The 72,089-nt window shown below is 36.4% G+C and overlaps 2 protein-coding genes across 5 annotated transcripts; one reads left to right on the forward strand and one right to left on the reverse strand.

The window, feature by feature from the left end:
- The first annotated feature begins 10,812 nt into the window (after positions 1–10,812).
- Positions 10,813–48,099, forward strand: LOC131165750 (COP9 signalosome complex subunit 7). 4 transcript variants are annotated; one of them, XM_058123783.1, is made up of 10 exons: positions 10,819–11,250; positions 11,913–11,988; positions 21,689–21,777; positions 43,609–43,698; positions 44,149–44,193; positions 44,274–44,344; positions 45,898–46,040; positions 46,481–46,492; positions 46,606–46,735; positions 47,635–48,099. In XM_058123783.1, exons 1-10 carry the CDS (start codon positions 11,092–11,094, stop codon positions 47,654–47,656), a joined length of 837 nt encoding a protein of 278 aa, XP_057979766.1. In that variant the 5' UTR covers positions 10,819–11,091; the 3' UTR covers positions 47,657–48,099. The 4 variants fall into 4 exon arrangements, with proteins under 4 accessions (XP_057979762.1, XP_057979766.1, XP_057979763.1 ...); XM_058123779.1 differs by lacking the exon at positions 46,481–46,492 and having other exon boundaries at positions 10,813–11,250; positions 45,898–46,036; positions 46,647–46,735; XM_058123780.1 differs by lacking the exon at positions 46,481–46,492 and having other exon boundaries at positions 45,898–46,036; positions 46,627–46,735; positions 47,635–47,674.
- Positions 48,100–68,244: 20,145 nt separating this feature from the next.
- Positions 68,245–69,063, reverse strand: LOC131166192 (ethylene-responsive transcription factor ERF098-like). Its single transcript, XM_058124528.1, has one exon. It carries the CDS (start codon positions 68,968–68,970, stop codon positions 68,410–68,412), a length of 561 nt encoding a protein of 186 aa, XP_057980511.1. The 5' UTR covers positions 68,971–69,063; the 3' UTR covers positions 68,245–68,409.
- Positions 69,064–72,089: the final 3,026 nt, after the last annotated feature.

Genomic DNA, 72,089 nt, shown 5'->3' on the forward strand with positions numbered 1-72,089 from the left:
GTTTTGACTACTCATTTGGGGGGATCTAACGGGGAAAACTATGAGTTTTTCATGATTACAGTTTTGGGAAAAAGGGGGCGACGGGCTGCATCCTTGGTTTTGTTGAAAACCGAACGTATATGTTGATTTATACTGTGTTATAGGGATGGTCGTGCCTTGACTTGTTTTAAATTGTATGTGTTTGAAAAACCATGATTTTATATTACCAAATAGGTGTGGTTTGTTTGGTTATATGAGCATGCATGTGTGTGTGATTGGTTTAAATGCTAGTAGGAATGCGGTTCCTAATTGTTCCAGGTACTGAGAGTGTCCGGCTCTATATCCGAGGGCGTATGAAATCGCTGGCCATAGATTGGCATAAGTCAGGCTCTATATCCAAGGGCGTGAGCCTTTTTCGGCAAATCAAGCCGAAGGATGTGGATCCACTAGTTTAGCGCCGGTACGATGCCATAGGAGTTGGGGACTAACCATGTGCCGGTGGCGCCGTATTCGCAGGTTGGCTACGGGTTGGCTTCGGACCAATGGGTGTGACGACACCGGGATTGCTAATCATGTGTATGTGTGCATGTATGCACTGTGTAAACTAGTACTGTACTGCATTTAATTGCGTGTATGTTACATCATGATAACACTCAAATGCCACACACCGATATAACATGTGTTCTTCCTTACTGAGAGGTGTCTCACCCCTACTGTACGTACATTTTTACAGGTCTTTCGAGTAATCAGAACTAGCATCCTGGTGTAGGGAACGTAGTGGCTGGTGTACTGCGGTTAGTGCTTGGGTAAGTGCTAGGACTGTGTTTTGATGGGTTGCCATTTTGGGATGTGTTGGGCACCTAGTTATACGTTGTATGATAGAACTTGTTTCTGCTCTTGTATAGACTTTGGTATGGAATTGTATATATATATAAAATGACCTTTTCCGTTGCGTATATTCTGTTGTATTTAGATGTGTATAAGGTGCCTAGGAACCCCACGGGGTCGGACCCTCGTCCATTGTCCTGTATCTTTGGATGTTTTTATGGTACAGGGACTGGTTGATTTACATTTTCACCCCTGGGTCCCATTTTTTGGGTTCGGGGCGTGACAACTTGGTATTAGAGTTAACCAGGTTGTTAGGTTTTATAGACTTGGTTTGGCTTAGCTGTGAGTACATACTAGAGTATAGGATGTTGGATATGGGTATAGTTGGTTGAAGGTTATTCTCTTGCTAGACCGAGATTTGTTGGCGGTATTCCGTGATTTTCCTGGAGTGACGATTCCAGTAAAAGCAGGGCAAACCATTGACGACTTTTGTGTCAGTGTGTTAGGACAGACCTGGACCTGGCAGGGAGTAGTTAACACGATTAGTGATAGATCATTGTGTTAACTTTATGTGTTGTAGGGATACTGATAGATTCCTATTGTGCTGCAAAATGGAGCCCAAGGATAATTACCTGGGAAGTGGCTTTAAGGAGACTGCGAGTGATGAGTCTCCTTCTGTGCCTCGAGGTTTGACGAGGCAGGTGTTACGGGAGATTGGGCGGAGTGTGAGAAGAAGCGAGCGCTTTCCTACTGCTGCAGGGTGTACCATTGAGAGGTTCACACGCATGCATCCTCCGACGTTCTCTTGAGGACCTAACCCAACGATAGCAGAGGACTAGATGGAGAAGACTGAGATGATCTTGGAGGTCCTACACTGCACAGAAAGGCAGCGAGTCCTTTGTGCTACCTTCCAACTATCTGGAGAGGCGAGTCGATGGTGGACTGCGGTGAGTCTTCTGAAGAAGTAGAGAGCCAGTCCTGAGGAGATGACGCGGAGCCGTTTCAAGGAGGTGTTCTTTGACAGATACTTCCCAACTTTAGTACGTGATGCGAAGGCAGATGAGTTTTTTGTTCTGACTCAAGGGAGTATGACGGTGTCGGGGTATGCAGCTCGGTACATAGGGTTGTCCCAGTTTGCACCGTGTTTGATCTTGAGCGAGTATAAGAAGACTCAGAGGTTTGAGAAGGGCTTGAGGAAGGATATCCGCAGACTAGTGGGTATGTTTCAGATCCGTGAGTTCTCGGTGTTGGTAGACAAAGCCACAGTGATTGAGACCAGTATCCGAGAGGACGAGGTGGATTAGGAATCGAGGAAGAGGATAGTACCTTCTGGTTCTCAGACAAGATCTCGTCAGGGATCGTGGAAGAAGAGGAACAAGGGCTCGGGTTATCGCCAGAATACCGAATGCTAGGATTCTTAAGTGAGCTAGACTAGTGGTCGTTGTACCAGATGTCACAAATGGCATGAGGGTAAGTGCCGGTCATTTGGGGGTAACTGTTACAACTGTGGGCAGTCAGGTCACATGTTTCGTGATTGTCTTACACCAAAGAGAGACATGCCTACGTCCAGTATGAACCGAGGGAGTAACCAGAAACCTCGGGGAACTATTCAGACGAATACAGCTCTGGCCAGAGCATATTCTTTTACTCCAGGGGACGCTAAGCATGCTGGGAAAGTAGTGACAGGTACCTTATTATTGCTTTCAAATAAGACTTCTGTTTTGTTTGATTCGGGCGCAACCCATTCCTTTATATCTGTGAATTTTGTTGGACGATGTGGGGTTGAGACCCGAGTCATGAATGAGGTGTTGTCCGTTACTACGCCATCTAGAAGTGTATCTTTCTATGGGAAGATGTTGGTAGATTGCCTAATGGTAATTCAGGGGAAGCTGCTATCGGTGAATCTTGTGGTATACGACATGTCGGGGTTCGATATCATATTGGGGATGGATGGGTTGTTCTCCAATTATGTTGTGATCGACTATTGCAGGAAGGTAGTAGTTTTCAGACCTCAGATGAGATCTGAGAAGCCTTGATGTGGAGTTGGTGGTTGGTGATCATCAGGCTTATCTTGCTAGTTTGGTGGTCCAGCTGACTTTTTTTAAGCGTATAAGGGTCGCACAGGGTAGTGATGCAGAGTTGACATAGGTTAGGGAAAAGGTATAACAGGGACTGGCTACAGAGTTTAACATCTCTGATGGAGGTGTGTTAAGGTTTGGGACCAGGTTATGTGTTCCGAATGACGATGAGATCAGAAAGATGATTCTAGAGGAGGCGCATCGTTCTTTATATACGGTACATCCTGGTAGTACAAAGATGTATCGGGATTTGCGCGAGACGTTCTGGTGGTCTGGTATGAAAAGGCAGATTGCTCAGTTCGTGAAGCAGTGTATGATGTGTTAGCAGGTGAAAGTTGAACATCAGAGACCGGCAAAGCCGTTGCAGCCTTTGCCTCCTCTGGTGTGGAAATAGGAGCATATTTCCATGGATTTTATGACCGGATTGCCACTAGCGCTTCACGAGCATAATGCTATTTTCGTAATCGTGAATAAGTTGACGAAATCTGCTCATTTCAGACCGATGAAGGTTGGCTATTCTTTGAGTAGATTGGCAGATATGTATGTACATGAGATTGTGAGAATGCACGGGGTATTGGTGTCCATTGTGTCAAATCGAGACCTGAGGTTTACTTCTCGATTCTGGATGAGCTTACAGGAGGCACTAGGGATGAAGCTTACTTTCAGTACAACGTTCCACCCCTAGACTGATGGACAGTCGGAAAAGACGATACAGATCTTAGAGGATATGTTGCGAGCATGTGTGTTAGATTTCGGTGGTAGCTGGATGTAGTTTATGCCACTAGTAGAGTTCATGTATAATAACAACTTCTAGACTAGTATCGAGATGGCACCGTTTGAGGCTTTGTATGGTCGGAGGTGTCGATCTCCTTTGTGTTGGGATGAGGTTGGTGAACGTCAAGTGTTAGGACTTGAACTTGTGCAACAGGCGTCTACGAAGGTGGGTTTGATCCGGAAGAGGATTAGATCAGCTCAGAGTTGGCAGAAGAGTTACGCAGATATTCGCCGCCGTGAGTTAGAGTTCGAGGTGGGGGGTAAGGTATTTCTGCGTATCGCTCCGATGAAAAGGGTGATGAGATTTTGGAGGAAAGGCAAGATGAGCACGAGGTATATTGGGCCATTTGAGGTACTTGAGCGAGTGGGTCCGTTAGCCTATAGGATTGCACTACCCCCAACACTCTCGAGGGTCCATGATGTGTTTCACGTATCCATACTGAGGAGGTACTTGATCCTTCACATGTTATCAGCTATGATGAGTCGGAAATTGGTGATACTTTAGCGTATGAGGAGATAACTGTTCAGGTTCTGGACCGTAAAGTTCAAAAGCTTGGTACTAAAGAAATACCGTTAGTAAAGGTATTGTGGCGGAACCACGAGGTTGAGGAAGCTTCTTGGGAACTGGAAACAGAAATACGCCGGAAGTATCCACAGTTGTTTTGAGTACTTGTATGTTATCATGCTTTGGGTTGGGATAGGTGGTTAGTCGTCGGGAGTGTGTATATTGTGAACTCCTGAGACGTTTGTATATGAACCACGGTATTCCTCCACCATAAGTGAGGGTATGTATGTGTATGTGTATGATGGGGCTGCGTTGTAGTAGTCGCCAGTTTCTTGTTAGTATTGCGTGTATGTATTTAGTTGTATGAATGAGTTGTGAATGAAAGATTGCAAATTTCGAGGATGAAATTTTTGTAAGGAGGGGAGATTATAAGAACTCGAACTGTGATATATGGGTTTAAATTAATAAGAGGGGCAAATTGGGAATTTAGCAAGATTTGTCGATGAAGCTAGAGTTTGTCGACGAAGTCCATGTAAGTCTCATTGACGAAGTTTAGAGGCTCGTCGAAGAGAAGAAGTCGAGAGATTTCAGGAAACTGAGGATCTCAAGCTCGTCGACGAGGCCACCGCTTCATCGACAAAGGCAATGGCAAATTCGTTGACGAGGACGCCATTTTGTCAATGAATATGCCCGAGTCAAAGGGTTGTAAATATCAATTCTCATTACTTCCAAGCTAAGAAAACTAAATCCTATCACTCTCTCTCTCTAAAACTCTCCTTACTCTTTATCTCTCTAGTTTTCTTCGTCGTTCGTCATTAGAATCGTGAATCTGATGTTACCACGAGGATCGTGGAAGGATTCTCCACAAGTTCTATGGATCAGAATCCCATTTCGGAGATTTTTGGGTTTTGACGTAAAATCGAGGTAAGGCTCAGTTTTCAGTTTTGATCTAGTAGTTTAGTAGAGAACAGTGTTGTAAGTATCTTCAATACTATTGGTTGTAGGTTTTGGAACTCGGTTCACTGTTTAGGGACCTTAGAGTTCGGGATTTGCTATTCGGGGAAAAGGTAAGGGGAATTGTGTTTATATCGGTTATTTTTGAAATCGGACTTAGTGGAACTGTGGTCCACGGTCCTGTGTGTGTTTTTACTACTCATTTGGGGGGATCTAACGGGGAAAACTATGGGTTTTTCATGATTATAGTTTTGGGAAAATGGGGGCGACGGGCTGCATCCCTAGTTTTGTTGAAAACTGAACGTATATGTTGATTTATACTGTGTTATAGGGATGGTCATGCCTTGACTTGTTTTAAACTATATGTGTTCGAAAAACGATGATTTTAGATTACCAAATGGGTGTGGTTTGTTTGGTTATATGAGCATGCATGTGTGTGTGATTGGTTGAAATGCTAGTAGGAACGCGGTTTCGAATTATTCCAGGTACTGAGAGTGTCCAGCTCTATATCCGAGGGCGTATGAAATCGTTGGCCATAGATTGGCAGAGGTCAGGCTCTATATTTGAAAGCGTGAGCCTATTCCGGTAGATCAGGCCGAAGGGTGTGGATTCACTAGTTTAGCGCCAGTACGATGCTATGGGAGTCGGGGACTAGCTATGTGTCGGTGGCGCCGTGTTCGCGGGTTAGCTACGAGCCAATGTCGTATGTCGTGTGCTGGATTCAGGCTGATGGGTGTGACGGCATCAGGATTGCTGATCATGTGTATGTGTGCGTGTATGCATTGTGTAAACTAGTACTGGACTGCATTTTACTGCGTGTATGTTGCATCATGATAACACTCAAATGCCACACACCGATATAACCTGTATTCTTCCTTACTGAGAGGTGTCTCACCCGTACTGTACGTACATTTTTACAAGTCCTTTGAGTAACCGGAGCTAGCGTCCTGGTGTAGGGAGCGTAGTGGTCGGTGTACTGCGGTTAGCGCTTGGGTAAGTGCTAGGACTGTGTTTTGATGGGTTGCCATTTTGGGATGTGTTGGGCACCTAGTTGTGCGTTGTATGATAGAGCTTGTTTATGCTCTTGTATAGACTTTGGTATGGTACTGTATATATATATAGAATGATCTTTTCCGTTGCATATATTCTGTTGTGTTTGGATGTGTATAGGGTGCCTAGGAACCCCACGGGGTTGGACCCTCGTCCATTGTCCTGTATCTTTGGATGTTTGTGTGGTACGGGGAATGGTTGATTTACATTTTCACCCCTGGGTATCATTTTCTGGGTTCGATGCGTGACATTATGAGGCTAGTTACATTTGTGTGACATGAGTATAACATTTCCATGAAAATTATGTCATATTGAAATATTATGATTTTTCCAAGATAAGCATGTTAGCAGTTTTCAGGAAAACCATAAAAACATTACAAGAACTATGATTTTAAGAATGTTATGTTAACAAGTGCAAGAATTTCATGTACAAGTACGTCATGTTATGCCGGTGCCGGTGTCATAATTTTTACGTTATGATATGACGGCATAAATGTCGTAATTATGCATGTTATGTCAAGATTCAAGAAAATATTACTATGTCATGTTTTACTTTGAAATATGAAACTACTATGTTCAATATTATGAAATGTTTTATATGTTATCACAACTTGGATGACTTAGTTTAGTTTCACGAAGCACAATACCGTAGCTATATGTTCACGTTTATGTTTATGTTAGTGCTACCACACATCTTATGAGAGTGTCGTAGTTTCCCTGGTAGTCCAGCACAGGTGAAACATACCCACCGTATTTACACACCTATGTTTGACTTAGCATGGTCGGCCAGTCATTGCTAGGTCCTGCCTGCGGGCCGCACAACCCTGTCATGTGGGGGGTAAGACATGATAATAGCTAATATATATCTATCTTGGGTAATAATTCAAGTATGATATGTTTATATAAGATGATTTTTCAGTACATGAATTTAGTATGTTAAACTATGTTATGTTAAATCATGTTTTATTCATATATGGTACAATTATTTATACTAGATATGAATTATGTATATCACGAAATATACTCATGTTGCCACACACTGATATTAGTTTATCTCCCTTACTGAGAGGTGTCTCACCCCAGCTATACAAACATTTTAGAAAATCCAGGTAGAAGGGCGGACCAAGCTCTGCGGCAGTAGTGATTGGCTGAGCTACCCTGTCTGTAGGGTAAGTGGGTGAGCTAGGGTCAAATGGATTTTGGGTTTTGACCCTAGGATACTTTTTGGTCTTTTTTGGGATGTATGTATATGTATATGGCAAATTTAGTAAAACTCTGGTATTGTGATTGGTTGGATGGTATGTATGTAATTTATGTTTTCCGCTACATAGGTATTAGAGAAGTATGACAGGTATTTCCTTGGTACCCACGGGTCCGGTTTGATCATAATTAGTCTAATTTATAAGCAGGTTTATAGGGTTATTATGTATGTTGTTATATTGAAAAAATATGGGAAATAGGTAGGTCGTTATAGTAAGTAAGGTATTTTAGTGTTTAAGTATTTATTTGAAGTATATAGAGCCCAAAAAGTGTTAAATGAGAATTATTCTAGGAGATGAATTGATTGATTTGGGAAAAATGTGAATTCTAAGGTTCGGGTGATCGCCACAGGCATAGTTTTGGGGTCCTTGCTGGCGTAATTTCTGAAAACCAAGTAAGAGGAATAGATTAAGTTAGAAATTTTGTGATTCAACCGGTTAAAATGGAAATTATATGTGTATATATATATATGTTATCATGTGAGTTTTGAAAATCCAACAGTTTGAACTGTGATTTTTAGCCTAGGGCTATGTTATTAGTTATTATTTGCGGAAATAAAATGATTAAAGTAATAAAATTTTTGGATAAATTGTGAAGATAATTTAATGTGTATTTTCAGTAAAACAGATGATGAACGGGGGTTGGCTTATCATTTCAGATGATATAATTATGAGTATTATTCAAATCGCGTGGCATGAATAAAGTGAATAAACTGAGTTGAATTATGATATATTTATGAGATGTTGGAAATACTTAAATGCGTTGAGAATATATATTGTGTGTGATTGTTTAAAACAGAGCTAAATGTGAAAGTTAAATTGCAAGTTATGGTTTGAGAACTCCGGTGGACCATAGTAGGCACAGTACTGTTGCGCATGATTTCTAAAGATTTAGTGCACCCATACGTCTTAGAGAGAGTGCGGAGACGGGATGGTCGATATTGCTGAGAAGAGTAGAGTCCTCCTGGAGTCTAGACCAGTATGGGAACAATCTGACTTATAGGCTAAAGAGGTTGTTATTGATTTAACTCTGGTGGGTCGACCAGGGTTAAGTTTAGCCTACGGGTCGCACAACCCATCATGGGGGGAAGCATGACAGTGTTTATCCATCTGACAGTGAGTTCTAAATGCATAATTGTTGATTTAACCAGTGAATATTAGATAGTAGTGTATGTGAATTATCTGTGAATACTGAGTATGTGAAGACAAAAGATGAGAACTATGAAATGAGATTATGTGTTGTGAAATACTGAAAAATGTGAAAACTGAGATTATGAAAAGATAAGTATTACAGAGATAACAAGGCACAAAGTAATGTAACCAAGTAATAAGTGTATTACATATTGTAGTAGTATGTGTGTTTGGGGCGATGTAAACTCTCCGCCTGAGGGCTTACTGAGAAAGGTGAGTGCCTTGATAGGTATCGGATATAGCCATACTGGGCTGCATAACGTATTAGGGCAGAGGGAAACTGCTTGTATGTGCGGGTAATCTTCCCTATCCTTGGGAACCTTCACTAATAAATAATTGTGTGAATGTGTGTGAATACGATACAAACCATCCACTTGAGGGCTTACCGAGTAAGGTAAGTGCCCTGATGAGCATCAGTTGTAACCATACCCAGTTGCATAAGGTATAAGAGTAGAGGGATGCTACTTGTATGGGTAGGTAATCACCCTAATCCTTGGGAGACTCTCGTTAATAAAATACGTTGTATGTGTGTGAGTAGGGACAAAGAATGATTTCATAATTATGGATTAATTTGTAAATGACGATTATATTTTGTACACAAACCTCATGATAGCCACACACTGGTATTAATCTATTCCGTCGTACTGAGATGTGTCTCACCCGATATGAATTTCATCTTTTTCAGGACCTCCGCGTGATCGAATTGAGTGAGCTCGGGGCTAGCCTAAAAGTTTAAAGAGAGGGTACAACTTTGGATATATTTTTAGGCTGTATTATATTTATGATTTATGAGTTGTATAATTGTGAATATTGGATGTTGGAGAATATATATATATATATATATATTTTGGGATATATATATATATAGAACTTTGGCATGTTATAATGGATGTTAGTTTATTTTTTCGCTGCGTAATTGGTGTTATAGTATCAGATACAGGTAAATGGAACACGTGGCACCTGGACCCCACTTGGCGGGTTCGGGGCGTCACATTTCACATCATAAATTTTCTTGTTCATAATGCTATCCATTGCTTAAAGTGATTGATTCAATTTTCCTATTTAATTGCATTTGAAAAGCGATCTTGCCCCGATTTGGTATCAGAGCAACTCTAGGCATCAATATAGTCTTCGCAATTGTGATGTCGTTGTTCTCTGCTAGTGTGTATTGTTTTTATTTATTTTTATAATTTTATTTTTTAATACTCAAATGCTTGATACCTGTACAATTATCGATATCAACATAAATTTGAAATTTGGAAGTTCACTAAAATATGAAAATGCCCTAAAAATAGAGGAAATGATGTTAAAATTTGTATTGTTACATTCATGGCATAAAAGAAGAAGAAGGAAGTATCACCTCTCCACACATCCTTATATTGGCTACATGGTATTTTATAGAATATAACCATGAACATTTCAGTTGCAATATACCATCTCATAGTGCACATAATTCCTTAAGCTTACTTTGTTATTAAAGTTTGACACAAATGATAATATGATGTTGAACACAACTTCTTATTTTTGTTTCTTCAAACTTCCACCAAGAGAGCTAAAGTCTTTGCCATCTATATGCTCATATTACAACAAACCTTTGTTTAATTTGGATGCATACTGTGTTTTCACTCTATCTTTGTTTTTTATTTAGCAATATTGTAATATATGGATACTTTCAAAATATTGTTATAGAGGATCAATAATTTGGAAAAAAATCAAGTGGAATTTAGAAAATGTTTTTATGCATTTTTATAGAGTTTTGATTTATTCGAGATTTGAATTACTACCAGTGTACTTTAACTTTTATTTTAAATATGAGATAATATAAGGTACGACAAAGTACAAAATTGGTGCATACATGATTGACTTAGATATGTGTTCACTTATACTCAATGCTTAATTGTAATTTATAATTATACCTTTTTAAGTGCTTTACTAAAATTAGACTTTAATGTACCAAAACATATAGAGTGTTAGCATTTTTTTATTAAACCCTAAAATAGTAGGATGTACGCATGTATCACACGTGCCCTACACTAGCTGTCTATAAATGTGGAGATCAAGGTCCAATTTCTATCCACACCAACCACAAAAATTCAACAAGGGAAAGGTCATTTCAAATTCAAAGATAATTATATTATTATTTAGAAAATAAATTTGATATTTAAGAAATAATTTTATTTTTTGTATAGAAAATTAGAAATGGTTGAAAGGAAAAGAGCTTCTAGGAAGGAACCTGTTCGGTGGTACCCCTATAAACGCAACAACAAAGCAATGAAGGGAGCCATGAAAACAAAGCGTTTGCCAGGGAGTGCTGAGAGCATTCTGTGTGTCCGCACAGTTCCTAAGCCCTAAAACCTCGCTCCATTCTCTGCAAATCAAACTTGAATCCCTTCTTTTTCTTCCTACTCAATGTCCCCAGCTCATTCGCTCTCACCATAAATTTCCATTTTCTTTTCAATTTGTTTTTTTAAGTATGGATATTGAACAAAAGCAAGCAGACCTCATCGATCACTTCGCGAAGCAGGCCTCGAGTCACAAGGGCTCTGCCCTCGCACCTATAATTGTTGAGGCTACTTCACATCCGTCGCTCTTCGCGTTCTCTGAGATTCTTGCCGTCCCCAACGTTCTTGAGGTTTGGTTTGAGTGCTATTCATGGCTTAGATTTTCTATTAGCAACTTTGTTGGATGCCATACTTAGGGAAACAGCCAGCGGTGTACCTGCATGGGCACAATTGGGTCTTCATGCCCCTGTGATTTATGAGTTTTTGGGTCTATGCTCGAGCCCTAGTTTTAGTGGAAATTTAATGGTATGAGCACTGTAACACACGAGAGATTCATTGACAGTTATTTTTTTTATTTAATGATTTTTAGTTCCATCTCATGTATTAAATCCGATACTTGACGTGTAAATTGCAATGGTATGGTGGGCAAAAACTGTAACGGTGTATGAGCACTGTAATTGGCTAAAATAGTGCTGATATATTTTGTGTTTGATTGTTCTGTTTCAAAATTTAAAGAAAAAAATTCACACCAAGTAAGCCAAGTTGGTGTTAGATGAGTGTAGTTTTTATATGATAGACGAGTGTAGGCTCTAGTTTTGCTGTTCTTTATTGTATCCATTAATCTCTCCCGCCGTATTTTTGGTTATGTCTATCTGTAAAAAATACCTGGTACTGTATTTCCATTAGGATTTACTACATATCCCCTAAATAAATCCCATTTAGCTTATAGTACAGTCAAGAGGTTAGATTATGCATGAATGCTTCCTGCTTTGATTAGTGATCTTGAATGCAGCTCCAAGAAACTGAGAATTCCGTCTACCTTGACGTGCTTCGATTGTTTGCATATGGCACATGGAGTGATTACAAGAGTAAGCATGCAAATGTTTTTTCTAACGTTGTATCATTACATTTTGTTACTTGGTATTTTGTTTCTTTTAAGATGAAGGTCCATCTGATTTTATGTCGTAAATTGTTATATTCTTCAATGGAGTTCTTTCGGAGCATTGGAGAATATATATGAAAATATTTATGGTGGTTGGAGGTGAGATTTTAAGTAGTTAATGATGACTTACTATGAAGTTATCATACATTAAATTAAATTGTTTGAAGGGCTTATTTTTGAAAAAAGTTAAATGGCTTTGGTAAAGGAAATTTGTGGAATGGTTGTAATTTTTCTAGAATGTTTTCTTGTCGTCACTCAGTTGTGAATATTTAACCCAAGGTGTTTGGATAGAAGTTATTGATTTATTTATTCATAGAAAAGAAGATACATTGACCTCCCTGAGATTTGCTAAAAAGATGTAGACTTTCCTTATGTTCAAAAAATGACATCGTATGACGACATTCACACCCTTACTTCGTTAACCTTGGAGTTATATAGATGTTATTAATGAATTTACCCCTTGAATAGTAAATAAAAGAATTTGTAATGTCAAGGAAAAGATCATGGACAGTTCTTGGATGAATTTCAATGCACATGCTGGCACTGATCCTCAAAAAAGTTGGCAAGATGATGCACCTATGAAAAGAAGATGTAGACATGTGGAAAGATGTTTTAAGTATTTGCTATTGTGTTCATTTCTTCAAATCATTCAATAATTTAGGTGCCAGCTATGAAGAAAGGCAACATATTAGCTTTTCATTTTTATGTAGATGCCCAAGAAACAAGGTGGTATAAGTATTTTTATACTTTGAAAGTTATAGAGGATAGTGCCATTTTTTAAATCTCAGGGAGTTCTTTATTAAATTTTTTGACAAAGTTTAAGGGACATTAGCGTAATTCACCCTCTACATATTTTGAGTATACAATGAAGCTTGAAATTTGATAATTGGGCATAAAAGTTGGGTCATTCTAAGGTGGGAAGTTCAGAAAATAATATTACCAGTTTGCCTCATGTTGACCTTCTATAATGTTGAAATTTCATTCAACTTTATTTTTGTGATTGCATTAGCCTAAAATACGCATAGTTATATGTCCTTAGCTGAATTGAGTTGAGGACTGGTTTGTTGAAGCTTGGATTGGAAAAAATTAAATGAGCTTAAAAAAAGATATAGAGCTTGGTTCATTGTTTGACAAACATTCCTTTGGCCGAGTCAATCATGGATTGAATTCCATTTCTTGACTTTTTGCATGCACAGGCTATCAATACCCTTAAGTTTATTAAGCTGAGATTGAGGCTGTGTCTAAAATCTTGACAAGGTAAAGTATCTAATTCACCTCTACTCATTTATCTTGCAAGCATCCTTTAATCAAGTCAATCTTTGAGCTGAGATAGAGTAGTTTTTTTCATTTTATAATTATTTTTTTTTGATAAGAAAAATGATTTTATTAGAAGAGAGAATATACAATAAGGAGAATAAGAAGTCCTCATTTTCAAAAGAAGAAAGAGAAAAAAAAAATCAAAATAACAATGCCTGACAGTCCTGCTGAACATTTGGAAACTCATTCCTTTAAAACAGCCTGCAACAAAACACGAAGTGAGGTGAAATAATGAATACTATTGCATAACAAAGAGGATATGCACATATTTTGTTCCAACCATATTCCCTGCAACACTGCAAAAACCAAACATCTCCACAATGCACCAGCATCTTTACACCTATCAAACCTAGAAATCATGTGGTCAACAAATCCTCCACAGACTCCCGACAAACCCAATGCTCTCCTAGTAAACCAAAAAGCTTATTTCAAATTGTCCAAACAAAAAGTACAATGCAAAAACAGATGAGGTACTGTTTCTGAACCATCAAAGTGAGACATCAAGAAAAAATGCCTTTGAAGGTCCTACTCTGCATATTGTTAGTGTTAACTCTATTAAGAACAACCAACCAATAAAATCCTTTATTTTAGAGGGAACTCTAGCCTTGCAAAGACTTCTATGGAGCGGAGATTTGCTAGAATAAATCCCCAAAGAATCTAAGACTAAGAATGACTATCCCTCCTAATGGAAAGAAGACAATTCTCCAACAAAAATTATGTCGAAGAGAGATCCTCTGCTTCCCTATCGTTAAGAATCAGTGGAAATTGAAATCCCAAGAAGACAAGGCCATCAGATATTCAAAAGGAGATGAAACGACATCATTATGCCTCAAAAACAAATCTTAGGTCGAGCTATTCTAGAGCTTCTTAGCATCCTGCTTCGATCTAAGACCTTTGAATGAAATTGGTAGAGGTCCATGGTGCAGTTAGGCACACCTAAGTCTCAAGCAACGTGGACAAACAATCTATTAAACAAGCTTCAGATTGTAGGACAGTACAAGAAAATATAGAATGTGAATTGTCATAAGGTGATATAGCCTTTTTATAGTCTTGTATCTGCTACAAATTCTTATTACAACTCTATTAAAACTACTAAGCAAAGTCTTAACTGTATTTAGAACCTTAGTTCTCTGAATGCAATTGACTGGAGGAAAAAGGGGTATGAGACTGAATTAAATGAGAGTAAGGACTTCGCAAGGAAAAAGTGGAAACCATCCAAAGTCCAAACTGCAGTGCCCGTTATGAAAGTGCGGCAAAAAAGAATCCAATATGCTGACTGCTGAGTAATAGAGAGAGCTCTGGGCTCTCTATCGCAGTGATTTGATGGAATTGAAATTCCAAGAAACCAAATTCCTTTTCAAAACCAGAAAATAAGTACATATAGGTTAGGAAAAGAAACAAAAAAAAAGGAGTCATCAAACCACATACCTCCCCAAAGTTGAACTTGAGATCCATCACCACTTCTTAAAACAAAGGAGCACACCACAAAATGAAAATTTTTTTTGGGGGGGGGTAAATAAAGATATATTAAGATAGAGAGGAAATATGGTCAATGAAGGACGAGAAATCCTTAAAAAAGAAAACTAAGAAAAGACCAAATCAAATTAAAAGACCCCTTTTCAATCCCTTTCCATGATAGTTAACGGTGCACTGCGAATTTTCTAATTCCCATCGCCCCTTCTTAGCATTACTTCTACTGCTATCCAAATTGACTTCATTGCCCATGGAGTTAGATTACTGCAGGCCCATTTTATTCAGCAGCTGCTGAGTGCAGGACTTAGTGTTGGGCAAATTACTTGCCTCAGTCTGCTCAATCTTCTCTCTTGCCTATTCCATCATCCCCAAAAATAAAAAGGCCCTCTAAACCATCCTGTGGAGCTGGAGGCAAATAGGGATCATCACTCAATAATTCAAGAGACTATGATCCATACCCAAATTGGCCACAAACCTCATATATAAGTAACCCCATCTCAAGAAAAATCACTATCTGGTGCCCTCTCATCATCAACCTGATCGCCCATTCCTTCTTTTCCTCACTAACCACCTTATTGAATCTATAGTTTAGCTACTCAGAAGCTCCTTAATATAAAAACTATGATCACCATTTATTTTCGGAACTTTACTTGCACTTATGCACTGTTATGCCTTTCAATTGAGGAATTCCTTTTTTTCATGTGCTTCATAGCTTTGACATTGCTGACTTTCCGTCAACCAAAGGTTTTGTATGCATACCCGTCTTTACCTTTGCATTTATAGAAACAACTCGCACTATCTGTAACACCAATCTGATGAACAACAAAATTAACCTCCATCTGCACTTCCTGCTTCCCTAAAACCTTTGCCTGACCTCTATCCTCCATAGAAAAAACATTTGGAAATCTCAAATGTTCAAAACATTCCCCCCCCCCCCTGCACTCAGCCCATCAGATGAATGCTTATGATGCCCACCCGCACTTTTGTCTCTCGCTGGAGAAGACAAGAAGCCTCACCTACGCAACTATCCTGCTGTAATATTTCCTAGGGCTGATATCTACCTGTACTGCCTCCATTTCTATGTTCGGACCTTGAATTCTATTGGACAGCAACATGTGCCTTCACGAAAATAACTTGATTTTGGAGCACTTTTTTAGAGCAATGTGCATGCTCTCTTGCATACCCTGGCCCACTTGAGAATTAACTTCTATAAGACCTATATTACCCAATATTTGGCCCAAGTCCAAAACAATAGTTACACAACTTGGCCCATTCAGTTCCATCTGTTCCTTATTCTTTCCACTATCATTCTTTGGGGAAATCCTATTGATATCTGATTCAATTGTAACCCCCCAAATGCCGATGGCTGGTGGCCAACAATTAATGAACAGGTTTCATGGTGTCCATTGCCATTCCCACATAGATTACAAAAGCTTGATTGTTCCTGTCATTTACAGGCCATATGATTGAGCATTTCTGTACCTTTTCAACATCAACACCACTACTTGTATGGCCAACACTAGCCATCACACTAAACTCTTGCACAATACCTTGCCAATTGTCACACCACTTTTGGAATCACCAAAAATAGAACTTCCTTATTTTTCCACCCTAAGTCCTTAACCCTAGCTCTGAAAACTTCCCTAGCTTCGCTGATGCATCGACACTATCAAAACTCATGCTAAAATATTTTTGACCGAGCCTTCCCAACACTAATAACAAACCATCCGATGACTAATTCACGTCCAATAAAAATATCTTCACCCAGTTATTGCAATTCAGATTACACTCAAGAATGAACAAAAGCAACCTTTTCCCACTCTATCTAGTCTCAAGATAAAATATTTTCCCTTCAATATGGACTAATCTTCTTTTATCCCCTTCCTTTGTGGCCTATTGCAGCCATAGTGATATGCTGTAGCACTGATGAGCATAGAGAGGAGAGGGAGAGGTTTTTGTGGGCCATAGGTTGTGGGTGGGACTAGGGAGTTATTTGATGAATTCTATATTTGGTTCCTAGTTTGCATTTGTTGGGGAGGCCTTGTGGTTGATAGCAAATGAACTTTTAAGGACTCTCATGGGTAACCCCAGTATCAATATTAGCATCCTGACATCTTTTACAAACCAAATTATCTTTTCCATCATCTTATGCCAAAGAGAATTTGCTTCTAAAATCACTCCCCCTCAATTGCAATGTTCTTAGGGCCAAAAAATGACGCCAAGCTCACCCAGCCTTAGTTTTACAATCAAGCTCTCAACTCATTGAGCTATCCCTCTTCTCACCGGCACCAAACCAAGAAAAGCATTCTCACTCTCTAACTTAGTAACCACCCAATAGAAATCTTAAACAATGATAAAAAACATTGGGGAATTAGAATGTTACCAAACAATGATAAAAAACATTGGGGAATTAGAATGTTACTTGTAACCATACCTTGCTAGATGACTGTAGATTTGTAGTTTTCCAGTTTGCTATATATTCCCCAAGAATGGGTAATGCCATTTTGACGGTGTCATTTAGACATTAAAAACTGTACTTGGAATGTTATTTTGAGGATGAACGGTAAAACTATGCCTATGAATTTATTTAATTCAAGCTTGGAAACATTGTCATTGAAGAGCCAAGCTACAATCTTCCATTGAAGAGACAATTCAAAGGAGTTGGCTCTGTTTTACCCTCTCCCTTATTTTTTTGGATTAGAGTTTATTTGAGTTTTTTATATTGACAAGATATATCCTTCATTGAATCAAAGTTAAGCCATGAAACTTCCAGAAGAGATTTTTAAGAAGAACTGCTATCATTTGTGAAGAGCAAGTCATTATGCAAATATTTTGTAGAAAATTTAGTATGGTAGATGAAATAGAAACCAAAATGTAAATGCCAAAGGAATCATCTTCGAAGAGTTCGTTTACTTTTCTAATACCATATAAAGGTGCGGCAAGAGGAACTTTTTGTCAAAAGGCAGCAGACTTAATCTCATTAAAAGTGCTATATTCAATCTCCCATGTTACTTCACGTCTCTTTTCCCTATCCCAGTATGGTTGCAAAGAGATTGGAGGGTATCCAAAGAAGATTCCTTTAGGGGAACATGGGCGAAGTTTTCAAATATCTTTGTGTTAAATGGGGGGTGGTTAAACACCCTTTGCAAGAGGGTGGTCTTCGCCTCAAATTCCTTATTATCTTTAATAAATCCCTTTTAGGGAAATGGCTTTTGAGATTCATGATAGAGAAAAATCATTTCTGGAGGAGTGTCGTTGCTGTCAAGTATGGTCTCTATTAGAATGGTTGGACCTCAAAAAATTCAAAGGAAGCTCATGGGGAATAGTTGTTTGGAGATAAAATAGAAAAGGATTGGAGAAATTCTTCTTTCTCATCATGTGGGAAATGGATGTGTCCTTCTGGCACAATATTTGGGTGGCAAATCCAAGATTAGCTCCTCTTTCCCTCCCATCTTCAGAGTCGCTTGTGACAAAATCCCCTCATTAGCCAACACATGGAGTTCACCAGTCAAGGGATTGTTTGACAAAATGCAGCCCCTACTAAGGTTGCTTTTTTCAAATGGGAAGCTAGTATTGGAAAATCCTCACCATGGACAGTCTTTAGAAAAAAAAGGTCTCTCACTAGTCAATAGATGCATTTTATGCCTAGATCAAGAGGAATCGATTGCTCACGTCCTTCCTAGGAAGCACTGATATGGATACGAGATACAAATATGACATGCTACGGGTACAAGATACGGATATTACACAATATGGGTATAATGATATGGATACAACGATATGACATTTTTGTAAAAACAAGGATACAATACGACTGGGATACGTTGGTTAATTAATATAGAAAATATATATTTAGGCATGTTTTTCCTTTTAAATGAAAATATTGACGATTGCAATAATACGTATGTTTGGTAATGGCATGTATATACTTACATAGATACATGCATACATGCATACATATATATTTATTTATTCATGTATAGAGAATTATTCATGCTTATAAAGATCCAAAGGTTCAAGTGTGGGTATTTTGGTCAAGTAAAGATCAAGATGACCCCAGCTTATTCTACATCTCCTTTGAGAGGCAGAGCGAGAGAGATCAAGAAGGATAGAGGGATTTGAGGCTATGGATGGGTTGTGCTATTCTCAAATTGCCGAGCATGTGCTAGCCGTTGAGGTTGGGAGAGAGGTTTGAAGGTTGCGAGAGCTAGGGTTCACTAATTCAAAATTCATTCATGTCCGTCTTCTCCTTCTAGGCTGTGGTGTTTGATGATGGAGGTTGGGAGGGAGGTTCAAAAGTTGTGAGCGGATTAGTAGAAGTTCATGTTTGTCTTCTTGATCCTTTCGAATCTAATATTTTCTGTTTTTTTCTTTTTTGGGTTTGCTGCATCCTAAAGCCAAAATGTGTCCCACATGTATCCAAACATATCTACACGAGTCCCAACATGTCATATGTGCACCTATCCCCTTTGGAAGGATTGAAGGGGGTCCCTATATTTGAAAATGAAGATTTAGATAATGAGCTGCAGCGCAAGGACAATATTTTACCAACAATAGTGGAGGAGATTTCGAGGAAGAATTTTTAAATTTAAGAACTCATAGATGTATTGGATTTAAAATTTTGTCATCTTGGGGGAAATGAAGTGCATTTTGATGGGTGTAAAAATAGAGCTAAAAAGGGTCAAAGGGAGTTAGCTAACTTGAAGAGTTCGGTGAACTATGAAGGAAAAGGATTGAAGAGGGGTTTCCTCGTTTAATTGTTAATTTTCTTTTTTATTATTTTTATTTTATTTTATTCTTTTGGGGTGGACTTCTTGTCCCCATTCGTTGTAATTTCTTTGTCTCTATCTAATAGACCTTCTTTTATTATCAAAAAAAATTATAACAAAAATTATGGATGCATGTCAGACATATATCTAATTGTATTGGAGATGTATTTGTATCCGATACCACACTTCCCCTCTTTTGATGTATCCATGTTTCCTAGCATCCTTCTACATTGTTCTTCACCAAGAAATTTTGGAACTTAGCCATCTTTATTGTAAAGCAGGAGTGGGTTATTGCAGCTACTATGGGAGGTGAATTATGGGCTTGTAAAGGGATGAGATGATTAAGATCAAATAAGGGAGAGAAGAAAATGTCTCTCCTCATTCCCCTTGCTATTTTTTGGGTGGTGTGGAGACGAAGGAATAGAAGGAACTTTGAAGGAATTATATCCCCTATTCAGGCTGTCATGGAATGTTGGATTGCTATGATCTCTAGCCAGCATTCTAGGTCGGTTGGGATGGGCTTTTTTGTAATCCTTGATGTTCTTGATACTTTTCAGCAAGGGATGTTTCTCTTTTGTTATTTCCTTTGTACCTGGGTGGATCCCTTTAGTGCCTCTATTTAATAATTTTTATTTTTTCTGATTAAAAAAATAAAGGTGGACGAGGAAATTGTTTAAAGTGTTTTTATTTTATTTTTTATTTTTTATATTTTGACCAAAAATACTCATCTCCCCTGAGGTTTGACAAAAAGACAGATACCTCCCTTGAGGTTTCAAAAATGCCAAAAACCTCCTTTTAAGGTTTCAAAAATATCATGAACCTCCCCTAAGATTTGCTAAAAAGACATAGACCTGCCCTTGAAGAACTTGTCTTTTTGCAACAAGGGGAGGTTTGTGTCTTTTTGGCAAATCCTAATGGAGGTCCTTGGAATTCTTGAAACCTTAGGGGAAGTCTTTGGAATTTTGGAAACCTCAGGGGAGGTAATTGTCTTTTTGCTTAACCTCAAAGGAGGTCAATGTCTTTTACCCTTTTCCTTTTAAACAGCGAGAGTCCTCAAAATTCCACCAAGGGGTTCTTTGAATGTGACTTAGGGAAGGATTCAAACTCATGAACCTGCCTACTTCCCACACTTAACTATAAAGGGGCGTCCCCAGGCCACAAGGTTCCCTGCTTTGTGAGGGTAGAGGGAGGGTTGTTACAGTGTATGCAGCCTTATTACTGTTTTTATGCAGAGAGGCTGTTTCCTTAAATTTGAACCTGTGACCAACTGGTCATAGTGGAGCAACCTTACCGTTGATCCAAGTATTATATATATATATATATATATATATATATATATATAATATTTTAACATGAAAAGAGGATTATTTTCTGCTTGTACTAGTTATTTTTGTACTTGGCTTCATTCTCAAACTGTTTTTTTAATAGCATTTTTTTTTTTCCAATTTCATGCAAATGTATTGTGGTAAAATATTACCTAAAACTTGGTGTGCTGAATAGCCTTCCTTTAGGTTTAAAAATTAATGCTTAACATGTTTTTGGGGGGGGGGGGGGGGGGCTGTAAATATCAACCATTTTGTTCGCCCTTGTTTAGTCTCAATTTATATGTAAGATTGTCTAAACATTTTTACGGTGTTCTTGTGTCTTATAACTACCAATAATTCATTCTTTAATTTTTGCAATGAAAGTTTGGATATGGATCCTAGTTTGATACCATAAGCCTGCTCTTTTGATTAAGATGGTAATGTTCGCTTAGTTTTGTTCTGTATGCCGTAGTTTAAGGGATAATTTTGTGCATTGATTTCTATGCATTTTCTATTTCTAAGATTCCATTAGTGGCTAGGTATGGCATGAATTGTGAATTTTATTTGTTATTGGATCATTGTAGTAAATGCTTGGATGGTTTATTATCCCATAAAAATGTTAAAGCTATGTTGAAAAATTGCTGTTGGATAACTATATGGACAATATAAGTCTCCTACCTCTCTTATTTCAAGTTTATTGAATTGTTCTTGTGTAAGAGGAGTTGTGATGAAGTTATGATTTGGAAACTTTTATTGTTTGTAGCTAATGATGGCCGATATTTGCAATTGAATCCTGATCAAGTCCTCAAGCTAAAGCAACTTACAGTGCTTACACTAGCTGAGACAAACAAGGTAATTTGCCATCATGGATTTTTTTCCTTGTTTATTTTTGTGAATAATTTTCTTCAACAGGATACATGGTATTACATTTTGGACATGTTGATGTACATGCCTTATTGAGTGACAATGGTCTTTGTATTGTCGTTTGACTCTCAAGTAGAAAAAAGAAAGAAATTTGTCATTTTGCTAAATTCTAGACTTGATAGTAATTTGGAAGAAGAAGGAAAGGTTGTATGCTTATGAGATGCCTTGTTGAAGGGTTTGACCATGCATAGCTTCTCTTTTTTACTGTGATAGGAGCCAGATTTGGAGTTGAAATTAAATTAGGAAATATAAAATATTCTGAACTTTTATTGAGATATGGGAAATTTTATATGGATTAGGTTTGAAGATCATTGGAGATTTGATAGGTCAAAATTTCTTATTGTTCAAAATATGATACTGACACTGGGTAGTTTTTCGTAGCTTATAATATGATTTTAAGTTTATGATTATGATGAGTTTTTAATATGTTTTATACAAGCATCAACTTTTGAATTTTCAGTGTAGGATCAAAATATAATAGGACTCTATTTTGATATTATATTCTGAGATATAAAATATTCCGAGCTTTTATTGAAATCTATTGGGAATTTCATATGGAATGGCTTTAAGAAGATTCTTGGAAACTTGGAGATGTGATGTGTCAAAATTTCATAATATTTGTTTATAAATGAATAATTTATTAAGAGTGGAAAAAATTGCAATGAGGATGTGTATCTTATAAAGAAAAAGAAAAGCAAAATGATAGAGAAAAAAACACTACATCATCACCACATTCACACATCAAAGCTTTCTCATCTCTCTGCAAATGAGTTGGAGAAAGCTATTAACAGAATATTGCTATGAAACTAGAAAAATCATCCCTATGCCAAACTAGACTAGCAAGTCACAAAACCCAAGAAGATCTTGGCCCTAAGCTCCAACCAAATACACCAAATAATTGTGAAAACCATGCATCTCCAAAAAGCCTTCCTACCCTAAATCAAATACGATAAACACTTTCCAACAAAGATGGATGCACCCAATGTTCCTTGAAACACCAAACAACTAATTGCAAAGAAAGGGAGGATATGGCAACAAATGAGAACAAGTATTCCTTCACTGATAAAAGTGCACACATTAGGCAAAAGGGCTTTATTTGTTTTTTTCTCTAAAGCAAATCACTGTTATTGGATCTTGTTAAGGATTGCAGTCTAGGTGAAAACCCTTATTATGGAGGGAATGTTACTTAGTTGAGTCCCTAGAAATTTGTTGCTCTCTCCCTCCCTCCCTCTCTCTCTCTCTCTCTCTCACACACACACACACACACACACACACACACACATGCGCGTGCGCGTGCGCGCGAACACTTCCATGGCTTTGTGTCATGAGCCAAGCTTGTTCAGGGCATTATGCTTGCTTATGACCGCTTGTCTTGTATGGGATGGGTTACCATTATGTAAAAGGAATATATGTTTTGTTAATTGAATGTGTCCATGTCTTAGTGTAGAATCGGAGTATGACTCGTATATTTTGATGTTTCCTAGTGCCAAAGATAAAATAGCATATAAAGTTCTTTGTGGGAGATCGAGTGTTCATTAGTCTTGTAAAATTCACTAGCTTTTGTAAACATGTTTAGCCTACTTGCTTCCCTTACTAGACAAACGCTGCTTATGGAGGTGTTAATGAATTGTGTTGTCTTAGTGTTTACCACATGCTTGTCATCTGCTTACATGAATTGCTTATTGCTTCCACTTACTTCTCATTCAATTGTTGTGAATGTGCTCTTACGGTAAACGAAGGTATACTTGGGCTGACTAGTTAAGTGAAAGTGCTTTAGCTAGTGCCATATGACCCTGCACAAAGAGTGAAGTGTTTGGCCTATGACAGTTGGTATCAGAGCGTGATTAATTGCTACATGAGTTCGATTGCCTTTATAGTGGGATTGTGTGAAGGATTGGTAAGAGACCATGCTAACCAACATCAAAAGGATTGAGGCACTAGAGGCATAGGTTGAGACAGTCAATAATGTGGTCATGGAGATAGCCAAACTTGGTGCAAATGTTGATGCATTGGAGGGATCACAAACACGTCAATAAGGTTCTATGGTGAATATGTTACAGGACCTTCACACGATGGTAGAAACTTTATAGGTTCAGACAGTGGATCTGAAAGCCAAGATGAACCTGATGGTTCTTGCTATGGAAAATTCCAACACTATGGGGTTGGAGTATAGACGTGGTTTTAAATCATGGTAGCAGGTAGCGTAACGTAATGGTAACATGTGTACTGGGAAGCAGGGGTAGCGGATGTTACATAATGGGAAGTGGGTGTAACGACCGTGAATTTTTTTTTTAAGCATGCATGACCTTGTGCATATTAGTCTATTTGCATGTTTTAAGCTTTTAACCTTGCTTAGAAAGAGTTTTAGTGTATTTTGGATCCTTTAGTTCAACTAACTAAGTTGTTTGGTAGGGGCAAGAAGTTTACATTTGTTTTAAACCACCATTGATAGAAAAATTTTGTGTGTATGCATATTTATACTTTCCCATTGTTCTTATGTTTGATAAATTCTTATGTTTGCTAAATTAATTAATAAAACAAAATACATCATACACTCTATTAATCTATTAGACACATATGACATATGAATAGTACAAATATACAATACCTAGAAAAGAGAAAGAAGGTGAAGACATATGAATAGTATAAATATACAATAACTCGAAAGGAAAAGAAGGTTGAAGTTGAAAAATATAGAACATAAATATCAAATTGCTAGTATCATCAAAACAAAATACTTTGCTAACAAGTTAGTATTTTCAAATTGTTAATTAAGGCATCTCTTGTGAGTATTTAAAAAATAGTAAATTTTGTATCATTATCATCCTCATTATATTATTTTCCCCATCTCGCCACATAGTATATTGAGAACGATTTTTTTTTTTTTTGGGGGGGGGGGGGGGGGGGGGGACAAAGTGAGAAGCAAACATAAAAAATAAATTTTTTTTGGCATAATAGTCTTATAGCGGTTACGTAACGACTGTAGCGGCCTAGTGCTTGTGAGATAAATTAGTTTTCCAACAAGTGTCTGATATCATCTTGGGTTGGGCAATAAATCACCCATATTTGGCACTAGCTTATTGTTAGGATTTGTTGGTGTATCAATGGGTTTAGATTTCAATAGTCCAGTCTCATCTAAAAGATCAAGAACATACTTCTTTTGTGATGACAATTGTCGGTACGAAATGTCGATACTTCCATACCCAAGAAATACTTCAATAGTTCCAAATTCTTTGTCTGAAACTTAGTTTGCAAGAAATGCTTTCGGCTTTGAATACTTTATCATCATCATTCGTAATCACAATATCATCCATATATATAGTAAGCAGAATCCTTTCGGATGGAGTATGATGATAAAATACAAAATGATCTACTGCACACCGTTGAAGGCCAAACTCGAAGTACTATAGAACTGAAATGACCAAACCATGCCTTCAAAGATTGTTTTAAACCATATAGTGACTTCTTGAGCTAACACACTAAACTTGACACCCCCCGAGCAACAAACCTAGATGGTTGCTCCATATAGACTTCCTCTTGAAGATCACCATGTAAGAAAGCATTCTTCACGTCTAAGTAGGCGTATTGTAAAGGCCGGTGATAGGCGGTGGCTAAGGATATGAAGAAACGTATTGAGGCAAGTTTGGAAAAAGGAGAGAATATGTTTGAATAGTCCAAACCATACACTTGAGTATATCCCATAGCAACAAGACAGGCCTTTAATCGAGCCATGGAGCCATTTGGATTGACCTTTATAGTGTACATCCAACGAAAACCAACCACATACTTATCAAGAGGAAGACATACCAATTCTCAAGTATCATTATCTTGTAAAGCATGCATCTCTTCTATAATTGATTTCCTCCATCCAGAATGGGATAGGGCTTTAGAAATAGACTTGGGAAGAACAATTGAAGACAAGATACTCACAAAAATCAAAAGAAACAAAGTTAGAGACTGGATGTTGGGTATAAGTGCGTTTACCTTTAGGAATAGCAATAGGAGGATCACCCACTTGGGGAAGAGGGTATTTTGACTAGAGAACCGGAGCTGTAAAAGTGGAAGCTGGAGGAAGCTTTCCTCCCTTGAGTTGCTGTGCGTACGCTTGTAGATTGGGATGATCCAAGCGACGAGAAGGACTCAAATTGGATGAAGATGTAGGAAGACTAGATGAAGGAAATAAGTTAGGATCGCGAAGGCTAGGCAAAGGATGGGACTCATCAAGTTTAGTAGAACTAAAGGAATTAGAATAGTATGGTGTAGACTAAAAAAAGGCGACCTTAGTAGAGACAAAGAATCGATGTAAAGTGGGGCTATAACATCGATATCCTTTTTGAGTATAGGAATAACCCTGAAAAATACATTTGATAGCATGAGGATCTAATTTATCCCTTCCTAAATTCAATTGCTGAATGAAGGACGCACAACCAAATACATAAGAAGGGAGAACAAAGGAACCTTGAGGAAGATAAGTGGACATAAGATTTTACCACCAAGGACAGAAGATGACATTTTATTGATGAGAGAGCAAGCGGTGAGCACAACATCATTCCAAAAAACTTTGGGGACATTCATTTGATACAAAAGGATTAGAGTGACTTCAAGAATGTCTGTTTTTCTATTCCGCATTTCCATTTTGTTGTGGAGTGTGGGCAGAAAGTGATTGATAGATCAACTAAAGTTTGTCATATGGGCAGTGAATTGAGTACTCAAGTAATCTTTAGCATTATCACTATGAAGTGTATGGACTGGCATACCAAATTGAGTCTTTATTTGAGAACAGAAGGCAGAAAAGATATTAAACAACTCAAAACGATCTTTCATTAAATACAACTAAGTCATTTTTTGAGTAGTCATCGACAAAAGTAACAAAGTATCAAAACCCGAACTTTGACTTGACACGACTAGGACCCCAAACATTGGAATGGACTAGCATAAAGGTGCTAACGACTCTTTTATTAACTCAGGAGGCAAAAGGAATACTATGATGCTTTCTTATTTGACAAGACTCACATTTGAGGTTAGACAGAAAACTCAAAAGGAGGAACTAGCTGTTTTAACTTGTTCAGTGATGGAGGACCAAGGCGACAATGCATTTGATGTGGCTTGGCAGTAGACACTACAGGCAATAGGAGAAGAGAGCAACTCAAGGTAGTAAAGTCCACTAGCCTCACGTCCTGTGCCAGTCGTCTTCCTTGTTTTCAGATCCTGGCTAAGAATAGAATCAGGAAAGAAGGTTACAGAGCAATTTAGTGACTTTGTAATTTTACTAACAAACATGAAACTAAAGGAGGGAGTAGGATTTATTGTTCCTATTCCCTTAGCAGCAGTAGTCGACCCATCAGGAAAGGTAATTTGAGGTAGATTTGTAGAATATAGTAGAAAAGATGTTGGTGGAACCTATCATATGGTTAGTAGTTGCAGAGTTGATAACACAGGGACTAGTTAGTGGGAGAGATATCAGGTTACATATAGATGGTATGGTTACCTTTCTAAGCAAAAGATGCAGTGTGATGAGATGCTTGTTGGGATGCCTGATATTGTAGGAACCTTGAATACTCCTCCTTTGAGATGGCTATAGTATGCTGTTCACTCAAACAAGTAAACAAGGGAGACATACTTTTGGGATTTGGGAACTCCAATGCAACACACATACAACCTCGATAGAGCAGCATATAAAAAATACACAGCTGACAACATGTTTTTCGAATTCACCAACTCAATCCAACATACACAACCTTTGACAACTGAGGCAAACCACAAGCCCACAATGAACAAATAAAAAAAACGGCAAATACCATTGTTTCAGGCCCAATAAACTCAATAAACATTGACAAACAGCTTTAAGAAGTATCAAACAAGCAATCCTCGGATGTCGTAAATGAGCAACTAAAACAAGTGAGATCTTTGGACAAAAAACATCACGAAAAACTTCAATAATATGTTTATAGAGGGATTCGAGCACTGCTGGACATGGTTTTAAATCGCGGTTGCGGGTAGCATAACGTAACGATAACGGGTGTAACGGGAAGCGGGAGTAGCGGATGTTACATAACGGGAAGCGGGTGTAACGGCCGTGAATTTTTTTGAAGCACGCACAACCTTGTGCAAATTAGCGTACTTGCATGTTTTAAGCTTTTAGCCCTTCTTAGAAAGAGTTTTAGCGTATTTTGGATCCTTTAGTTCGAGTAACTAAGTTATTTGGTAAGGGCAACAAGTTTACTTTTGTTTTAAACCACCATTGATAGAAAAATTACGTGTATGTGTGTATTTATACGTCTCATTGTTCTTATCTGTGATAAATTCTTATGTGTGCTAAATTAATTAATAGAACAAAATACATTATACACTCCATTAATATATTAGACACATAAGACATGCAAATAATACAAATATAAAATAGCTAGAAAAGAATGATGGTTGAAGTTGAAAAATATAGAACATAAATATCACATTACTAATATTATCAAATAAAATATTTTCCTACATGGTATTTTCAAATTGTTAATTAATGCATCTATTAGGAGTATTTAAAGAAATAGTAAATTTTGTATCATTGTCATCCTCATTATAATCTTTTCCCTCTTGCCACATGGTATATTGAGAATGATTTATGAAGAGAGGGAAAAAGTGAGAAGAAAAAACAAAAAATAAAATAAATTTTTCGGTGTAATAGTCCTGTAGCAATTACGCAACGGCCGTAGCGGCCTTTACGTAACGGTAGTAGCGGCCTTTACGTAACGGTCACGGTTCATAAAGGGCGCTACGATTGTGATTTTTCTTCTCACCAATTTCATGGTAATGGTATCGGTAACCCAAAAAACCGTTACGTAATGGCGTTACGTAATGGTTGCGGCCTTTATTTAAAACCATGCTGCTGGAAGAATTTAGGCCAGGAACATACTTGAAATTGGCTTCACGCGCCGACAAGTGGGGTTGGCCCTGGCAGCCTTCAACTGGCGTGTGAGGGCATGTGGGAAAGTTTCTAGAGATGGGATTTCAGTGGGGGGCTGGTCAGCAGTGTTTGTGGGTGACAAGGGTGGTGTTTTGCAAGATCTATAGTGGATTTTGTGTTCTTGAATTGGTAGTGTTGCCTAGGAATTTTTCAACACCTGCTGGCTGTTTTTTTGGGGCTATAGTGTTGCTGGAAATTCTTTACGATGGTAGACATGCATCAGATTTAGGGTTTTAGGCTTCGGTTTTGATGGTGACTCTGACAATTAGGGTTTAGGTCTCAGAACCATGCTCTGATTCCATGTTGAATAATTGGGTAAAATGAAAACTTGATCACAATGATAGGTCTTTCCCTCTAATTATAATATATGTCAAAGTACATACCAATGATCATAACACCCTAACTAACTCTCACAAGTTAACATAACACTGACACTCTAACAATGCTAAATGACTAAGATAACCATCAACAACAATATTGTACTTGAGTGGTAACGCTAAGCTATGGTAGCATACCAAGTACGATGAAATTGAGAATGGATGCTGTATAATTCATTGTTAGGCAGATTTAAAGAAAGAGCTCAAGGCCCAAATTCTTTCTTGAGAATGTTCAGTACAATGCTCAATGGAAATTGCGAGACCTTAAGCACACTGATATTATTAGGGAGTATGTGAAACAGTTCTCTGCTTTGATTTTGGATATTTGGGACATGTCAAAGAAATATAAGATGTTCTACTTTCTTCAGGAGTTGAAATCGTGGTCAAGGCCAAAACTTCATCAACAAAGAGTTCAAAACTTGCCTACCGCAGAAGATGCCACAGAACACTTGATTGACTATGCTGGAGAGAATTCCACAATGTCCAAAGAGAGTGACATGAGTGGAAATAGTAGAAAGTCTTTCAAGAAGGGCATACCCTAAAGTGGGGGAGCCAACACCAAGGCATCAACTTCAAAGGAAGTTTCATCGTCCTGATCATTCAATAGACAGTGGTAAGGGTAAGATGACATGCTTCTTATCTCGAGGCCTTCAAAGAGTTGCTGATTGCCTTCACAAGTCATCAATCAATGACTTGCAAGCATCCATTGCGAAGTGTGCACTACTAGATGATGTGGATGAGGAGGAAACCCTAAGGATGGGGGCAATGCGGTTACTGATGTAGGACAAGAAGTAAGACATTGCGAAGATCCTGCTGGAAAATAATTAAGAAAAGTGGGTTAAGGAATTGTGGGGTTAAGTTGGTAGTTAGTATTAATTTGTATAGGATTATGTGTATTTTGGGGGTTGTTTGTAATATTTATGTAAAGTATGGGTTTGTTTGTAACTCATGTAGTTTTAGGAGAGTGTAATTTTATGTGTTTAGGCTTTCTTATAAATAGTGTGTGAAAGCCATGTTGTAAGTTAGTTGTTGATGAATTTGAATTGTTGATTGAACATGAGTTCCCCCTTGGTATCCCCTTTGTATAGGATTTTGTGTATTTTGGGGGTTGTTTGTAATATTTATGTAAAGTTTGGATTTGTTTGTAATTCATGTAGTTTTAGGAGTGTGTGTAATTTTATGTGTTTAGGCTTTCTTATAAATAGTGTGTGAAGCCATGTTGTAAGTTAGTTGTTGATGAATTTGAATTGTTGATTGAACGTGAGTTTCCCCTTGGTATCTCCTGTAACGCCCCGAACCCTTAAACCTGAGTCCGGTGCGTTATACCTGATCATATCCTAATAGATCATAATCTATAACATATGCAGCGGAAAACATAACCATAATCTCTATATAACATAATACCAGAGTTTACTAATTCTAACTACCAACCATAATAAATTAATCATCCACCTGTATTCCAATATATACATGTCTCAAAACATTATCCACTAATACCAGTATGTTTCACAACTATCCATATCTTATAAAACTTAAAACATAAATTATAAAACATAAAATATACATATCAAAATTACATAAAAATATACCATTTTCTCTTTCTATTTACCAAAAATGCTATAAAATATCGAGCTCTCTAAGCTCGATCTCGAGGAACTCCTGAAAAAGATAATTTCATATTCAAGTGAGACACATCTCAGTAAGGGAAGAAACAATATATTAAAACAGTGCGTGGCCAACATGAGTTTATATATGACATATTATTTAACATTTGAAAATCGTTAACATAATTTCTGAAATCATTCCCTGAACCTAATCAAACACATGCAAATGTTTAACCCACGAGATTACCCGAGGATAGGGGTGATTACCCGCCCATTCAAGTAGCACCCCTCTGCTTTGATATTTAGGCAACCCAAAGGTCGCAGCTAAAGCATACCAGGGCACTTACCTTACTCAGTAAGTTCTCAAGTGATAAATTGATCTAATACTCACACAGTTCATACAAAAGTTTACCGGCGAAAGCCTTAAGGATAAAGAAATCTACCTACCCATACAAGTAGGTTCCCTCTGTCCTAGTACGTTATGCGGCTACTGCCACATCTGTAGCTACTAGTGTACTCGCCTTACTCAGCAAGCCCTCAGACGAAGAGTATGCCTCGCCCAATCGTAACATGTTTTACATACATAGGTACAATATCATAGTACATCATTATTTCCACCGTTATTCAATCATTCACATTCTTTCATGTTCATAACTTAACATTTCCTTATGTTTCACTTTAAGTGACTCTTTCCCATTTGTATTATTCACATTTCACATTTCATTTATTGCATTGTCATTCCTTGTCATTTCATTTCATAAAACATTTTCATTTCATTCCTTTGTACTACAACCACTCTTTAGCCATCATCAGTTATTCCACATAGAAATGCGCTAGAATCTAATACAACTCCTTTTAGCTGTCATCAGTTAGTTCACATAGAAATGAGCTCTGCTAACATGACTGTCTTTCAGCTGTCTTACATTTACATGATTGCATTTCACATATATAGACAACATTGTGCATATCACATTTTATTCTCATTGCTTTACTTACTTAACCTGCATCTCGTACATTTAACATATATTTGCACAGAATCTCATGCCACATAGTTTAGCAGTAAAATTCATACATTGCCTATAAAATAAGCCAACCAACATTTAACGTTTATATACTGAAAATACATTTCATTCCTTACATAATTATCCTGAAAATATTTTTCCACTTTCATCCGTTCATTTTCGCATATACATATCTAATAAACAGCCCTAAACTTAAAAAAAAATATATATAATTTAAACAGCTGGCATTTTACCCATACTGAAAAATTACACGTACATATAACACAATTTATTTTTCATTTAATTCATAAAAATTCTGATTTAATATATATTTTTTCCCTTACCTAGTTTCTTGAATTAAGCCAACAGGGACTCCGAAAAATACCTGCAGCGCTCACCCGGACCCTGAATCAAAAATTCCTAACTCCAATAAATTATTCCTGAATAAAATATTATTTAAATACTTCATAGGGCCATAAATTCTAAATAATACATATACCCTTAAATTTAGTCAAATTGTCAAATTTCTCAAATCCTACTCTCACTTTGGAGTAGGGTATAGAAAATCCCAATTCAAAAATTACCTACGCCAAAATGACGACAACGACGATTAGGCAGATGATTAGGACCCCGTGGTGGTGCCTGATCGTCGATTCAACAACATATTAACAGCGAAATTGAGAAAATAGGGAAAAATTACCTTTCCCCAGGAGCAGTGCCTAAGCTGTTCCCATGAAAAATCTGCTCCAATAGAAATGTTGGTAGCGGAATCAGGAATCCAACGGTACCTTCTGTTTCCTGATTCGCTGCAAATCCGTCGAGAAATTAAGAGAGAAAGAGATGGAGACGGGCCGCAGGAAATAAGTTCAGTGGGGGGGGGGGTGTGAACCTTCTGTAACTCTTTTTCTTCTTCTTTTTTAACTTTACAGATGTATATATATGTATATATAAAACTTTAACTTATGCATATATATAACAACTTACCTATATATATATATACATATATATATATCTTATTTCAATTAGTTTATAGTTTTTTTTTAAATCCAATGTAATAATGTTTAATTTAATAACTAGTTATTTAATTATTTAATTTATCTTAATTTAATTTAATTTCTTTAATTTAATTTAATTTTTTTATTTTTCCCACGCCATTCCTTTTATTTATTTATTCGTTATTTTTATCTATTTTTTTTATTATTATTTCAATCATTTTAATTTTTCGGGTCTTTACATCTCCTCTCCTCCCTTTCCCTCATCTATTTCTAATCTCTTTCATGGCAGAACCTTGATGCTGCCCCTGCATCATTTGGTATCAGAGCCCACTTACGATCTCTTTCTTCCATTTCAATTCGCCCGTCTTTTCTTTTCAATCTTCTTCTTCCTCCCTTTTCTTCTCTTCTTCCTTTCCCCCACCCTTCTGCAACTTCTCTCTCCCTCTGCAGCAACTTCTTTCTTCTCTTCTTGTTCTCTGGTTTTTTGTTCTGATCTCCTACTCTGTCCCTAATCCTTTGCTGCCCATCGGCCTTCAGCCCTTTGCTTCTTCTCTGTTTCTTTTCTCCCTCTCTTCTTCATCTTCTCTTTAATTCTCTCCCATAACTCTCTCAATTCTATTTCTCATTTCTGAATTCTGTGGCTGTTTCTTGGCAGTTTTTGTCCAGAAACTCCTCCAACCTCCCATCTTCTTTTCTCTCCTTTAGTTTCTTAACTCTCTCTCTCTCTCTAAATTTCAGTTTTTTAAAAAAAAAAAAAAAACTGAAAAGGCAGTTCTGCGGTTTCTGAACTTCTCAGAAAGTTCCAGCCGTGTCCCCATTTCTTCAAACACCACTTTCCAGCCACCATCCTGCAACACCACCCACACCATCAAAGACAGAACACCCCGATGCCCCTTTCACCGCCTTACAATCACCAGTTCAGGCTCATGCGCTGGCCAAAAGGATTGCAGCCGTCGGCCCCTTGAATCCCCAACATTTGATGATTTTTTAAACACATTGAGACTAATGCTAAATCCCTTATCCTTTGAACTCCTCTTGACCAAGTTTCATCGCCGGAGGCATCTCACGCGCAGCGCACGTGCCCCATGTGCTGGCAACCTGTGATTGGCAAACTTCCAAAGTTTTCTGCAATTTCCAGTCTTAAGAAAAATTGCTTAAGCCACAAGATTTTGGATTTTCTTCATGATATTTTTACCTGCAAGGAGATATTTTGTTGTGGACACAATATTTTGGAAGCAAGCATGATAATTTCGGCACGAAACCCTAGAAATTGTAACTGCCAACATCAAAAATCAGGTTTTGTTGCTGTAATTTGTGAGTTTTCTTCGTGAATTTGTTTCATTTCAGCTGGACAATCTATATCAAGGTGAGTTAAAGATAGTTTTTGAGAAATTGAGAGTAAGGCTCGTGGGAAATTGTATTAAAGGATTGTGCTATATAGCTGCAGCGTGTATATGCATAAATTCAGAACATGGTGACAAATTATAGGAAAAAGGAATGCCATTTGCCAATCTTTGGGCACAATTTCAAGCTTTTTAGCACCTTTCTCAAGTGTGAAGAAAAGGTTGCAAAATCACTATTGATGAAAAATGCCCAATGAATGTGGTTTCCGTAAATGGAATCACTTGAATGTAGCTTCATTCGAAACTTCACCCAAAGCCTTATGTGATATCTTGGGTTGACAACTTTGTTGTACATGTTTATGAAAGATGTTTGGTTCCCATCCAAATGAATGAATATTTGGCTATTGTTGGTGTGATATCCTACCTATGAAGATTGGCCATGTACTCGTTGGTTCCCCTTGGTTGGATGATTTAGGTGTGACTCAAGGACATGAGAGCTCATATGTCTTTCATTATAATAGGAAGAAAATCGTTTTGAAGTCCGCTCTACCAATGAACCAAGACTAAGAATCAATCATAATTTCTCAGCTTAATGACAATATAAGGAAGGAAATTAACTTTTTTGAAGATATCCAAAGCCCTTCAGACATTCCAATTGTTGAGTTTGTCATTCCTGATGTGCTTATTGATGCCAACTCGCAATTCAAGTCTATAATGCTGCCAAAGGATTGTGGTTTCTTGTATCACTCAAGCGTTGGATTTCAAAGAATTCAAGTTTACTTCTCCTTTTTGATCCTCCAACATTTCAAAATTCGAGGCTGAATTGTTTCTAATTGGGGGAGAGTTGATGTAGGACAAGCAATAGACAATGGGAAGATCCTTGCTAGAAAATAATAAAAAAGAGTGGGTTAAGGAATTGTGGGGTTAAGTTAGTAGTTTATTATGTATTTTTAGTATTAATTAGTATAGGATTATGCATATTTGGTGGCTGTTTATGTAAAGTATGGGTTTGTTTGTAATTCACTAATTCATGTAGTTTTAGGAGTATGTGTGTAATTTTATGTGTTTAAGCTTTCTTATAAATAGTGTGTGAAAGCCATGTTGTAAGTTAGTTGTTGATGAATTTGAATTGTTGATTGAACGTGAGTTTCCCCCTTGGTATCTCCTCTCCTCCCTTCGCCTCTTCTATTTCTAATCTCTCTCATGGAAGAACCTTGATGCTGTCCCTGCATCAGTTACTCAATGCGTTGGAGAGGCAGATGAAATTACCAGAAGTTACCCAAACTAAAGGTTAATGTTTGTGAATCTACGGGTCAATGGGAAGAGCACCCGTGCTATGGTGGATATTGGGACTACTCATAATTTTGTCTTGCAGGCAGAAGCTTAGAGACTTACCTTGAATTTAGAGAAGAATTTAGGATGCAAGAAAGTGTTTAAACTTCATAGATCAGCCTACTCTAGGAGTAGTCAAGCACGTCACTGTGAAGCTTGAACAGTGGGTGAGACATGTGAACTTTATAGTTGTGTCAATGAATAATTTCCAAGTGATTTTTGGAATGAAATTCTTGAGGTAGACTAAGGCGATACTGATGCTATTTTCTAGTTCCCTTTGTTTGATTGGAGAGCACCCTAGCATGGTGCAAGTTGTGAAGAAAGGAGACGATGAGAAGTTCTGCATGCAGCTCAAGAAGGGTTTGAGAAGAGGTGAACAGACTTACCTTGCCTGTGGTAGATGAAGATGTAGGCCAAGAGCGAGTGCCTACTACAATCTGAGCTGTGTTGGTTGAGTATAAAATTGTGATGCCAAACTAGCTACCTCACAACTTGCTTCCACAATGCGGTGTGGCATGAAATTGAGTTGTTACTAGGGGTTAAGTTGCCTGTTAAAAGACCATATAGGATGACCTCTAGAGTTAGCAGAGTCGAGGAAACAACTTGATGAGTTGTTAGAAGCAAGCTATAATACGTCCTTCCAAAGCTTTGTTCAAAGCACCGGCGTTGTTTTAGAGGAGACATAATGGGAGCATGTGGGTGTGTGTGGATTATTGTGCACTCAACAAGGTGATTGTGCACAACAAGTATCCCATATTATTGATTGCTAATTTGTTTGATCAATTAAGTTATGCCAAGTAATTCACCAAACTTGACTTGCGATTGGACTACTATTATTAGGTGAGGATAGCAGATGGTAATGAACTGAAGGTGATTTGTGTGACACGGTATAGGCCATTTGAATTCTTGGTGATGCCCTTTGGGCTGATGAATGCGCACCATCTACATTCTAACCAAGTGTTTCATGAGTACCTCGACAAGTTTGTCGTGTATGCTTGGATGACATTGTCGTCTATTGTTCCACTGGGGAGGAACATAAAGAAAATCTATGACAAATGTTTGATAAGTTGAAGGAGAATAGTTTGTATGTGAAGAGAGAGAAAAGTGCTCTTTTGCTCAGTGAAGCTTGGTCATGTGATTAAGCAAGGTCTTATCTGGATGGATATGGAGAAGGTGAGAGCTATTCAAGATTGGAAGATCCCAATGACAATAAAGGAGTCGCGTTTCTTTCTTAAACTTGACAACTATTATAGAAAGTTTTTGGAGGGGTATTCAAGGAGAATTGATCCCTTTACAAAACTATTAAAGAAGGTTAATAGGTGGATTTGGACAGAGAAGTGTTGGGGAACCTTTGACAACTTGAAGGATGCCATTATGAAAGTTTTGGTACCAACTTTTTGGGACATCATGAAACCGTTCGAGGTACAGACAGATGCATTGCATTATGCCATTGGGGGAGTCTTGTTACAGGATGGGCATTCTATTACGAACAAGAGTCGTAAGCTTAATTAAGTAGAGCAGAAGTACACAACTCAAGAGAAGGAGATGCTAGCGATGATACATTGCCTTCATGGGTGATGACATTACCTACTTAGGTCAAAGTTTGTGGTGAAAACAGATAATTTTGTCAATCACTTCTTTACTTAGGCAAAGTTTTTATCTAAGTAGGCTTGTTGGCAAGATTTCTTTGTAGAATTTGATTTCTTATTTGAGCACAAGGCGACTGATAAACTAAGTTGCAAATGCATTGAGCAAGAAGGCTAAATTTGCGGTCTTACAGATGGTAAAACACTTGACATTAAGGTTACCACGACAATGTGGGAATGCATTAAGGGGAACCTTGCCAAAGATCTAGTTGCCCAAAACCTCATGAAATTGGCGAAAGAGGGCAAAGCGCGCCGATTCTAGTTAGGAGATGGAAGGCTAATGGCAAATGGTAATTGACTCTTTGTGTCTCAAGCTGGAGATCTTAGAAAGACAATGTTGAGAGAGTGTTATGACACTATGTGGTCGGATCATCTAGGATGACATCACACTTTGGCATTGTTGAAGCTGAGGTATGGCCACACGTGCGAGTTGAGGTGGTCGAGTATACCCAAATTTGTCTCACTTGCTAGCAAGACAAGGTGGAGCAGAAGAAGGTTGTAGGGCTGTTGGAGCCTCTTCAAGTACTAATAAGACCGTGGGAGAGTGTCTCACTTGACTTTATTTCCAGCCTGCCTAGAGTGGGAGAAGTAGGATGTATGTTGATGGTTATAGATAGGTTTTCGAAGTATGACACTTTCATATCTGCACTAAAGTATTTTTTGACAGAGGAGACAACGTATTGTTCTTTAAACATATTTGAGATATTGGGGTGTTCCCCAAGACCTTATTAGTGTATGAGACTCAAGATTTACTTGCAACTTCTGAATAGAATTTTTCAGAATTCTCAGTTCATAAATTGACATTTTTCGAGCTACCACTGATAAATAGATGGACAGATGGAGTGATTCAATGGGCTACTAGAGAAGTACTTCCGCCATTTTGTCATCACTAGTCAGAAGAATTGGGTGTAGCTACTCGATTTGGCTCAGTTTTGTTTCAATGCCCAAAAGAGCTCAACAACCAATAAGAGTCATTTTGAGCTTGTTACAAGTTGGCTATCGTTGTTCCCTCACATAGTGGATGAGCAGTACGGAGGAAGAGTCCAAGAGCATACATCTTCACCAAAGAATGGAGAAAGAATGTTGAGATCGTCAAACTTAGGGGAGAAGATAGTTGCACTTCAATGGGGGTGACTTGGTGCTTGTTAAGCTCCATCCTGAATAGAACATGTCAATATGAGGTTGAGATGGGAGACTACTTCCTAGATATTAAGGACCAGTCTGCATCTTGGCGAAAGTCGAGTAGTCCTTTTACAAGGTTGATCCTTCGAGTTGGATGAAAGTTCATCATGCATTTCACTTCAGCCATCTTAAGTCATTCAATGCAGACATTGAAAATCTAAGCAGAAGTCAGTCAACCAGAGCCCTTGTGAAGATAGTGAAACCTGAAAAAATAAAAGTTAAAGTCATATTTGCGGACAAAGAGTTCACATCATTAAGGATGAAGCATCACGAGTTCTTAGTGAATTGGAAAGCCCTTGGAGACAAAGAAATCAATTAAATTTTATTGGAATACTTGCAACCGTCCATTGACAAAGATGAAGAGTACCTAGGTCTAAGTTTGTGAGGATGTCGACCACATAAGTGAGGGAAAATGTCACGAGCCAAGCTTGTTGAGGGCATTATGCTTGCCTGTGACCGCTCGTCTTATGTGCATGGGATGGGTTACCATCATGTAAATAGTAGTATAGGTTTGTTAATTGTGTCTCAATGCCTTAGTGTAGAATGAGAGTATCACTCCTTAGTCATTTTGATGTTCCCTAGTGCCAGAGCTAAAATCGCATATAAAGCTCTTTAGGAGAGGGTGGCTGTTCATCAGTCTTGTAAAGCTCATTGGCTTTTGTAAATGTGTTAGCGTACTTGCTTCCCTAACTGGGCAAACGTTGCTTATGAAAGTTGTGTTAATGAATTATGTTGCGTTAATGTCTACCGCATGCTTGTCATTTGCTTACATGAATTGCTCACAACTTTCTCTTATTTCTCATTCAACTGCTATGAATGTGCTATTGTGGTAAACTATGGTATACTTTGGCTGACTAGTTAAGCAAAAGTGCTTTAGCTAGTGTTGCACGACCCTTCACAAGGTGTTTAGTGTTTAGTTCGTGACACTTTGACAGCAACATGTGATGCTCAAGAGGTCGGTTTAGATTGAAGGAAAGACCTTTGGTCTGAGATTGGATGAGGATGGGGAGATCCTTTTTTCGTTCGTGCTCATGAATAACATTTCTTGTAACAAGTGGTTTTAAATTCTTGAAAGAGGCAGTTTTTTGGTTTGCCGATGGTTTATTAGTTTTCATTCGGCTAGTTGGGGTTCTAGAAGTCTTCGTACGTGAAATCTATAGTACTAGATGTCGATTATGTGGACAAGGGTTGGGAAGTTTATGGAATTTGGAGTTAGGTCTAAGGTGGAAAGGCAAGAATTTTTTAGTGTTTATTCTTGGTGGCGTAGAAGGGTTGGCTGGCGAAGTTTTTCATCATGATTTTTGCAAATTTGCAGAGGATTTTCATTATGATTTTAGAGGCATAGGTGATGCAAGCACTTCAACTCCCAAATTGTGGAGTCAGGTGATGTTGGAAGGGAAGAAAGGCGAAGGTTGTGCAAGCTGAATTCAACTACAATAGATCTGCCTTCAGCGTGGGGGTGAGTTGCAATTGGAGGAATCAGGTGTGCGTTTCCAAAAAACACTACAACTCGATTGGAGGTGACCATATTGGGAAGGTATCTAGGGTTTCGGAGGATACTGCGTTCTGGAAAAGGCGGGTAGGGTTGTGCTTGAGGATGATGAGCCTAAGAATTTTGGGCCGGGTTGTCTGCTTGTCATTTTGGCTTTGGGCCAGGTAATTGAGATAGGAGAAGCCTCTCTTTTAACTAAGTAGGACCACCTAATTGAATTGGCCCATTGTTTAGGTAATAATGCTTCGGGCCTTTCTTTGGGTTCAAATGAGTGCTCCTCTCTTATGGGTCTTTTGCAGTTGGGCCTTGTCTCTAAACATGCCCATTTGAAGGATAAGGGTGACCAGGCTACTTCCCTATTTTACCTTGTAAATGAGTAGGTCCAATTACATTGCCATAACTCATAGAAGTAGAGTACAGGAAAGTAGGATTTTCAATCATTTGTTAACAAAGTTGAGAGTCTTTCTCTAGTTCTCAAAGATATGCATGGAACAAATCAATATCTGGAGCATAATCAAGAAGATATTAGCTTGGTTTTAGAACTCATTTCTGGTGAAATGATGACAAAAACAAGGGTGTCAGATTGGTTGATGATTCTAGTCTTGTAGAGATATTGGAGGCTGGTGTTGCCAATAATAATAAAGAAGAAGTTGGTTTGGGGAGGAACTTGATGTTTAAAGTTTTAAAAAGTTTGAAAAATCTAAGAGTCCTAAGGTATACGCTCATTGGAAGGCTGCTTTGATGGGTGCAGAAGAGAGGAAGTTGTGTGAAGAGAAGAGAGCATTCCAGTGAGATAGTGAAAACAATTTTACGAAGAGATTCAAAAGGAGACTTTATATTGTGGAAGATATACATGCTAAGATGGGGGGTATATCTAGTGATGGAATTAGTGAAGGAAAGGAGGCTAAGAAATGCAAAGATCTTTTAGATAAATGATAGTGATGACATTAGTGAGTTTGATTGTGATGGGGGGTTGCCTTTGGATGAGATTCAGGAAAAATATGGATACGTTTCTGAGTCCTGTGATGTACTTCAAGATTTCTCATATGCACATCCATCCCCATTGGAAGGATTGGAGGGGCGGTTCTAGTTTTGAAAACGATGGGTTGGTTAATAAACTGCAGTGCAACGATGGAATTCTATCTATACTAGTAGAGGAGATTTCTGGGGAGGATTTGGAAGTTCAAGATCTTATGGATAAATTGGGTTTAAAGATATATGATTTTGGAGGAAATGAAGTGTGCTTTGATGGGAGTAAAAGCAAATTGAAAGGGTTTTAAGGAGTTAGCAAACTTGAAGTGTTCGGTGAATTATGACGGAAAGGGACTGAAAAGGGGTTTTTTTGGTTAATTGTATTTAATTTGAACTGATTTATTATTATATTTTGGGTGGACTTCCTAGGGAGAAGAACTCATACGTATTACTACAAAGATGTTTTTTAACACTAAATTATCCAGACACAAACTTCCTTCCCTTTTACGCTTTCAAACTATGCGGGGGCTCACAAGATGGTCTCTATTCGTATTATCCACCCTTGACCATCACATGTCTCTCATGTAGCTTTTCTAATTTTTGAGTCATCCTTACCAGAATGGCAGAATCCTAAATGGAGGGAGTGTAAGTACTACTGTGGAGGAAAGAGAGACAAGCCTGAATTAGCATTACTAGATCGCTTAATGGAAACAATGCTCCTTTCTATCCAGCGCTAAATGTAAGAAAAGCTCTCCTTCACCCATGTAACCTCCTAGAGACTTTCTCGTACACCCAATCCAAAAGGAGGGAAAAAAGTTGAAGAATTACTACATCCTGAGGGAATATGCTTAGACAAGAGCTTGACTAAGAACATGATATCCTACCAAACTGCATTATGGTGTTATCCAGTGGACCACCCATTGTTACATAATAGACAATATGGCCATTAGGGGACTGCTGCGGCTGTTACAGGACTGCTGCAATATTTTTTTTTTATTTTTTAAAATATATTTTATACCTTTTCTTCTCATTTTCTTCCATTTTGCAGATCAATCTCGATCAGATAATGCATTTCGTTTTGTTATTTATCACACATATGACTAATGAAGATTTTAAAAAATATAATTTTTCAGTTGATGGCATTTTAAATGATTTATTTCTCATAATAAACTCTGTTAGCCGAACTAAAGGATCCAAGATAGATTAAAAATCTTTGTAATAAGAGTGAGAGACTAAAAACATGCAAGTGTAACAGTATTTGTAAGTAAGGTTGTTTGTGCTTGAAACAATTCACGGTTGTTACACCCACTTCTTGCAATGTAATATCTGTCCCTCCTGACTTGCAGTATCCCCGTTGATGTTACGTTACCTGCACGATTTAAAACCATAGTAACACAAACCATAAATAGTGGAGAGATGAAGCTCGTAAACCACAGACAATCAGGTCCATACACAGAGGTCAACTATTCTCTCCCCCTCGTGCCCAAAAGGACTGACACAAAATACTATGGGCCTGTCAATCCTTGTGGCAGACTAGCATCTCAAATCACCAGGCTCTCAAAAGAGCCACTAGAATGCCTTGGCCAATGAAAAAATGAGCCCCCCAGTTTTGGTTCCTGTGGCATAAGAATATTAGGGGAGGCCATACAAATGACCCCCTTTAGTTCATATATTAGGATACCCCTAACCTTAGGGGGTGTCAGCTCAATGCAAGCATTTGATTTTTAATTGGTATTTTTTAATGGCTTAGCATCTCATTTTTAAGGGGCTGTTTGGCAATATTGAGCAAAGATTAAAAACTAAAAATAAAAAACTGGCAAACTCTTTGGTTCATATTTTCAGATAAAAAAAATTAAAACCTAATTGAATGCAAGTTCATATTTGTATGGATTCAAATTTTTTAAAAAATATATGATAAAATAATGAAAATATTAAAGAATACGAATTAGAATTATTATTATAAAAAATGGAAATGAATCATAATTATTTTACGTAATTATTATTTCTTACACACATTTTAGTGCTCCAAGAGCAATCCTATTGTATATTACAATTGAAAAATGGCAATTTTTTTTTGAATGACTTACTATTTTTCTAGTGTTTAGAAAATTTTCTTATATAATTTTTTGATTATAATTCAAATTCACATGATTATTTTATTTTAATTTTTTATTAATTATGCACATAATGATTTAATGTATAAAAATAAATTCTGAATATTGAAGTATGCGGCAACTTGTTTCCCCAATAATTGAAAATCATAAAAACCTCATTTTCAGTTTTTGCCACATTAGATGAAAACTAACAACAGAAGCAGAAAATTAGCAACATAGAAAAACATTGTCTTTGCGTCTTCACTGTAGAGCAGTGAAAATAGAAATGATACCAACCCTAAGTTTATGATGAATTTTTATTATGTTTACACAAGCGTCAACATTTAGATTGGTAGTATAGGATGGAGATAAAGTAGATTGGTAGAATAGGATTCAAATAAAGTAGATTGGTAGTATAGGAATGAAGTAGTAGGAACTTAAAATTTCATTTAAAAAAAAATTACTACTGAATTCAGTGGCAATATTATTCAATTCAATTTTTTGCACTTTTGTTTGCTTTATTGTCATCCGGGCACATGCACACAAACAAACATTTTTTTATCCATGGAATTTGTCATTTTTTGAAACCATGATATTTCAATTGAAAATTTGCATGTGCTTGTTTATTCTGCTGTTTAATTTTTTTAGTTTATTCCCATACTATCTTCTTGTGTGTCATTGAGGCAGCAATTATTCCATATGATAATTTTCCAGTATGACATTTGCATAATTTATTTTTTCCATATGATTATTGGCTCCTTCCACAGGTACTTCCCTATGATCAACTGATGCAGGAATTGGATGTCATCAACGTACGTCAACTTGAAGATTTTCTCATAAATGAGTGCATGTATGTGGTAGGTATTGTTCAAGCTGGATTACATGGTTCCCAGTTCACCTGTTGCTATTTTTAGTTATGTTTGTATGCTCGGTATTAAATGACTAGAAACAGGTGGTATTATTTGAAATACTGTTTTAAGGAGGATTTAACATTACTCAATTTATGACATTAAAATAAATAATTTCTTTGCTGCTTCTGTTTTTCAATTGTACTCTACTTTTTTAAACATTTGAAATAAGTCAGCCTTGCTTGAGCAAGATCATAGTTTTCTTTTCAAATGAGAGAGAATTTTAACTATAACCCCTTACCTTTTCAATTTGTCATATTCTGCTTCCAATTAACATTTATACAAGTTCTATAACTCGTTCTTGCTTGTTTTGTGTTAGGCCTTGATTCCTGTGTCAGAAAAAATTTTTGTGAACTATGTGACTAATACAATATGTATTTTTGTTCTTCATTTTTGTAGGGAATAGTTAGAGGGAAGCTGGATCAGTTGCGTAGATGCTTTGAGGTTTGAACTTGTTGCTCACTGGTTATGGTATCTGAAAATCTGTATTCTGCTACTAAATATAGTTATTTTTGTCTGTGAAGGTTCAATTTGCAGCAGGGCGGGATCCGAGACCGGGACAACTGGGGAGTATGATTCAGACATTAACAAACTGGTATTGCGTCCGGATCCACTGATATTTAGTTTAGCTTTTCTGTTGATATTTTGAATGCACTTTTCAGTGGCCAAATGACCATCAACATCTACAGCATGCAGCATATGTGTTTGTAATCACAATTGATCAACCACTGTTGTCTCTAGCTTGGGTGTTTGGATAACACACAGTGAACCATCTTGTGACATGCTGCCATCTGTATACTGGTCTTAATACTTTGGCTAATCTTTCCCCAAAGCATATGAAATTGGTGCTCTTAAGGTTTTTCAGATTGCAGAAACTTGATCTTTCTTGCAAGTCTAGGCTTTTATCCGTTCTTTTTTTAATATCTATTTTTCCCTGGGTTGAGTCTGGTGAGATCAGTTTATTTATTTATTTTTGTAGATTATTTTATTTTCTAATTTTTTGTATGTGACATTAATTTTTTTAATTTTATTTTGCATTGCCTGCTAATGCTTTAGCATCAAGCTCAGCCTGTCTATCACATTGACCCAACTCCCTCTACATGCCTGGTTGGACCTGTTAGTTTGTCACGTAAGACGAAGTGCTTATGAGTAGTGGCCTATGATGGTGCTCTGTACTGGCACTGAAAAGATCATGTATTTTTTTGTGTTCATTGGTGGTTTGGTGAACTCAAACCAGAAGGTCACAGGTTCAAGTCATGGAAACAGCCTCTCCAAATTGTGGAGGTAAGGCTGCATAAATCATGCCCTCCACAGACCACTGATATGGCAGGAGAGCTTTGTTCCGAGTGTTGCACTTTTTTAGGTGGTTAGGTGATCCATCCCTGTAGTGTGTTGATTGTTGTGGACTATAATGCCCTGATTCTTGGCTATAGAGGTTTTCTCCTGGGATTTAGTATGGATTAATGGGTGATGTTCTTTGATTTGCTATTGGAGCTTTGCCCTACAGTTGCCATTTGGATTAGATATTTCTAGCGGGGGTGACTTGCACACATCTGATGTCATTTTAACATGAAATTTTGAGATGTTCTTAGATTTCTGTGACATTTTTATGATGGATTTTTTTTCCCGGGTATTATTTACAATGTTTATAGATTGATCGTCAATTCTGAGTTATCCTGTGCAAAATAACTCCAGGATCTTGAATTTGTTCCTTTGCACATCCAGAATTGGACATGTGAGCGTCTCTTGGACATAAAATGTTATTTTACCTTAGTGATGTTAGTTTACGTAAGTGATGCTATGTTTAGTCTGTATCCAGGATTGGACAAGTGAGCGTCTCTTGGAAATAAAATGTTGTTTTACCCTTCATTATCACTTGGGTCCTCCTAGGGAAATAATCGCAAGTGGCCCTTCCAGCATTTTTTCTTATTCCATCCTGCAGGCAGGTGCAAATGAATTGGCCTTTTTTCTTATTCCATTTGAACTATGAGTGAGTCCAGATACAACACTAATGATCAGTGAGAATAAGAATTAGCTTTCTATTCTGCCTCTATATTCTTTTTCAACTTTTCATTCTATTATGATTTTTATGTGATTTTAGTTTGTTATGTTCAATTCTTTATTTAATTTTATTGTATGTTGAAATAGGTTGGCTACATCAGACAATCTGCTTGTCTCAATTCAAGAAAAGATAAAGTGGGCAGATACTATGAGTGAGTTGGACAAGAAGCACCGTAAAGATGTCGAGGACAAGGTGGACGAAGTAAAGAAGTCACTTGCCCTCAAGGTCTGTTGAATCCAGTTTTTATACTTGGCTATCTATTTCTTCCTTTCTCTTGTTATTAAAATTCTTTTAAAACTGAGGTACGTGCAGTTTCTTTGATCGTGTTTAGATTTTTTGTGGAAATGAAAATGTTTGATTTCGTTTCCTTTAGTTTTTTAAAGGTTGTGCTTTTATTGCAAGCAAATGGCATTGTTGGAAGAAAATATTTGAGAAGTTTTAAATAGTTTTGTTTGCAAAATTTTCAAAACAATTTTTCCCTGTGGCATCTGTATGCATGCTGACTAGTGCCCATGCACGTGCATGCACATGTGCCTGGGCATGCAAACACTCACACAAATGAGAAAAAAAAGAGAAGGGGGATTGTGTATTGGGGGTTTGGATAACTCCAAAAATGCGACTCTGCTGTGTCCTTTTGGGCCTGAAATTTGAGACTACTACACATGCAAGCAAGAAGTGAAGTTGATTTGAACTTTGTAATGCTATCATTAAATTCAAATATTCAATTGTTATGATTTTATGCACGTGATACATAACGCATATATATTCAAATACTGGGATATATTGCTCGATGTGTCTTACTTACGTTGTGGCAGAAGTTACACACTGTAAGCAGGCCGACATTGACTTCCGAGGGCATGAGGAGATCTACTCTGAACCTGGTGGAGTAATGGACTATGAGGAAGACCGAAGCCGGCCCAAGAGGTATCACTGCACTGCTCTTTTAAAATGTGATTTGAATTGTGATGCAATTTCTCTTTACTGCCTTTTTGGGCACTATGCTCATCCACCTTGTCATGTTTGAGGCACTGTTAATGCTTTCTAGTGTAAAAATTATGGAATATAATGCTATGCATGTATTGGTGAATGTAGACTCCAAAAATGATTGTTGTTGCAGTGCATTTTTGTTTTCTTGGGAACCCCATAGTTATCAGTTAAGGTGCTCTGGTTAAATAAGGGCAAAAGACACCGACCTGCAGCAGAAAGACTCAAATCTCTTTTGAAGTTTCAAAAATCTCATGGACCTTCCTTGAGGTTCCACAAAAAGACACAAACCTTCCCTGAGTTTAAAAAATCGCACACATTTTTTCTGACATTTGGTTTTTGGGGCATTTATGTACCTTCTGTGCTCGTCTTTTTGTCAAATATGAGGGAAGGTTCGCATCTTTTTAGCAAACCTCCAGAGAGGTCCGTTGGATTTTTCAGATCTTAGGAAGGATGTCTTTTTGGCCAAATCTCATAGAGGCTTTTGAGGTTTTTGAAACCTGGTCTGCATTTTATCGCATAACTCTTATGCTGCGTTTGGGAGCATGGGTTTCGGGTTTTGGATTTGGATTTGAATAGATTTGGACAAAATTCAATATGATTTTGTATGACGCTTTCTAAATCCACAAATTCAAATCTTGAATCCATTCAAATCCAAGGCCTCTTTTAAATATAGGGTTTAGTATCTTTTATTTTTTTGAAAAACTCAGCAGCGTAAGCATGGCAAGAAAACTAATTTTTGTTGAGGAAAGACGAAACTAAATAGTTCTCCCTGGAAACATGTACATCCCTTTAGGGTGCCCCCTGTTCTGCTGTTTGATTATGCCTGTAAAATGCAGGAGGCGGCATCCATTATCTTGAAGATAAATCAGAGTCAGATTTCCTTGGACAGGTTTTCAGGCAATTTGCCAGTTTTCAGCTCGTGGCATTCAGACTGCACATGATTTCTGCTTTTGGAGACTCGATGTCGAAATTGTCAGAGTTGCTTTAGACTGCATATTTGACAAATTGTTAGCTTGTACTGAACCCTGTTATTAGTCCTAAGAGTTGGTGAAAAGGTTGTCGGCATCGGGTGGTGCGGCTGAAAAAATTTTACAGGAACACAGCAAAATTGTAATCTAAATTACTGTGCTTCATGATGTTGCAATGTTGCACTTGATGCTACATTTGGGAGCAACTATTTATTATTTGTTTAGATGCTTCCCTCTTCATTTGTTGTCATCTTTCCCCCATCTTCCTTGGGACCAATTACTTATTTGTTTTTGTAGATTTCTCTTCTTAGAAGCACTAACAGAACTTGTTTCTATTGTCTTGGTTGAGCCGTGGATGTGCTGCCCTTTCACCATTTATTTACATGGTGAAATGTATCTTTTCAAATTATTATGATTATTTTATGCTTTTTTGTACTTGAGGATTTTGTTTGATAAATAAGAGGAAAGGAAAAGTAAATAATGATTTAACTTATTTTCTATTGTGTTCTCTTTTGGACAAAAGACAACCTTTCCTGAGGTTTGACAAGCGGTTTTGAAAATTTTAGGAATATGTTATGAGGTTTTAAGAATTTTAGGAATCGAGGTTCGCCAAAGTGACTTGTTTTTTAAAAATTTTTTATTTTTATTTTACAAAATAAGTCTTTGCTGTCGAGGTTTACATATATATATATATTTCTTTTTTTTTTTGTCGTGTGTTAAATTTTACTAAAAATTTGTGATATTTTTAAAATTTTAGGAAAAGTTAATGGAATTTTTGAAATCTGAGAGATCTTTGTCGTGCCTTCCAATGCCAAATATCAGGGAAAGTGTCTTTTGTCCCTCCCTTTCTAACGCATTAAAAATAAAAAAACTTGTAACAGTATGATTAATAAAGTTAAACAGTTAATGGCATGTAAAATTAAAATTGATTTTATCGAATAACAATATATTTTGCTTTGTTTTCTTTAAGAATGACAAGAAGAGAATTTCTTTTTCATTCTGTTATCAGTGGAATTGGACAATCCATTAATCCAATTTGAGGAAGAAACGAATTTTTTTTTCCCTTCTCTTTCAGGATTCATTTGAAAAAACATCTTGTGAGATGAGGAAACAGGACGGAAAAGAAGGAAGATTTTCCAGAGATGTGGAAGTTCTGTGTCATAAAAAACATGTGCAATATATTTGGTTGGGGATAATATTTTCTAGAGCATGGTACTGTATTTACAGTGTTTTTTTTTTTTAATTGTAAAAGAGAAATTAATGAAGAGCATTTTGAAATTATAATTTTACTTTTACAAAAAATAACTCTCTTTTACTTGACGCACGAATATTTTTTGTAAAGCAAACTCAGGAGTATCGTCTTTTACGATTCATAAGATGGTTTCAACGTAAAAGATGATTGTTATTTACATTAGATGATGGGTGGATTTGCAGAGTGAGGGTGCTGAGTTGATTCAAAGTCGCTTGTGTAATTTTGCACATCAGGGCCTTCAGCATTTATCATTTGTTTCTACTCAGCCAGCTCGTTCGGCCTCCACAGTTGTAAAGTGCTAGCATTTTCATGTCTTTAGGTGTTAAAGTCTTTGAAAATATGTTGGAGTGAGATACGAGTGTAGTAAAAATTGTATTGAGAACATAATAATTATGACAGACGTTATTCATGTAAATACTTGTCTTATTTCATTCAATATAAAATAGAATAAGAATAACCTTACGGTATGAATTTCGAACCTTAAACTTGAATTTTGTTAATTTGGATAAATTTCAATATAATTTTATATTACATTTCATTCAAATCCAATATAACTCTAGATCCAAGTTCTTTCCAAACAAAAGGTAAGCGTTTTTGAGTAAAATTTAAAAATAGTCATTGAGTTTGAGTTACATAGAGAGAGAGAGAGAGTGGTAAAAAAAATATAAAAAATCACTAGTTAAATCTCAAGAGTCGGAAAATTGGAAAAAAAAAAAATGAAGGGAAAAAAATATGGGGACTTTACCTCGTTATTCTTATAGGCTTTTCACGATGATTAGTTTATTCAATTAGTTTTCTTATTAAGTCCCATCGTTAATTGTTACCAGATATCTTTCTTTATTGAATACATCGGAATAAAATGAAGAATAATTTACTAAAAATTTATTTAATTCAATTACATTTCAGTCCTGCATACCAATCAAACATCAAGTAAGTAATTATCTCATAAATGTGGCCTTCGTGGGCATGGAGTGGTGGAAAGACATCAGCACGTAAGAAGGAATATCGAATGTTTAATTCCAGGTAGATACATTCACGGAGCCAGCGGTACCTATGGATGGTGAGAATTTACTCTGTGAGCTAGCGGGGACCGTGGATGGTAAGAGTTTGCTCTGTAAGCCAGCGGAAACTGTGGATGGTGAGAGTTTTCTGTGAGTTAGTGGGGACCGTGGATGGTAATGGAGATGTGTCCCGGGGGTCGGATTGACCGAACGTCCAACTGATGCACGGAAGCCGTGTCCCATTTCAGACTTTACTTGATCAACAAGACCTAGGGGGAGGACGCTGATCCGTAAGTTTGGTGCCGCACCAGAGAGTCCGAAGGACTTGTTGGTGGTTGGAGTTCCTATGTAATAAAAAAAAAAAAACGTAAATATCTCATAAATGAATTTTGATTTTAACAATTAGTTTCAAACAAAACCATATAAATCATCCAAGTTTGACATTAAAAACTTCCATTCACTTCTTCTGCTCAAAATCTCCCCCTACCCAATTCCAATTTGGCTTTTTATAAACCATCTCTTGAGGACAAGCAATAGGGGCAAAAACATTTATGAAACGTTCAATAATGAAGTGATTTTCATACATTCAGATTTGTTATGCTGGCTTGTAAAGGAAGTGTGAATGTCAAGAGCCAATTATTCATTCTAATGAATGATATATTGCAATATGCCCAATATGAACACATATTTGCCCAATTCTAGAAACCCCAGATTTTATTATTATTAATTGAGATCAATGCTTTTACTTGTTATTTTTTTTCCTCGTATTTCATTGTATGAGGGAGCATCGATTCGACATTTATCTCCTGTAGTCCTTAGAAACACAGATTTATTTTGGAGCCTGAATTTAAATTTATACCAATTTGAAAGAAATTAAGGTAGTGTTTCAGAGTATGCATTTTGAATCATTGATTTGGATTTGGATGGATTTGAAAAAATTTAATACAACTTTATATTATATCTTACTCAAACCCAATACAACTGCAAATCCAAAATCTCTTCAAATATAATGTAAATAAAATTTTATATCATTATTAGTTTGTCGAATAATTTCTCCCTAATAAAAAGGGTTATAACCCGTCAAAGACCCTAATAATAAGAGTGAAATATGTAAGCATTCTAAATTTCTCTAAATTAAATATTCCTAACATCTAATTTTATTGAATTAGACATAACCAAATCATTGTTTCGACAATAATCATGTTTTACATGCCCCTAATATTTGTGCACTATATCAAAGAGACTGTGTTTGCATTGACCTACTTGAATTTTTCTGACATCTATGAATTCCACGTTTGTTTAATTTATATTCAAATTAATAATTTTTTATTAAGAAATTTAGGATAAAACTCTCTTGGATTCTTCAAGGTCTAAACTATTAAAATGCCATTTTTGTTTTTGATGTGGGCATTGCTCCTTTGTCGCTAATAATTAAATCTATTTTTGAAGCTGCTAACATATGACTCCCTTCGTACTTCACAAAAAGCAATAAAGCAATGATTTAGTGTTTGGATGACATGCAACACTGCCTCCCTAGCTAGGGTTCATTCTTAGATCCAATTTAATAAAATAATAATCCATACTATATACAACATTTAGTTCTTCTTGAGATATAATTTTTTAAACCCTTTTTCTTTTAATTGTTTGAATTTACAGCTGACTTTGGATGACCTAATTAATTATATCAACTTTTAATAGTATTCAGACATGTGTAATTGATATTTTAAATTACTTTTATTTTCTCAATTTAATAAAAACCCTAGATATAGGTCTGCCATAATAAACACGATAATAAAACAATTCTCGTTTTAAGAAACGAGATACTTTTTGGAGTTCAAAACTTTTTAATTAGAAAGGAACCTCAATTATTTAAATGAGGTTTGCTAAAAAATATTACAATCCAAATTTGACAATTAAAACTTATACTTCTCTTTGACTTAAATTGATGATATAAAGTATGAACAAATATGTACCTGATGAGAACCGTGTTGTTAAAATTTGAAAAAAAATATTAAGATTACGTGAAATAAATAAATTAAATTCACATGTAAGAGTGATGAATCTCCTCATATTATTTTGAAATTTGTCAAGACACATTTCCGACTTCTAAATTGTATTCACATATATATTTAATATTTGCATAAATTTTTTTATTGCAGATCGACATGTGGCTTTCATGGTTATTTTTTTAACCTCACTTTTGGTCCCTATATAGGATAAACTAGAAACCCTAACCTAGATCTTAATTTGGACTACCCAATTCAAACCCTTGTCATCGGAACTTTCCTAATACTTTAATCGCAATTCAAAAAAAAAAAGAAAGAAAGAATTTGGTTTTTGGGTTAGACAAAAATGAATTATTTAAAAATTATATTAAAATTTTATATGCATGTTGGACAAACTTGGTTAGCTTATCAATTGGTCAACTCTATAGTCATTGGTAGACCGCGTCTCAATGAGTACTAGGTAAACACCAACATACTTTAAATAAATGATTAGATTCTAAAGTCTAAAATTTAAAACTATGAATGATTTAGTTATGTCTTAATATGATATTTTATATATTCTAATATTATTTTCTTCCATTCGTTTGCAGTTTGAACAAACATATTGCCGTATCCAAAATGGTCAAGTTGTTAGTAATAACTAGTAAAATAAAATGTCACCTTACTTTAAACTAATGTCTAATACATGGTTAGACTTCAAAATCTTAATTTAAAAACTTACGCTCCAATAATTTATATAATCTAACATTTTACCTTTTCTTTATCTATGTTATGACACTTGTATTGAATATCCAATTATTTGGACTAATTATTATTTGGTATTATTTTTATTTATTTTGTTTTTTTTTCTTTTTTGTATAATGAAAAAAATGGATTATTACAACATGCTTGTTTTTTTTTTTTTTCTCTATCTCAAGAGGAAGTGGATCACGTGGATAATTTTAAACTGACTGAAGGTAGGGATCAAGGTTTGCAACAGGAGGAATTGGCTTGAGGTTATTTGTTTGAGAGGGAAGAAGGTGAAATATTAGTTTTAAAGGGTAAAGAAAAAATGTATGAGTCTGATACAGGGCAGAGATGAATTTCCGTAAAAAATTCGGTGAGGAAATTTTAGAGGGTTCTCATCCAACCGCATAAATTAATTTATGACGGATACAATTCTTTTCTGGAATATTAGGGGGTTGGGCAGGTCTAGAGGCAGGTTAAAGAAACTAATTAAAAAATTTAATGTTGGGTTGTTTATTATTTCAGAACTGTTCGCGGCTGAGGAGCAGATGGTAATGCTGGGTAATTTTTTGAATTATCACCATTTTATATCTAATGAAAATCAGGGCGGTAAATTGTAGCTATTTTGGAAGGATGTAAATGTCTTTGAGGTGATTTCAATCACGACTCAGAAGATTTCTGGGTGGTTTTTTAAGGATGGATAAAGAATTTTGGTGAGTTTTGTCTATGCCAAATGTTCTTATGTTGAAAGAAGAGAGTTATGGCGGCAACTGGAGGAGTGCTAATCAGATTTTCCTTGGTTGGTCATGGGTGATTTTAATGTGATTCGAACGGATACCGAAAGAATTGGTCAAAATCCAAGACCACTGTTACCTATGATGAAGTTTAATGTCTGCTTACATCATTGTGGTCTCTTTGATTTATCAAACACGCTCACGAATGTCGTGGTGCAATGGCCATGAAGGGGTGGCTTGTAGTTAGGTTAAACTTGATCGTGTTCTTATTAATAATGGTTTTTCCAACCTATATGGTTCGGCTCAATTCAAATATCTGAGTCAAAAATCATCAGATCATAGCCCTATGAGGGTGTATACAAATACGTCTTTCTTCTGGTATGGACCTACCCTATTTCAGTTCTTGAATATGTGGAGCTCGCATGATATGTTTTTGTCGTACGTTAAAGATGCCTAGATCAGGAATGACTCGGCCTTGGGTCTTTTGAAACTTGCTATTCGCCTTAAGAGAACTAAAGTTGCATTACGTGTATGGAATAAAAATATCTTTAGGAGAGTGGAAGAAAATCTAAAAGCTCTTGAGGAAATGATGGAATATCTAGAAAATCAACTACAAACAGGTTTTTCTGAGGACATCGAAGCTGATTACTAAGTTGGAGATTTAGGTGTGGGAGAAGAGGGAAGCATCTCGCTTAGGACAAATTGCGAAAAAAAAAATGGTTGGCTGAGGGGGATCAAAACTCTAAATTCTTTCATTCAGTTATCAATCAAAAGCGGAATAAGAGTCATATAGACCGTATGGTTCTGAACAATGGGAGGATATTGGAGGGTGCAGAAGCAATTCATAATGAGACAACTGTTTTTTTACAGAATTTTCTTTCAGAGTCTTCAGCTATTGAACCATGCGATCTCTTCAAGTTAATTCAAAGACAAATTTTAGATGTTGATTATAACTTCCTTTGCGCCAAACCGACAAAAGAAGAAGTTAAAAGAGCGGTGTTCTCTATTCCCAAAGAAAGCAGTCCGGGACCGGATGAATTTGGCTATGAATTTTATAAATCTTACTGGGACATTGTAAAAAAAGATCTCTTGGATGCGGCAATGGATTTTTTTCAAGGCACTACTCTTTCCAAGTTTTTTTCCTTTTCATTTATTATTTAAATTACGAAGGTGGATAATCCTTCTAACTTTGATAAATTCCGGCCTATTAGTTTATGCTCTATGGCTTATAAAGTTCTTTCCAAGATTATTGTTTTTAGATTAACCGAGGTTATTGATAAGTTGCTCTCACATGAACAAGGCGCTTTTATTCCTGGGCGAAGTATTTTTGAAAATATTACACTGGATCAAGAAATGGTTCAGTCTTTGTACAAAAAAATAGCTGGCGGCAAAGTTATGATAAAACTCGATATGGCTAAGGCTTATGACAGAGTGAATTGGAATTTTCTTCTGAAGGTTCTTAAGGCTTTTGGTTTCTCTAAGAGGTTTTGCAAGCTCATAAAAAATTGTGTGGAATCCCTATAGTTTTCTATTTTGATGAACGGAACATTTAAAGGGTTTTTTCAATCTACGAGAGGCTTGTGGCAAGGGGATCCACTCTCTCCTTATTTATTCATCATAATGGATGAGGTTTTGATAAGGTTGCTTAGAAAAAACTATGAGACTGTCGGATTGGTAAATTTAATCATCCGATTGGGACCCCATTGGTTTCGCATTTGTTATATGCGGATGATATTCTTATTTTTGCGAATGGTGGGAAGAGGTCTATTAGAAATTTAGTTTACGCTCTGGAAAGGTATGAGAAGTGGTCGGGTAAAAAAATCAATAAGACTAAGTCAGCGTTATTCCTTTCAAAATACATCACTCCCGCTCGGAAGCGTGGTTTATTGAGAATCACGAGTTTCATGGAAGGTAAATTCCCAGTTACATATTTGGGTGCGCCTTTGGTGTCTGAAAAATTGTCTTCCAGGACATTGGAACCTCTTATGGAGAAGATTAGAAAGAAAATTGTAGGGTGAAAATCTAAGTTGCTCTCGCAAGGTGGAAGATTGATTTTATTAAGACATGTGTTGTCTAGCATGCCTATTCATTTGATGTCTGTTATTAAGGTTTCGCAAGTCACATATTCTCACATTAACTCTCTTCTTTCTAATTTTTTATGGGGAGACGTGAAAGATAAAAGGAAGATTCATTGGTGCTCTTGGGGGAAAAATTGTAAACCTATCTCAGAAGGGGGTCTGGGCCTGAGAGATTTTAAGGAAGTTCAGAAATCTCTTCTCATGAAATTTGCCTTTTGATTGCGCACTTTTAACAATCTGTGAGCAGGTTTTTTCAGGGCTAAATATTACATAAATGATCATTTATTAATAAGGAAGGGGAGACCAAATGATTCTCGGTTTTGGAAATCAATTGTGACCACCATTCCAGAAGTTATGGATAATGTTAAAATTTTGGTGAGAGGTGGGAACTCTTCTTTTTGGTTCGACAGGTGACTGTCATCAGGCCCATTATTTGTAAGCACTAAGGATATTTTGAATAAGAAACTGTGTATTAAGGATTGCTGGCTAAATAAGAATTGGAACTCTGATTTAGTACGAGAATTGGTTGGTGTTGATAAAACAAAGGAAATTTTGCATCAGGTGCCGACAGGTAAAAGTGGGCAGGATATTTTTATTTGGAAGCCTGCCCTGGACGGTAATTTTTCTACAAAAAAGGCTTGGGTGGCAATGAGGAGCAGAAATGATAATTTTTTGTGGAATGACTGGTTTTGGCATTCTTTATTGTCCTTGGCATTCTTTATTGCCCAAAAGAATCTCAATGTATTTATGGAGAGCTTGGTTTAGATGCTTGACTGTAGATGATAGAATTCAGACCAAAGGAATATCGATGGCTTCGACTTGTGATTGCTGCGTTCAAAGAAGTTAGGAAAATATTGATTATATTCTTTCTTTAGGTGAGGTGGCTTCAGAGGTTTGGCGTCGGGCTAGTGTGGCGTTAGGGATTCCTTTCCAACGATCTCTTCCCTGGAAAAATAAAATGGCAAATTTGTTCCACTATGCTCAAAAATAGTCTATTAAAGGTATTTTAATCGGGCTAATTCCATGTTTAATTACGTGGTGCCTCTGGAATCGAAGATGTAAAGCGAGAATGGAAGGAATTTATCAAAGTGCAGATCAGATGTGGAGAAGTGTTCGATTTTGGATTAGTTTTATTGCTGAGAGCACCAATTCTTTTCAAAAATTGAAGAAGTCGGACATTAAGATTTTGAATGAGTTTCAAATTAAGCATTAGGAAGTTTGCGACAGGCCTGGAGAAATTATTTCGTGGGTTAAACCTCTAGTAGGGTGGATGAAAATTAATTGTGATGGGAGTTGTAGGGCCAATCTGGGTACTTCAGGAGGTGAAAGAATTATTCGGGATTGCCATGACATGGTAAAAGTGGCTTTTTCAAGTTATTTTGGCAATGGTACGAATAATAGTGCGGAATTAAAAGCAATTAGGGAAGGAATTCGTTTGTGCAAACGTTTACATTATGTTAATGTGATTATTGAAAGTGACTCGTGAATTGTAGTTGATTGGTTTCGGAAAGGTAGATGTACTTTGTGATATCTTTGGGAATTTTGTGAGGAGCTCGTGTAAGAGTTAGAAGGAGTGAATGTCATGGTGATGTATCAATATAGGGAAGACAATAGTGCGGCTGATTTTCTATCTAAAGAAGGAGAAATGGGAAACAATGTAATCTACGAAAAACAACACCTTCTACCACGTTATCTGAAAGGTTTCTTTCGGATGGATAGGTGGGGTCTCATTTCCGTTCGTCGTTAGTTCAACTCTTTTCGTTTGGTGTATTTCGTTTTGATTTTGGTTGTTTTTAGGTTTTTATCTCCTTTGTTAGTTATGTTTAGTTTTATTTGTCATAGTTTAGTTGGGTTGTTTTAACTTGTAACCACGGTATTCTTTCGTCAAAAGCGAGGGTATATTAAAAAATAAATGGAGGTGTCGTCCTCTTTTACTTAAAAAAAAAAAAAAGAAAAAAAAGAAAAAAAAAGTTGGTAACGTGCTATCATAACAAATTTTAATATTTAGTATTAACTTTCACGATTTAAATATTCATTTTATACATTATTTTTAATTAAAATAAAACAAATTGACAATGTTAATGTAAAATAAAATAAAACAATATATCCATAAAATTTCTATAACTTCGAAAAAATTAATAAATTTTATTGAAAAATATTTTTACTATTTTTCAATTGTCATGTACAATATGTTTGTTCTCATTGAGTTAAACTTTTAATTTTGAAATACATGATTAATTAAAATAATAATTATTTTTATATAAAATAATTTTAAATTGCTATATTTTATTATTTTTATTAAATTTTTTGTTTGTTATTTTGTTCGAACAAAAAAAAATTAATTTGTTTTAGTTTTGAAAATATTAATAAGTTAATAGTTATTAGCTTTTAATTTTTATTTAGTAAATTTATGAGAATGTGCTTCGTATTTACTTGAGAAGATGAAGGTTTAGTCCCTATTAAAAAAATATTACACAATATATATTTGTTGTGGTTGTTTATATATATATATATATATATATATATATATATATATATATATATAATATTTGGTACATTAAAATAGGATCAGTTGAGAATATTATGAAAGCCATTAATTTCACTACTTGAATAATTATTTAGTTCCGGTCTAATATCCCATAATATCTCTCAGGACAAATGTTCCATATTTGATTGGATCGACATTTCAAATATCCAACTTGTCTAATATAAGAATTAACATTGTGTCCTATTTATAAACTTGACTCTAAAAATGAGCAGTTCGGAAGTTATCCCAAGTACAAGAGTTCTGAAGTATAATATTTAACCCAAAGGGTAGATCGTTTTTTCAGGGAATGCAGTTTAATTCCAAAATTTAGTGTAATTCTAAAGAAAATAAGAAACAAAAAGGGTTATTGAATATAGTTCAGATTTGGGTTTTTTGAGATATTTGAGATTTTTGTGATGAAATTAAAACATAAAATAAGAATCTAATACGCGTAGAATTACAAGAAACGAATGACGGTAATTAAGTCATATTTAAACAATAAATACATCCTACATATGAAATTCCGGACAAAAGCCTAAAGATTGAAACTTTATTAATTAATTAAAACATTCAACCTTAAAATTAAACATCAACTAAACAATTGAACTTAACCCACGAAAACAAAAATTAAACTCAACCTAACAATAGTTTCACCAAAATCAAAATATACTCTTTAACAACTTAAGTAATAAACTAGAACACAATAATAACTAAGACAATTGGAACCCAACAATTATTTAATTCTCTAGAAAGATTAAAAAAAAAAAACCACACTTGAATAACCAAACTTAAATAAAACAAGTATTTAAATTTTAACACTGAAACCTTAAATAAAAATGAAATTAAAATCAATAATATAAATAACTTATGCAAAATCTTAAATTAAAAATAACTAAACTCAAATCCAAGTAAAGTTCCAACAAGGTATATTAAAATAAATTAAAACAACTAAATAAAAATAAGAGAGAGAGATGGGAGTGTTAAGGTAAAGGGGAGGAATCTAGCTAACACAAATCACCAACACATAGAACACATTAAACACAAAGAAAATTACGTGGTTCGGCCAAACTCGACCTACATCCATGGGAGAGAGGGAGTCACACTATATGATCAATAAGGAAAAATACAGTGGAGGAGGAGAACACACTTTCACTCAACTCTAGCTCAAACCACTCGGCCTCACGCACACAACACACATCAATCTCTATTCTTCTCTGCTGTATATTTTCTTTTGCACACCCACATTGCTTTAGAAAGCATTGCACATATAAATATATGAGAGAGATGAGCATTGAGATGGAGCAGCATTGAAAATGGAATGCATGCTCAAGGCTGTGCATGCTGCACGAGTTGTGCCTTTCCAAGCAACAATAAATGCACCCACATAGGTGGGTCAACAAAACATCCCCTCCAAACATGTGGAGGCAACCAAGTGTCCGCTACTCTGATGCTGCATCACTGTGACCTCGCCCTAGACCCAAGGTGTCAACACCCCCTCGCGAGAGTGCCTGCACTCCCTTCTGAGGTGCTCATGCAGGGATCATCTTCTGGATGGTTTCAATAGATCTAGAAGACCCATTGAATCTGAGCATAACTCCAATTTCTCTCTAGTCATTGTCTTTGTCAACATATCTGCTGGGTTTTGACTGTTAAGGATCTTCTCAACGGCTAATATCCCTTCATTGAGAAGAGATCCGATGAAGTGATAGCGGAGTCCAATGTGCTTGGTCTTTGAGTGGAATTCTGAAATCTTCGCTAAGTGTATAGCACTCTGATTGTCATTATACAAAACACTCTTCACCTGCTTGAAACCCAACTTTGTCAACAAACCCTGTAACCATATCATCTCCTTGCTTGCTTCTATCATGGCTACATACTCTGCCTCTGTAGTGGATAGATCAACGATTTTTTGTATCTGTGATACCCAATTAACGGAAGTAGCACCTACTGTAAAAACATATCCAGTAGTGCTTCTTCTGTGATCTATCTTGCCAGTAAAGTCTGCATCTACGTATCCCTGCAATGTCATATCACTTTTACCAAAGCATAAAAATTTGTTAATTGTACCTCGGAGATATCGAAAAATCCATTTTACCGTTTCATAGGGAATTTTTCCTAGATTCGACATAAATCTGCTGACGGTTCCCACTGCATGATTGAGATTCGGTCTCGTGCAAACCATGGTGTACATTAAGCTTCTTACAGCTGAAGCATATGAAATTTTGTCCATTTCTTTTTTCTCTTCCTCTAACTCTAGAGACCGAGTCTTTGATAACTTGAAATGACCAGCTAATGGTGTGCTAACTGCCTTACCATCACTCATGTTGAACCTTTTGAGAATCCGCTTGATGTACTTGGCTTGAGACAACTGCAAGGTTCCTTTCTTTCCGTCCTTAGTGATTCTCATCCCAAGCATCTGCTTTGCTGGACCCAAGTATTTCATTTCAAATTTAGTGGACAATTGCCTTTTCAATTTTATGATCTCGTCCATGTCTGATCTTGTAATAAGCATATCATTAACATAAAGCAAAAGAATTATGTAACTTGATTTATATCTCTTGAAATAGCAACAATGATTAGCGTTGCATTTGCAGTAGTCATTCTTTTGCATGAAGCCGTCAAATTTCTTATACCACTGCCTTGGAGCCTATTTCAAACCATACAGACTCTTATTCAACCTGCAAACAAGTTTTTCCTTGCCTTTCTATGCAAAACCTTCAGGTTGGTGCATGTATATCTCCTCATCTAGATCACAATGGAGGAAAACAGTTTTTACATTTAACTGCTCGAGGTGTAAATTCTCTGCTGCAACAATGCTCAAAACTGTCTGAATAGTTATGTGTTTCACAACTGGTGAGAAGATTACTAAGTAGTCAATACCTTCTATTTTTTGGAAACCTATGACCACGAGTCTTGCTTTCTATCTTCTTGAACCATCATGCTATTCTTTTATGCGGTACACCCATTTGTTTTGAAGAGCTTCTTTTCCCTTAGGCAACCTAGCTAGCTCCCAAGTCCTATTGTCGATGAGTGATTTCATCTCATCTTTCATGGCAAGTTCCCACTTGATAGCCTCATCCACCTGACATGCTTCATCATAGCACTTTGGTTCACCTGCATCAGTTAGTAACAAGTAATCCAAATATATCCTATTTGGTACATGCGGTCGGGAAGACCTCCTCAGAGTCGGAGTAAGAGTCGGAGTTGGAGTCCGTGGTGCTTCAGAGCACTCCTCTGTGATAGATTCCTTTGTATGAGAATTATCAATAATCTGTTGTGCTATGTTGTTGTTAGTGTAATCATCCAACTTTACAATATCAAGGTTATATAGTGCAAGATTACTTGATGATGTTGCTTCTTTGAACATAACCTTTTCATTGAAAACAACATCTCGACTTTTGATTATTTTCTTGTTTTGATCATCCCAGATGCTGTAACAAAACTCATCTTCACCATTTCCAAGAAGTGTGCATTTTTGAGATTTTGGATCAAGCTTGCTCCTAACTTGATCACTTATATGTACATAAGCAACGCAACCGAAAACTTTTAAATGTGAAAGTTTTACCTCCTTTTTGCTTCATACCTCCTCTGGTAACTGGAACTGCAATGGTACTGATGGACTTCGGTTGATTAGATAAGCAGCTGTGTTGATTGCTTCTGCCCAAAACTGCTTTGGTAAACCTGCTTGTAATCGCATACTTCTGGCTCTCAGTCAAGGTTTTGTTCATTCGTTCTGCTACGCCATTGTGTTGGGGTGTACCTGGCATGGTTTTTTCAAGTCTGATCCCATGCTCGTAGAAAAACATTTTGAATTTTCTATCTTCATATTCACCACCATTGTCTGATTTCAGCTTTTTGATTTTTAAGCCTGTTTCATTTTCCACCATGACCTTCCATTTCTTGAAAACATAATACACTTCAGACTTATGTCTTAAGAAATAAACCCATACCTTCCTAGAATGGTCGTCAATAAAGGTGACGAAATAGGATTTCCCGCCAATGGATGAAACTGGGTTCGGTCCCCAAACATCGGTGTGCACCAGCTTTAATTTTTATTTATTTGAAGTTCTGCTGAATGTCTGAAAGCTAACTCTTTTTTGTTTGCCGAGGATGCAACTTTCACATTGGTCAATATTAGCAAACTGGAGACCTAGTATCTTTCCCTTTGGGTTCATCATTTTCAAACATTTCTCACTCATGTGACCGAGTCTCTAGTGCCATAAGTTTGAATCTTCATTCTCTGCAGCAACTGAAATTGACATGCAAACATCTGTGGTCATATAAAGAGTACCAATTTTCTTACCGCGCAAGCATGCCATTGCGCCTTGGGAAATTTTCAAACTATCGCCACAAAAGGTTGTAATGTAGCCTTCACTTGCAAACTGTCCAACAGATATTAAATTTTTCTTGAGATCAGGGATATATCTGACATTAGTCAAACTCTAGGTGGTACCTGTCAAATTTATTTTTGCTTCTCATTTTCCTGCAATTTCACAAGGTTTGTCATCACTAAGATAAACATTGCCAAGATTACCGGGTACATACCTGTTAAGCATTTCTTTGTTGCCTGTTGCGTGAAATAAGGCTCTAGAGTCTAATACCCTAGACTCTCCTTTCCTTTCCAAAGAGCATAACAATGCATCTCCTTCTCCTAAAGAAGATGCGACATTTGCTTCGGTCTTATTTTCTGGTTCCTTCTTTTGGGATCAACATTGATTTTTGTTGTGGCCAATCTTTCCACAATTCCAACACTTGATCTTCCTTTTGTTCTAAGTGTTGTTGGAATTTCCTAGAGCTCTTGATTTGGACCATCTGCTTCTTGATCTTCCACGGTTTTGATTTATGCCCTTGGTCCGTTTTTCACCTTGTGTGACCAAGGCACGCCCTTGGAGGTTAACAATTGGCTTTCTTAGGGTGTAATAACCCGAAAAAAAAAATTAATTAAAATTATTAATTAATTAATTGGTTAAACACTATTAAGTTAATATATTAAATAAACAAATAAAAATAAATAATATGAAAAAAAATTATTAATTAATTAATGAAATAATTAAATGTTATTAAATGAAATAAATAAATAAATAGTAAAAAAAAATGGAATAAAGATATATATATATATATATATATATATATAAGCTTAATATATATATATAAAAGTTAAAGTATAAGTTAATGTATATATATATATATATATATATATATATATATATATAAAAGTTAAGTTAACGTAAGTAAGTAAAAAAAAAATAAATAAATAAAAGAAGAAGAAAGAAGCCTGAAGTCCTACGTCTCTTCCTCTCTCTGAACTTTCTTATTCTTTGAGTTCATCTCTCCCGTCTCCGCCTCTTTCTCTCCCCTTATTTCTCAACGAATACTCAACTGATCAGGAAACGGAAGGTGCCGTTGGGTTCCTAGCTCCACTACCGACATTTCTACTGGAACAGATTTGTCTTGGGAACAGCTTAGGCACTGTTTCTAGCGAAAGATAATTTTTCCCCAATTTCTCAATTTTTGGTTAAATTTGCTGTTGAATCGACGATCAGGCACCACCACGGGGTCCTAATCGTCGTTGTCGTCATTTTGACATAAGTAATTTTTCAATTAGGGTTTTCTAAACCCTACTCCAAAGCGAGAGTGGGATTTGAAAAATTTGACAATTTGGTTAAATTTAAGGGTATATTTATTTATTTAGGAATCATGGTCCTAAGAAATATTTAAATAATATTTTATTCAAGAATAATTTATTGGAGTTAGGAATTTTTGATTCAGGGCCTGGGTGAGCGCCACAGGTATTTTTCAGAGTCCCTGTTGGCGTAATTCAAGAAACCAGGTAAGAGGAAGAATATATATTAAATCAGAATTTTTATGAATTTAATAGGAAAATAAATTGTGTTATATGTACGTGTATATGTTTCAATATAGGTAAAATGCCAACTGCTTAAATTATATATATATATATATATATATATTTTTTTTTTTTGAGTTTAGGGCTGTTTATTAGATATGTATATGCGAAAATGAATTGATGAAAATGGGAAATATTTTTAGGAAAGGTAAGAAATGAAAGGTATTTTCAGTATATAAACATTAAATGTTGGTTGACTTATTTTACAGGCAGTGTATGAATTTTATTGCTAAATTGTGTGGCATGAGATTTTGTGCAAATATATGTTAAATGTATGAGATGCAGGCTTAGTAAGTAAAGTAATGAAAATAAACTATGATATGGACAATGTTGTTTGTGTATGTTAAATGCAACCATGTAAATGTAAGACAGCTGAAAGACAGTCATATTAGCAGATCTAGCACACTTCTGTGTAGACTAACTGATGACAGCTAAAAGAAGCTGTGTTAGCAGATCTAGCACGTTTCTACGTAGACTAACTGATGATGGCTAAAGGCCAGCTGTAGTACGAAGTAATGAAATGAAATGAAATGAAATGTTATGCAATGAAATGACAATGAAATGACAAAGGTAAATGATGTAAATGGGAAAGAGTCACTTAAAGTGAAACGAAATGCAAAGTTAAGTTATGAACAGGAATGAATGTGCATGAATGTATAATGATAGAAAAGAATGATGTATTATGATATTAGAAGTATGTATGTATGTAGAACATGTTACGATTGGGCGAGGCGTACCTTTCGCCTGAGGGCTTGCTGAATAAGGCGAGTACACTGGTAGCTACAGATGTGGCAGTAGCCACATAACGTACTAGGGCAGAGGGAACCTACTTGTATGGGCGGGTAGATTTCCCTATCTTTAGGGCCTTTGCCGATAAATTATTGTTGAATGCGTGAGTACGAGATCAATTTAACACTTGAGGGCTTACTGAGTAAGGTGAGTGCCCTGGTATGCTTAAATTGTGACCTTCGGGTTGCTAAATGTATAAGAGCAGAAGGGTGCTACTTGTATGGACGGGTAATCACCCCTATCCTCGGGTAATCTCGTGGGTTAAATATTTGCATGTGTTTGTTTAAGATCAGAAAATGACTTTCAGTATTATGTTAATGATTTGCAAATATTATAAAATGATATGTATAATTTCATGATGGCCACACGCTAAGTTTAATATATTGTTTCTTTCCTTATTGAGATGTGTCTCACCCGAATATGAATTCATTTTTTTTTCACGATTTCACAGGATCGAGCTTTGAGAGCTCGAGATTTTATAACATTTTTGGAAGATATAAGAAAAAGGGTATATTTTTATGTTAATTCTGATATGTATATTTTATGTTTTATGTCTTTATGTTTTAAGTTTTATAAGATATGGATGGTTGTGCAATATACTAGTATTATTAGATAATGTTTTGGAGACATATATATATATATTTGAATATTGGTGAATGATTAAATTATTATGGTTGATAGTTAGAATTAGTAAAGTTTGGTATTATGTTATGTGGAGATTATGGTTATATTTTCCGCTACATATATTATGGATTATGGATTATCAGGGATTTTATCAAGTATAACGCACCGGACTCGGGAATAAGGGTTCAGTGCGTTACAGATCAGGGTGTCAGTATCCTGTAGTGAAGCCATCACTTTTTCCAAATTCAAGGTTTTCTTACCAACAAGCAATACTGTGACAAAACTATCATAAGAAGGTGGTAAAGATGCCAAGGGAAGAAGTGTTTTATCTTCTTCTTCAAATTTTACACCAAGACTCATTAACTGAGTTATGATCTTGTTGTAATCATTTATGTGGTCAATAATATTTACCCCTTCTTCTATTTTTAGCTGATCGAGTTTCTTCTTCAAAAATAGCTTGTTTGTTACAGATTTTGACATGTATCTCTTTTCTAATTTATTCCATAGCTCAACAGGTGATGATTCATCTAAAACAGAATATTTAACTTCATTTGACAAACATAAACGAATAGTACTAACCATTTTCATTTCCATCTTTGCCCAATCATCGTCATTGATATTTTTTGACTTCTTACCGATTAGCGGCTTGATCTAGTCAGACTAAATCAAGATATCTTTGACTGTAATCTGCCATAAACTGAAATTATTCCGACCGTCAAATTTCTCCACGTCGAACTTGGATAAATTGTCATCCATTATAAAACAGTAATTTAGAGGTTGATTTTGAAAAAATCGACTGCCCCAATGCGTCTGGAATGACCAAAATAGTTAGGAATAGGTCTGACCTGATATATGTGGGCCCCATAGATGACGTGGTAGGTGGGCCCTACTAGTGACGTGGCAGATGGGCCCCACTGGTGACGTGGCAAAAAAACTTTGGTTGTGGCGTGCACTTCTACACACTTCTGTAGCTTCAATTAATTGGTGCAGGAAAAAAAAAGTCTCCCACCTTACTTTTGTATATATATATATATAAAAAAAAAAGGAAAGGTGAAGTGACATCACCTTTTTTTTTTTTTTTAAATAATAAAAGGCCTCCTTAGTGACTTGTTGCGAAAGAATTATCTTCTTCATTCACCTCTCTCTGTTTATTCACAGAGAATATTCCATGCTCCACCTCTGCACACACAAAAAAAAGAAATTGAAGACTTCGCACACCAGGCAACCACTCCTTGCGGCTGAGTGCTCGACACGATCAACAGCGAACGAAAAAAAAATAAAAAAATCCCTTCACGCCTCTACGACGTGGTTTGTGGTCGCAGCTTCGACTCGACGTCGCCAAACCCCGAACCCGAAGGTAAGCTCAAATCACGCTCCTCACCCTTTCCAGCTCTGATACCTGTTGTTAAGGTAAAGGGGAGGAATCTAGCTAACACAAATCACCAACACACAGAACACACTAAACACAAAAGAAATTACGTGGTTCAACCAAACTTGGCCTGCATCCATGGGAGAGAGGGAGTCACACTATATGATCAATAAGGAAAAATACAGTGGAGGAGGAGAACACACTCTCACTTAATTCTAACTCAAACCACTCTGCCTCACGCAGCAGCAGCTACAGCTGGGAGGAGGAGTTGTAGTGCAGGGGTAGCGAAGGAGCAAGGAGAGGTAGCAGCAGCAAGGCAAGGAGGGAGAGCAGCAGGTTTGGCTAAGTAGCAAGACAAGAGAGGGAGAGAAGTAAGGGAGAGAGAGAGAGGAAGGGAAAGGGAGAGTTAAGAGAGAGAGACGAGAAGATTGTTGAGAGCATAGGGAGAGAATGGAAGAGAGGAGAAAAGTAAAGAGGAATTGAAAAAGAAAAGAGAAGGGAGAGAGTGTGAGAGGGAGCTGCTGAAGAAAGAAGAAGAAAAAAAACATTTAAGGGCTCTTTGAACGCAGCCCTACCAACGCACCAACGAGGACCCGACTGCATGGCCGGGTCAAACCACATTTTTTTTTTATTATTTTTCTTTTTTTTTTCTCAGCTTACATGCCTAATTTTGACCCTTTTAGAGCTCGTATCTCTCAACTATTGAAACACGAAAGTTGTAGAACTCTTCCTCGGCTTTCCTCAGAATTTTGAATCATCTCGATAGGAGTTTGGATGAGAAAGTTACGTTCAGAATACGAAATAATATTGTTTTTAACTTTCAATAAGCGATAAAAAAATATCAAAAATTCATATATTACTCAATAAAATCCAAATATTATAAATAGGATACAATGTTAAATTATTGAGAATAATTAAGTATTTAATTAAAAATATAATTCTTAATGCATAAATTAAAACACCTAATTATACAATTTAAGCGCGTAATCACAACCCCCAAGTATGGAATATTTTGAACTTTTTCATTTGTCCACTTTTTTCTTTTCTAACTTAACATTTGTTTATTTTTTTGGTACGAAAAATTAATATCTATTCGGGATTTGAGTAATTTGAATATTAAATTTATTGCATGCACACACATATAGAGACGCACATATTTGTGTGTGTATACACACACACATACACATGGAGGGCTATATTTTTTTAAATTCTAAATAATGAGGAAATATCTATTTTCAATTTATTTAGAATTTAAGAAGTAAATACACGAACCAACCAACGTACAGAAAGACAGATTCCTTGTATAATTTCTTCACCTCCTAATTTGAAATTTATAATTTTTTTCAACTATTTCCTTAGAATATATTCATAAACCTTCCACTGATTCTTGTACGTTGGGATCAGGACATGATCTTCGTTAATCCAAATCTCCTAATCTCCCAAATCACTGTAATTACGCGATGGTTATTTCGCAAATAGAAGCCGTTGGGAAGACAAAGTGACATTACATTAATTTAGCAGCACTTAATTAAGAGTAATAACAGCCATTTATTTAACTAATAACTAACTCATCGTTAACGGTGGCCCCCATTAGGCCCTTGCACTGACAACGCACACACGCAGACTCCTTAACTAGTAATAATTGTCCCCATTAATGGACATTCTGCTGCCACTGTCCTTCTCACGCGAACAAGACGAAGACGATGACGAAGACGACGACGACGACGAAGATTCCACCAACCGGCGCTTCGGGGTCACCCTCACCGGCTCTGGCACGTCAGAGCCGATCAGGAGCGGGAAATTCAGCAGAGCCCGGGACCCCCGAATTCGGAAAGCGGCTCGGTCGTAGGCCAGCGCGGCGTCCTCCGCCGTCCGGTAAGTGCCCAGCCACACTCTGGCTCCGTTCTTCGCCGGATCCCTTATCTCCGCCGCGTACGTCCCCCATGGCCTCCTCCTCACTCCCCTGTACGGTCGCTGCCTCTGCCTCTGCCTCCCACTCCCCCCCGAGGAAACGGCCGAGTCCTCCGCTGCCGCTGGAGTGTTAGCCCAGTTCGGCATTGAAGCAGGGTCGACGCAGGCTGAGCTCGGCGGAGCATTGGCGGCGGTGTCGCTCGCCGGGAAACTCATGGGAATGTCGGCGTCGTGGAGAAGGTACTGCTGGATGGATTCGAGAAGAGCGAGGTCGGAATCCATGGTGATCGATGGGAGAATGAGTTTAGCTGCAAGTGTATGATTAAATTTTAGTGAGAGTGATTCTGCTGAGAGTATGAAGGTTCAAAGCGCATGCAGGGTGGTGGGCAGGTACCGGAGTTATTATATATATATATATATATATATATATATATATATAATTAGCTCAGTTTCACTCACTCCAAGGTTTAATATTATTATTTTTATCCCATTCGGGGGTCGGCGAAATTTCATTTTCTGTCACGTTTTTCACTTGTAGTTTTATATTAAAAAGTTATATATGGTCACACGCATTCTACTGTTTAACTATTTTATTTATTAAGAAAAAGACACGCGGTGGGAATTTTCTTTTGAGATTTCATGTACTAGTTAATAATATTTTTTTTTGGGTTAGAAGAATTGAACTCTTTGTAAATGATCTAACATTATTGTTAACATACATAATAAGATGCACATTTTAATTATTGATAATAATAATTTAAGTTATAAAATAGAATTCTACAACTTGTATGATAACTAATATATATATATATATATATATTTGTAATTAATTGAATTTTTGTAAGGTTATAGTAAATTCCATGAATTAGATAAGTTAATTTACACATAATTATATTAATTTTTTAAATAAATTATTAGTCATTACTACATGCTTAAGGTCTAAAAAGCAATAATATCAATACAAACATGATCTTGGTCATAAGAAAGAAATATAATTAACACTTTAAGAATAAAGAAAACAAAACAAACAAAACTCTTTCATATTCTCATTGTTGATTTGCACATTTCACACATTTAATCAATTTCATGTGCAAAGTAGAATTTTTTTTTTTTTTTTTCCAAATGTATAGAGTTATGTACAAAGTTATTATATAGTATTGTTTTGAAATTAGTTACTTGTACCAATAAAATTTGAAAGTGCTTGGCTCTTCATAAGATGCCCTATCAAACGTAATATCGATATTTATAATAAGTTCATAAGTATTCCTCCAAGATAAAGAGTTTAGATGACAACCAATCCAAGTTTTAGGATCATGAACTACTGAATTTTTAGAACAATTTTAAACTTTTCCAACAAATTGGAGACAACATCAATAATGGGCTCCATTAAGCCGTCTTAATTTTTCTAATTATCATTTATTTCTTAATATTTCATTTGCTATTTCTCGATCCAAACAAGAGAAGGGAAAAGAGAGAAAGGAAGTTCGATCTACATACATTCGTAATGGAAATGAATACTATCTAACAACTAAGAAAAGAAAAGAGCCATTAGAGAAAAGCCCACTAAAAGTTTACCTCGTCTCATGTATTATAAATATATTTTTGTGTGATGTGTGAACTTATGATCAAATTACCACATAGGTCGATAAGCATGTAAGAAGATGAGCCGGTGATCACATTTTGGGAGGTAAGAAAAGAAGAGTAAGTTTTTATAGTTGATAGGGGGAAGACAAGAAGAATGGAGAGACAAAGTGTTAAACGGTGAAGATAATGAGGAGGCAAAGTGTTGGAAAATAAAGAGTTGAGAAGGGGAACCGTGTGGGATAAAAAAATAAAGGGCAAAAGACACTCACCTCCCCCGAGGTTTGGCAAAAAAATAGAGACCTCCCCTAAAATTTCAAGAATGTCATATAACTTCACTAGGATTTGCCAAAAAGATACAAACCTCCCCTAAAAAGACTTGGCTTTTTGCAAAATACAAGGGGAGGTGGTCCTTGGAATTTTTAAAATCTCAAGGGAGGACTTTGGAATTTTTGAAACCTTAGGAGAGTTCATTGTCTTTTTACCAAACCCTAGGGGGAGATTAGTGTCTTTTGCCTACAAAAAATAAGAAAGGGTTTTTTTGGGCATTATATATAAACTAGGACTTAATAGGAATTTAAATTTTAAATGAGTGACACCCAAAAGGTAATATAAGTATTTAAAAAGTTGTCACTCAGAGGACTAACAAGTTTTTTCCATTAACCTTTTGGTAGTAGTTTTTTTTTAAAAAGTTATTTTTGAAGCTTTTTTATTTTATTTTATAAATACTTATAAGAAATGATTTTGAACATATGATTTGAAACCCATCAATTATAAGATGTCATGTTAGCAGTTGAATTCATACAATACGAGTTGGATCCACTAAAATATTATGGGATCCATATAATTAGGGTCCACACCAACTCATATTTCTCACTTGTATGAGCTCAAATACTAATGAGGTATCTCGTAATCCATATAGATTTCAGATTTTATGTGATGAATCGATCCTTCTATGTATTTCCTTTTTTTTTTTAGTAGGCTATTTATTGTTTATTTTTTTGGTTAATGGATGAATGCCATTTTTGAAGTTTAAATTGATGAGACAAAAGTATACTTTAACAAGATAAGAAAGCACTTGAGTGTCTATCTTATAGTAAATACTAAATAGAGTGTGATTTTGAAAAAAAGAATTTAAGAGGGCAGCAAAAGGTTGTAGTCTCCCACAAAAAAAAAATCATAATCCAAAAATAATGTGAGGTATTTAAACTAGGGAAGCTTACCCACAAAAGGGAGGTGAGGGTTCTTGTAAAGGACACACACTATAATTATTAGGACCTATCACCTATATTTGCAATTTTAATTCTTTCTCTCTTCTTTGATTCGCAGGATCTTCTCATATAAGTCTTTCCTTTTATTGATTTTATCTGTCCATGTAGCTTTCTGCATTTTTTGATTTCTGTTTTGTCATTTGCTGGTTGTTGTTGATTATGTTTGCACTTCTTCTGTTTCTCAAGCCTTTGGCTCGACTTTCCTCTTTTCCTTCAATAAAGCTTTTACCTTTTTAAAAAAGAATAAAAAAATACGCTCGAGTCCTCCAAAGTTTGTTTTCTCTTTCATGTTCCTCGATTATAGACGACCATCGAGAATACGTGGATGTGAAGATAAGATCAATTTTTTGGCATCGATAGACAGACGTGTCAGTAGGGGAACATGGCATGGGCTTCCCTTCTGAAGAGAAAATTTTTTATTTTTTAAAAAATAACAGATAGTTTTAAAATACAAGAGTATTCATGGTTTTATGAGGTCTCAACTCTTATGCTATATATGTATCGATACTTTACAATTTGCGTATTAAGATTTTGTAATGTAATAGGGAA

The sequence above is a fragment of the Malania oleifera genome, chromosome 10 (genome assembly GCF_029873635.1).
Source record: "Malania oleifera isolate guangnan ecotype guangnan chromosome 10, ASM2987363v1, whole genome shotgun sequence".
Taxonomy (NCBI): domain Eukaryota; kingdom Viridiplantae; phylum Streptophyta; class Magnoliopsida; order Santalales; family Ximeniaceae; genus Malania; species Malania oleifera.

Bases quoted from the DNA above. Each gene is read 5' to 3' on its own strand.
- LOC131166192 (XM_058124528.1), bottom strand. From the start codon at position 68,970: ATGGATTCCGACCTCGCTCTTCTCGAATCCATCCAGCAGTACCTTCTC.
- LOC131165750 (XM_058123783.1), top strand. From the start codon at position 11,092: ATGGATATTGAACAAAAGCAAGCAGACCTCATCGATCACTTCGCGAAG. The intron at 11,251-11,912 runs GTTTGGTTTGAG...TCTTGAATGCAG, and splicing joins CCGTCCCCAACGTTCTTGAG to CTCCAAGAAACTGAGAATTC. The intron at 11,989-21,688 runs GTAAGCATGCAA...TATTGTTTGTAG, and splicing joins CACATGGAGTGATTACAAGA to CTAATGATGGCCGATATTTG.